The sequence below is a fragment of the Cetorhinus maximus genome, chromosome 21, assembly GCF_964194155.1.
Source record: "Cetorhinus maximus chromosome 21, sCetMax3.hap1.1, whole genome shotgun sequence".
NCBI classification, from domain to species: domain Eukaryota; kingdom Metazoa; phylum Chordata; class Chondrichthyes; order Lamniformes; family Cetorhinidae; genus Cetorhinus; species Cetorhinus maximus.
The window spans coordinates 17,350,376-17,422,464 of NC_135899.1; the positions used below are offsets into that span (position 1 = coordinate 17,350,376).

The 72,089-nt window shown below is 44.6% G+C and overlaps 1 protein-coding gene and 1 non-coding gene across 2 annotated transcripts; one reads left to right on the forward strand and one right to left on the reverse strand.

Moving 5' to 3' along the window:
- The first annotated feature begins 5,701 nt into the window (after positions 1–5,701).
- Positions 5,702–5,864, forward strand: LOC144696223 (U1 spliceosomal RNA). Its single transcript, XR_013580135.1, has one exon. It is a non-coding gene; the product is annotated as a U1 spliceosomal RNA (small nuclear RNA).
- Positions 5,865–16,626: 10,762 nt separating this feature from the next.
- On the reverse strand, positions 16,627–39,675 carry LOC144695712 (nuclear factor 7, brain-like). The gene is made up of 6 exons (XM_078566669.1): positions 39,250–39,675; positions 39,064–39,159; positions 38,737–38,970; positions 37,634–37,656; positions 33,640–33,758; positions 16,627–17,526 (listed from the first exon to the last, which is right to left on the reverse strand). The coding sequence occupies exons 1-6, from the start codon at positions 39,658–39,660 to the stop codon at positions 16,976–16,978; spliced, it is 1,434 nt and encodes a 477-aa protein (XP_078422795.1). The 5' UTR covers positions 39,661–39,675; the 3' UTR covers positions 16,627–16,975.
- Positions 39,676–72,089: the final 32,414 nt, after the last annotated feature.

Below are 72,089 nucleotides of genomic sequence, written 5' to 3' on the forward strand. Positions count from 1 at the left end.
AAATGAGAGACACCTTATTTTGAAACATTGACTCCTAGCTCTAGATTCTCCCACAAGACGAAACATCCTCTCCACATGCACCCTGTCAAGACCCCTCAGGATCTTAAAGGTTTCAATTAATTCACCTCTTACTCTTCTAAATTCCAGTGGATACAAGCCTAACATGTCCAGCCTTTCGTCATAAGACAGCATTCCCATTCCTGACATTAGTCTAGTAAATCTTCTCTGAAATGCTTCTAATGCTTTTACGACATTCTTTAAATAAAGAGACCAGTACTGAGCACAATACACCAGATATGGTCTCACCAGTGTTCTGTACAACTGAAGCATAACCTCCCTACTTTTGTAATCAATTCCCCTCACAATAAATGATAGCATTCTATTAGCTTTCCTAATTACCTGCTGTAACTGCATACTAACCTTTTGAGATTCATGCACAAGGACACACAGATCCCTCTGAATCTGAGCTCTGCAATCTCTCACCATTGAGATAATAAGCTTCTTTTTTATTCTTCCTGCCAGAATGAATATTTTCACATTCTCCCACATCATACTCCATTTGCCAGATCTTTGCCCACTTAACCTATCTGTGTCACTTTGTAGCCTCATTACATCCTCTTCACCATTTACTTTCCTACCTATCTTTGTGTCATCAGCAAATTTACCAACCATTCCTTTGGTCCCCTCATCCACGTCATTTATCTAAATTGTAAACAGATGAGGCCCCAGCACTGATCCCTGTGGCACACTACCCATCACATCCTGCCAACCATAAAAAGACCCATTTATGCCTACTCTCTGCTTCCTGTTAGCCAGCCAATCTTCTACCCTTGCCAATATGTCACCACCTGCACCATGAGCCTTTATTTTCTGCAACGACCTTTGACGTGGCACTTTAGCAAATGCTTTCTGGAAATCTAAGTACAGTATATCCACCGGTTCCCCTTTATCCTCAGCACATCTGATTCCTTCAAAAACTCTAATAGATGGGTTAAACATGATTTCCCTTCTGCAAAACCATGTTGACTCTGTCTGATTGCCTTGAATTTTTCTAAGTGCCCTGCTATAACATCTTTAGTAATAACTTCTAACATTTAACCCATGACAGATACTAGGCTAACTGGCCTATAGTTTCCTGCTTTCTCTCGCCCTCCTTTTTTGAATAAAGGAGTTACATTTACTATTTTCCAATCTACTGGAACCTTCCCCAAATTTAAGGAATTTTGGAAAATTAAAACCAATGCATCAACTATCTCACTAGCCACTTCTTTCAAGGCCTTAGGTTGAAGTCCATCTGGACCTGGGGATTTGCCAGCCCGCAGCCCCAACAATCTGCTCAATACCACTTGCCCAGTGATTGTAATTTTCCCAAGTTACTCCCTTCCGTCCATTTCCTGATTTACAGCTATTTCCAGGATGTTACTTGTGTCCTCCACAGTGAAGACCAAAGCAAAATATCTGTTTAATTCATCCAGCATCTCCCTACTTTCCATTATCAAATCCCCAGACTCACTCTCTAAAGGACCAACACTCACTTTCTAAACTCTTTTAATTAAATGTCTATAGAAATTCTAACTGTATGTCTTTATATTACTAGCGAGCTTTCCCTCAAACTCTAATTTTTCCCTCCTCATTATTTTTTTTGTCATTTTTGCTGTTCTTTATATTCTTTCCAATACTCTGACCTGCCACACGTCTTTGCGTAAGTATATGCTTCCAAGTGAAGATTTTTGTTTACGCCATAAGTTACAAAACCTGTTTTCACGCAAGGGGAATGTTCTTGAGGATACAGCACTTTTGGATTCTGTACAAGTTTTGACACTGGTTAAATGGGAGATAATGAACGAAGAGATAAGACAACATTATTAATTTGCACTATGTTAGGCTAGTTAATCAGTGCGCTGTCTTTCACACATATCGATTATGCTCCAACCCGGAAATGAACTGCTGACCCTGTGATCACAAAAACTCCATTCCTGTAACATTGTCCAGCTTTGCCCAGACTTCAGCCCGACTGACACACTCAGCCATCAATCTGACTCCAGTCCTGACTACTCAAATGTTCTCATCGCCAGTAACCCGCCCACCGCCCACCGCCCAACATAAACTTCAGTTCATCTGTAACTCTACCGCTTATATCGCATCTCTTGCCAAGTCCCTGTTACACATCACCCACGTCCTCACTAGTCTATAGGGGAACGAAGCGAGTGGCCTGTCAGATCCTCAGTCAAATGGAATCTCTGTCTCTGCTTCCCGCCACACTTACAGACACTAGTCCTTGTATATGGGAGCTTATGGCAGTGGCCTTTCTTTGCCTATCTTATCTAAACCTGTCATAATCTTGCCCACCTCTATTAGACCCACCACCTTCGCTCCAGGGAGAACAAGCCTAGCTTCTCCAACCTAACCTCAAAACCAGAGGGGGTTAACCCCAGGACCACCCAGCAATTCAAAGAGAAATTTTGGCGGCACAGAGGGGTGGGACAGAAAGGAAGGGAGAAAAAGACTTCTCTTTTAAAAATAAAAATATTGAAGGAGACAAACTGAGTGAAGCGTTGAGAATGCCTTGGGAACAGGCCAGGACTGTTTTGCAGTGAGGATGGCTGAGTTTTAGAGAAAGCAAAATGAGGAGTCAGCCTGAGAGGTGAGGGAATGGGGAATATCCATACTGCAGGCAGCATTCCCTCAGCGAAGTCTGCTGAGCGAGTCTGCCTCACACCCCATCACCCCCACGACCACACCGTGACCTCCAATAAACCCCCTGCCGTGTCCCCACTAACATTATCCTGAATCCCAATAATACCCCAGTGCCCCCAATAACATTATCCTGAACCCTAATAACCCCCCATCCCAACAACATTACCCTGAACCCCAATAATCCATCAGTGCCCCCAAAAACATTTCCTGAACCCCAATAACCCCTGCCCCCAATAACATTACCTTGAACCCCAATAATTCCCCCAGTCCCCACTAACATTACCCGGAACACCAATAACCACCCCTGTTTCCCCACTAACATTATCCTGAAAACCAATAACCCCCACATAAACCCCAATAATGGACCTTTTAATTTTCTCCTCGGATGCTCCCCATGGCTCTAGTCGCCTCTCCTGGAGACAACAAACTACATCAGAAACAACAGAAAATGCTGGAAAATCTCAGCAAGCCTGGCAGCATCTGTGGAGAGACAGACAGAGTTAATGTTTCGAGTCTCTATGACCCTTCTTCAGAGCTGTATTTAGCTTTTACAATAAACAACATCTTTGTGACTCCAAAAACTTCCTCAGCAACCTTACCCCAACCACCAAGTTCTAACTGTTGCTCCAAGCAGGAGAGCCTGGACAAACTGCTATCGCCTGACGAACTGACTAAGGTCCTTGAGTCCTTCGAGAAGTGTAAGACTCCCGGAAGCAATGGCTTACTGGCTGAGTTGTATTCGGCTCTGTGGGACTGGATCGGCCCAGACCTGCTAGAAGTGTACGAGAGTATGCTCCTGGCCGGCAGCATGTCAGAATCCATGAGGAAAAGCATCATCACCCTCATCTACAAGCACAAGGGGGAAAGGGCGGAAATTACAAATTGGACACCCATCTCACTGTTGAAAGTGGACTATAAGATTCTGTCCAAGGTCATCGCCAATCGGGTCAAGTCTGCTCTGGAGTTGGTGATCCACCCTGACCAGACCTGCACTGTGCCCGGCTGGAAGATCTCAGACAGCCTTGCACTGCTCAGGGATACGATTACCTATGTACAGGACAGGGGTGTGGATACCTGCCTCATCAGCCTGGATCAGGAGAAGGCCTTTGACAGAATATCGCACACCTACATGGTGGATGTGCTCTGCAAAGTGGAGTTTGGAGAGGGAATCCGCAACTGGATCCAACTGCTCTACACTATCATCAGTAGCACAGTCTCAAATCAATGGGTGGTAATCAGAAAGTTTTCCAATTAAATGTGGAGTCAGGCAGTGCTTCCCTCTTTTCCCTGTTCTGTTTGTGTGTTGCACAGAACCCTTTGCTGAGTCCATCAGGGCATAAGAGGAGTGACGATCCCAGGCAGTGGAGGCACTCAGATCAAAGATTCCCTGTACATGGACGATATCACCGTCTTCTGCTCGGATCTGCTGTCGGTGCGCAGTCTGATAAACATCTGCGACCAGTTTGAACTGGCCTGGGGAGCCAAGGTAAATCATGGGAATAGTGAGGCCATGTTCTTTGGGAACTGGGCTGACTGATCCTTTGTCCCCTTCACCGTCAGGTCAGACGGCCTGAAGGTGCTGGGGATATGGTTCGGAGGGACCGGGGCATGTGTTAGAAACTGGAAGGAGCGAGTGTCTATGGTGGAAAGAAAACTGGGCATGTGGCAGCGACTCTCCCTCTCCATTGCGGGTAAGAACCTGGTCATACGGTGTGAGACACTCTCGCTGTTGCTGTACGTGGCGCAGGTCTGGCCCATTCCAGACTCCTGATCACCCGAGCCATCTTTTGCTTTATCTGGAGTTTGAAAATGGATCGTGTCCACAGGGACGCGATCTACAAGCCTCAAGATAATGGGGAGAAAACGTGCTGAACATCGCCCTCATCATGATGGCCACCTTTGTGTGCGGCTGCATCAAGCTGTGTGTAGATCCTGGGTACGCAAACACCAGGTGTCACTACGTGCTGAGGTTCTACCTGTCCCCAGTGTTGCGATGGATGGGTCGGGTTACGCTGCCGCGGAATGCTCCAAGTAGTTGGACCGTGCCGTACCACCTGTCCCTCGTGGAATAATTTATGCAGAGAAACTCCTTTGACCACAAATCCATCAGGCAGTGGTCGGCACGTAACGTTTTAGAGGCCCTGCAGGAAAAGGAGATGTTGGATCCTGTCCGATGGTTCCCTGAGCAGACTGTCAAAGTCATGTGGCAGAATGGTTCATCGCCAGAACTTTCCAACAGGCACCAAGGTGCCTCCCCATCAGATCCTTCCTACACGCCAGGAGTCTCACCCTCTCTGCACCTTGCCCTCGAGGTGGCTGTGTGTGATAGGGGGGTGGCAAGAGACTTTTGTTCACCTCCTTGTGGATTGTGGCATTGCAAAGAAGGTCTGGAGAGAATGCAGTGGTTTCTGTCGAGGTTCATCCCGAGCAGTGCTGTGACACAGGACCCTGTGCTCTAAGGGCGGTGCCCAGAGCCACACACCGAGACAAACACCAATTGCAGCTGGAGGATCATCAACTCAGTGAACAATGCTCTTTGGTCTGCACGAAACTTGTTGGTCTTCCAATGCAAAGAGTTGTCCCCGAACGAGTGTTGCAGACTGGCACATTCCAAGGTCCAGGACTATGTGCTGAGAGACACACGAAAGCTTGGGGCAGCCGCCGCAATGGCGCAATAGGGAAATGTCGCTGTCTAAGACCTTTCTGCCATAGTGCACCGAGAGACTGGGAATTGTATCGACCCCTCAGGCTGTACGGCTCACATTGAATGTATGCAGTGAATACTAAATGTATCATAATTGTATTGAAGTACCTCAGAGTGCAACAGGATGTATGTTGATAACTCCAATACCATTGCACTTTCCGACTGTCTGTAATGACCATATTGAAATGACTGTAATATTCATTGATTGTATTGAAGCAGCTCGTGATCCATGTCTAAAAGTTGAATTTGATTGCACTTTTTGTGATGGCGATTTAGAAATGTTTTGTAACGTTCTTCCAGATATTTAATGAATAAAGTATATTTGTCCAAAAAAGAGGTGGTTCTCCCAGGACGAGGTCAGCCCATTGCACTTCGAGTGTGCTGACACCTGCGATGTCCCCAAATGCGGGATTCTCGACTGTAAAATTTGTGGGAGAGGGAGGACTGCATTTGCGCTCTCCTCTGATTAACCAATTAATGTCAGATTTTACTGTAACATATTTCTTCACCAACAGAGACCGCTGTTGCATGTACTACAAAGTACTCGAAAAATTAACACATACAGGACACATGTATATGGAGAAGCAAATAGTGTTAACGTTTCGAGCTCCAAGATCGCCAACATCCGCAGTGTTTTGCTTTTATTTTAATGTTGGCATTTGAGGTCACTCTGCACTCACTGCATTTATCATGATTTCCTCTCTATTTGCGTACTAACGTTCAACAGCCAGCAGAGGGTGGCATAAGCAAGAGAAACGGTTTTGAGGAAGAGACGCTTTTTAAATTCATTCACCCAGAAACAAATGATTCCCCCATTGCAGCAGCCAGCTGCTTCTAAAATGACTTTAGGCTTTTAAATCCCAATGCCAAATCGGCTCATGAAATGACCTTTTTCGTTTTTCTTTTATTATTTATCCAATTCCCTACTGAACAGCATCTGGTTCACAGAATGTGAGGGGGCAAGATAATGTAATTGTCGGTCTACACAGGCTGAACACGTCAGGATCAACAGCTGAAGAGCTAAAGGATCCCCAAAAGATATTGGGCGACTGGTGCTGAATTAGGTTCAACTTCTGTCTTCATCAATTAGAGTTCATGTCATTTCGACAACACCCTCCATACCCAAATATCCGTCCCTGGCCTGCTGCAATGTTCCAGTGAAGCTCAACGCAAACTGGAGGAACAGCATCTCATCTTCCGCTTAGGCACTTTTCAACCTTCCGGGCTTAACACTGAGTTCAACAACTTCAGGGCATGACCTCTCTCCCCCATCCTTAGCCCCTTTCCGATCCCCCTTTTTTCTAATAATTTGTCATTTTTAAAATATATTTTTAAAAATATATTTTCCTTTTCCCACCAATTTCTATTAATGTTAAATTTATTCCCATCCATTGTTTTATCTCCAGCTTTTAGCCTATTTTGATCCCTTCCCCTCACCCCACACCCACTTGGGCCATTTGTCACTTCCTGGTCTTGCTTTCTACCCTTAATGCCACCATTAGCACATTCCTTAGATAATATCATTACCATAAAAATCCTTTGTCCCTTTGTCTATGACATGTTTGGCAATCTCTTCTTTGTCTCCACCTGTCACTGGCCCTCCATCCAGCTTCACCTGTCCCACCCCCATCAACCAGCTTATATTTCACCTCATTTCTATTTTTCTTTAGTTCTGTTGAAGAGTCACACGGACTCGACACTACAACTGTATTCATCTTCGTCGATGCTGTCCGACCTGCTAAGTTTTTCCAGCTATTTTTGTTTTTTTTACAGAATCCATGGACCACTTCATCAGCAGGTGCAGAGAAAAGGGTACGTTCTGTGATTTTTCAAATGCAGAGCTAGCAGGCAGAATTGTTGAGTTGGTGATCACATCCACTCCCATGGAAGGATTCCAGGAAGATCTGTTAGACAAACCGAAAAGGTGTAGTGTTCAAGAGCGGCTGAAGAGGATGGATGTAAGTACAAAGCAATCCTCACAGTTTGATGAAACTTACAGGTCCAAAGTACAACCCAGTTGTTGAAGCACTCACTAGGAAACCCAAACCTAGCAGGACATGTGGAGGGTGTAGCCTTCTGCATGCACCAAGGAAATGCCCAACTTTTCATCGATTCTGTAAGGCATGTGGCAGAAAGGGCCGTTGGCAGAGGCTGTACACTTGAGCAAAGGCTGATGCAGCTACAAAGAGCTGTGCGCTGATCCAAACAACCTGCATGCAACAGATACTTTTCAGCAATGAGGATGGCCAGCTGGTATCCCACCAGAAACATATACACGAAGCGATTGACAAACAAGAAAATGACAATGTGCACAATGATATGGAGAGTGAAGAGCACCTATTTCACACCGTCAATCTTGTGGAAAGCATTGATGCCATCTCACCATCTGAAGTGTTTGCCAAGATTCGAATTAGCTGCCCTAAGAAAGATGGTAAGGATTCATTATTGGTCAAGATTGACACAGGGGCAAGTGCCAACATGCTACCCCTACTAATTCTAAAAGACACATATCTGCAGATATGGCAAAACCCACTGCTGTGAAACACTCAGCATACAACATCTCACGAATTCCATGTGCAGGATCATACACGTGGACTGTAAGTACAGTCAATCCTCCTGGTGACACAGATGTTCTACATCATGGAGACTAAAGGCCCTGAGTCCCTAGGTGTATGAGCATGCCATAACCTCAAACTAGCAACAATCCATGGAATCAATCAGACCTCACAAGGCAGATCAAACTCAGAAACTACGCCCCTGTCACCTCAGCTCATGAACTAAAATCGAAATATCCAGGATGTTTAGACATAATTGTCAATTAAAAGTGAGCTGCAACATTATGCTTGCAGGAGAATGCAAGTCTATCAATTGATCCAGAACAAGTCTGCAAGTCAGTCAATTGATCCATAACATTTTGTGCAAAACAAATGCTAGCAGCTACAAAAAGAAATGGTGAAAGGTGACACTACAGAAACTGTGGAAAACGGATGGCCTGATTCAATTCAGTATCTCCACGAGCACATAAGATCATTTTGGCCATATTGGGACAAGTCAGGCACCTCCCGGTAAGTCATTTATAAAGGCAGGCAGCTCATCAAACTGGAATCTTTATGACCTGATATTAGCTTGATCTAATGGTCCAGATGAATGAATGATTTGCACAATGAAATCCCTAATTCTCAAATGTAGACAGACCAAGCATGATCTACCCATTGCAATGTTACATCCAAGAGTGACACCTTTAAGTGGAATTATTCTATAGCTGGCACAGATTTTGTTTGGCCGACCAGTGCATACCAATTTACGGACTCTTACCCATCCTACTGTCTAAAAGACCAGAGAGCAACTTTTAAAACTGTAAGAGAAGACGGCCAATGTCTTGATAAAAATGTGGGTACAGAGCTGCCAAGTTTACAGTTGGAACAATTTCACGTCCAGGGGCCCACAGAAGGGTACGTGGCAACCAGCCGAGGCGTCAAAGATTGGTTCAAAACCAGGGTCCTATGACGTCATGATATAAAAAGGCACAATGGTGAGACGTAACTGAGGAGAAATCAGATCTATTCCAGCTCCTCACCCACCGTACATTCCTATTGAATTTAGGAAAAGATCCCTAATGAAACCAGAAACAAAATGCAAGTCTCACAATCGGGCAGGTCACTGTGAGCAATTAAATACACCTCCAGATAAAGTTACCATCATAGGATCTGGGCATACCTGTAGATTGCCCTTACACTTCAGGGACTCATAGATTTATCCGTTCGATATGCTCATGTTATACCATTAGGTATCTAAACATGAACAAGTATTGTAACTAGTTACACTTCTTTGGAAGGGGTTAAAGTACCTTTAAAAAGGGGGAATGCTGTAATATGTCTTTAAGAGATAGCTGCCTATCATCGCTAGAAGGGAAGTGTGTCATGCAATCTAGCTTTAGTTTCACTTTTGATATTGAGCAGAGCACACAACAGACAGTTCTGCTGCTGATGCCTTCAATATTTCTATCCATGTATATCTGTCCCCATGTTCCTCGCCTCAATAAATGAACCCACAGCATATTTACACAATCACTTATGTGCAATTTTTATATCATTTATATCATTGTAAAATCACCGACATGGAGTACAAGATAATGTATGTGTACAGGCGAGCAAGGCTCCCCATCTGCACAGGCTGTGTCTGCCCGGTGTCCCTATGTGGTTCACAGAGTGAATGAGGGGGAGAGAGCGCTGTGTAAGATAACGTACAGGTGAGTGAGCCTCTGTGCAGCAGCTCAGTGTCTGGTTTTCCTCAATATTTGTGCATTTTCCCCTCAATTATTTTCTGTTCTGTCATTTAATTTTCCTTTCCCCAGACAACGTACCAGGGAATGTTTGATATGAAACGAGAATTGTAAATCTATTTGTAATCTGTTTGTGAGCGTGCTGAAGTATCTCAGAATGTCATAGGCTGCATTAAACAAAATAGATTTGTGTTGCACTTTATGTGATGTCAAATTGGAACTGTCTTGTAATTTACCTTAACTTTATGAATAAAGTTTATATTTTGAAAACAATATTTTACAGTTTCTAGTACCTGTCGAACAGGAATTGACGTTTATCTCGGTGTGCGTCCCTGGGAACAGCCAGTAGAGCACAGGGTCCTGTGTCACGGAACTGCTCAGGAAGAAACTCGACAGAAACCACTGCATCTCGTTCCAGACTTACTTCGTAAAGACACTTTGCAACATTTAATCTGTCCTGTTTTCTATTTTATCATAGACCTTCCCTTCTGTTCATCTCCCCCACCCACCCCACCAACCAATGCATCAACTTTCTCACTAGCCAATTCTTTTAAGACCCTAGGATGAAGTCCACAGGATCCGAGGATTTGTCAGCCCGCAGCTCCAACTGGTTGCTCAATACCACTTCCCTGGTGATTGCAATTTTCCTGAGTTCCTCACTCCCCTCCATTTCCTGAGATACAGTGATTTCTGGGAGGTTACTTATATCCTCAATAGTGAAGCTTAATGCAAAATATTGGTTCCATTCATCTGCCATCTCATTATTTTCCATTATTAATTCCCCAGACTCACTTTCTGTAGGATTAACGTTAATTTTGGGTAATGAAAACAAAAATTGCTGGAAAAACTCAGCAAGTCTGACAGCTTCTGTGGAGAGGATGGAGTTAACGTTTCGAGTCCATGGTGACTTTTCTTCAGAACTAAAGAGAAGTAGAAATGTGGTGAAATATATACTGTTTAAGGGGGTGGGACAGATGAAGCTGGCTAGAAGGCCAGTGATAGGTGGAGGCAACGGCGAGATTGCAATAGATGTCATAAACAAAATGTCAAAGGGGTGTTGATGGTGGTGATACTGGCTAAAGGAAGTGCTAATGGTGGCATTAATGATAGAAAGCAGGATGAGCAAGTTACATTTGGCCCTAATGGGGGTGGGGGGCTGGGGGGTGATGGTGTGGGAGAAAAGATCAAAATAAGCTAAAAGGTGGGGTTAAAACAATGAATGGAAATAAATTTTAAAAATAATAATAGAAATGGGGAGGAAAAAAATGTATGTATATAAATTAAAATTTAAAATTAAATATTTGGAATAAAGGGCATTAAAATGGGTAAGGATGGAGGAGAGAGTTCATGATCTGAAGTGGTGAACTTGTTGTTAAGTCCGGAAGGCTGTAAAGTGCCTAGTCGGAAGATGAGGCGCTGTTCCTCAATTTCGCGGTGAGCTTCACTGGAACATTGCAGCAGGCCCATGATGGACATGTGGGCATGAGAGCGGGATGGTGTGTTGCAATGGCAAGGGACAGGAAGGTCTGGGTCATGCCTGCAGACAGACCGAAGGTATTCCACAAAGCTGTCACCCAGTCGGCGTCTGGTATCTCCAATGTAGATGTGACATCATTGGGAGCAGTGAATGCAGTAGACCAAATTGAGGGAAGTGCAAGTGAAGCACTATTTCACTTGAAAGGAGTATTTGGGCCCTTGGACGGTAAGGAGTGGGGTGTGAGGGTGGAGGGGTGGGATGAAATTTTAAATCCACTCTGCACTCTCCACAGTTCCTCTATCCTTTTTAATAATAAATTGACCAGAGCCACGTGCAGTACTGTAAGTATGATCTAACCAAAGTTTGAAATAAATTTAGCTTAACTTCCCTAATTTTCAATTTGATCCCTTCAAAAAGAAGCCCTCCTGCTTTGTTTGTTTTCTTCAGCCTTTTCCTCCTCACTATTGACTGACCGACTGTTTCTCTCACAGACACACGCACACACACACGCACACACACACACACGCATGCACACATGTACATATAAAGACACGTCATCCATTTATAAATTGTGTTTCTGATTCTGAAGTTCAAAACATTAATGCAAATTATCAACTGCAGTGGGCCCAGTACTGATCCTTGTCAAATACTATTTTCCACTTTCTGCCACTCTGAATAACTACCCTCTGCTTACTACCTGCTAGCAATCCATTCTTCCCTTCTCCCCTGACTCCATATTTTCTAACTTTATTCAGTAGCCTATTGTAAGAGGCATTGTCAAAGGCCTTTTGAAAGTCCAGGTAAATTGCATCTACTACATTACCATTGTCTACTGTCTCTGTTACCTCCTCCTAAAATTTCATTACTTTGGTCAAGAGAGATTTTCCCTTTTGAAATCCATGCTCATGATTCATTTTTTTTGTAAGAAGTTCTTCCTGTCTCTAGTAGGGATTGCATTATTTCTTCTAGCACCAAAATGAAGCTGACTGATCTACTATTCCCTAGGCACATTCTGTCCTGCATTTTTAAGAACAGGAATTACATTCACTATCCACCAGTCCTCTAGCACTACACCTTTTCCTAAAAAAAAATATTATAAATCTGCAGTAATACCTCTGCTATCTATTCCCTAGATTTATTTTAAATGTGTGGTTGTGAAACTTCTGGGCCAGGGTTTTATCCTCTTTGAGTTTGAATCTATCTCTTTTCTCTTATTTTAATTGCACTTACCTGAAGACTTAGATTATCAATCAATATCATGTCTACCTGTTCTAGATCCCTGTTAAACACTAAAATTAAATAATCATTTAATTTATTTAGAAAAATATACTTTATTGATAAAATATCTGAAAGGACATTACAAACATTTCTAAATTGCCATCACAAAAAGTGCAATCAGATTCAACGTTAACACATGGATCCCGAGGTGCTTCAAGACAATCCATGAATATTACAATCATTTCAACCTGGTCATGACAGTCAGACAGTGCAATGGTATTGGAGTTATCAACCTACATCATGTTGCACTCTGAGGTGCTTCAATACAATCATGATACATTTAGTATTAACTACATACATTCATTGTGAGCCGTACAGCCAGAGGGGTCGAGTAATCATTTAATATTTCTGCCCTGTCTCTATCCTTATCTGTGGCATTATCCTATCTATCCCTTAATGGTCCCATTTCCATCCCAGCCTTCCTATTTTTATTTATGTGCCTGAAAAATATCTTATTTTTTACCTTCCTTTTCAGACTTTAACGTTTCAGAGTCATATCAAACAGTTGAATTTACATATTAAAGGGAAAATTAAAGGAAAATGAAAGGCTATGTGAGGAGAGGGCCATGTAAGTTCTAACAGGAGCGGAAAAACATAGAAAAATAGAAGCAGGAGTAGTTCATTCGCCCTTCGAGCCTCCTCCACCATTCAATATGATCATGGCTGATCCTCAATCTCAACGTCATAGTCTCGATCTCTCCCCAGCCCCTTTGACGACTTTAGTGTCCAGATATCTACCTAATTCCTTCTTCAACATATTCAGTGAATTGGCCTTCACATCCCTCGGAGGCAGAGAATTCACCACCCTCTGAGCGAAGAGGTTTCTCCTTATTTCAGTCCTAGATGGCCTACCCTGTATCCTAAGATTGAGACCCCTTGTTCTAGACCCCACAGCCAGAGGAAACATCGTCCCTGTATCCAGCCTGTCCAGCCCAGTCAGAATTTTACATGTTTCAATGAGATCCCCTCTCATTCTTATAACTCGTGTGAATACAGGCCTAATCGACCCAATGTCTTTTCACACGACAATCCCAGGAATCAGCCTGGTGAACCTTCGCTGCACTGCCTGTCTGGAAAGTTTTCTTTCTCCGCTCAGGAGTTCAAAACTGCACAGAATACTCCAGGTGTGGTCTCACCAAGGCCCTGTATAGCAGCGGGAAGACATACTTACCGCTGTACTGAAGTCCTCTTGCAACTGCTTGCTGCACGTGCATGCTTGCTTTCAGTGATTTGTATGCAAGGACACCCAGGTCCTTTTGTACATCAACATTTCCCAATCTGACACCATTTAAAAAATATTATGTCATCCTGTTTTACCTAGGGAAGTGGATAACTTCACACTTATCCACGTTATACTACATCTGACATGTATTTTCCCACTCACTCAACTCATCTAAATTGCCTTGAGGCCTCTAAACATCCTACTCACCACTCACATTCCTGCCTTCAAGAAGCCCCCAGCCATTTGTGCATAAATCTGCTATGTAAAGTAACTGAAGTTGGGGAGGTCATTTGGAATTCCACTGTCAAGTGGGCACTGTGCTAACTTGCTGGGTTTTTTAAATTCTAAAATCTGTTTTGTTCTGTTGTCTTAAAGGGGGATGTGTAGCTGGGAATCAGGTTAATATTAGGAATGTTAGGAGTTGGTATAGGAGTAAGTAATTTGTAGTCTGATTTATGTGCTTAAAATCTTTTATTTTGTTAATAAATACTCTAATTTCATTTTTAAGATCTCTAAAGTCTTAGTGGACACATTATTTCTGAATTTAGTGCACACATCTCGTAATAAATACAAATTGTAAAACCATTGTGATAGAGCGAACAAGTCTCCCGTGTGGATGTGGTCCGCCCGGCACACATCATCAGCCATGTCATAACACCGACCCGTTGGGAACAACACTGTAAAACTACTCCAGTCTGAAAAATAACCATTCACCATACCTGTTTCTGCTGCTGAGGCAAATTCATATTCGTACTTTCACTGCCCATTTTATCCCATGGGCTTCAAATTTTCGTGTTAGCCTATTATTTGACTTTTTTCAAATGCCTTTTTGGAAGTCTAGAAATAGCACATTAGCCATGTTACCCTATCAATCCTACCTGTTACGGCATTAGAAAACTCAGTCAAGTTGGTTGGACACATTTCTTTTGAAAAATCCGGGCTGGCTTTCCTTAAGTACTCCACACAATTGTCTACGTGTTTTTTAATTATGTCCAAGGTTATCATTTCTAAAAGCTTTCCCAGCACAGGGGTTAAACTGTCTTACCTGGAGCTGCTGGATTTATTGTTAGACCGCTTCTGAACAAGGATGAAACATTTACAATTCTCCAGCCCTCTGGCTCCTCTCCTGTACCTAAGGGGATTGGAAGATTATGGCCAGTGCCTCTGCAGGGAAGTTAAATGGAAAATTTAATAGAGAAGTACAAAATCATGAAAGGTTTTGAGAAAATAGGGAGAAGCTGTTTCCAGTGGCAGAGGGTTCAGAAACCAAAGGATACAGATGTAAGGTATTGTTTTAAAAATATCCAGAGTGAGATGAATACAGATTTTCCCGCAGCCAGTTATTATCTGGAATGCACTGCCTGCCAGTGTGGTGGAAACAATATTCAAAACTAACTTTCAAAAAGGGATTGGCTGTGGGGGAAAAGGAACTGGACTGGGACCAGTTGAATAGCTCTATCAAGGTGCCTCTCCAGACAGAGGCGGCTGATTGACCACAGTCTGTGCATTGTGATTTTATGATTTTGCATTGCTTCCCAACTGAAGCAGGCTGGAATTCCCACTGCCCATCTCAGGTCCCTATCCATGGTAGCTATGGCTGAAGTACCAGAGTAAACTTCAGGACAATTTACAGGCAACTGTTACTCCATTTACTCCAGCCAGAAGCTCTTCAAATCATCCAGGTGAATTTGGAACGGGGGCTGTAAGGACCCAGACTCTGGAGCAATTTGTAAATAAAACAAATAGCATGTTTAGTTTCTGCTTCTCAGATTTAATGATGAACTGTGTCCTTTTTGAGAAAACTGCTTCTATTCCACTCGTTTTCAGGTTCTTTTGGTTGAAGAACCAATTTACAAATGTAATCATGGAAGCCCAATGTAAATTATAATTCTACATAAAAATGATAATATGAACAGGTTACATGTACAGAGAGACTTAATAATGTTTTTAATAAAATAGGTAACTACATACTAGTTATTTAAGGACTATTTCACTGACGGGGAAAGTGATGAGACAGAGCAGACAAACCAGAGATAAATTATAACTGTGACTCCACTTTTTTTTTGCTAAATATATATTATTCCTAAAATATCTAAAAGAACATTTCAAAAAAACCATCACAGAAATTGCAATGATATTCAAATGGTCATGTTGCACTCGGAGATGCGTCAGTACATGAGAAAGACCATCACAAACATTCTAATGCAGCAACTTAACTACTTTTCACGTTGTTAACACTGACTGTTAATAGCATGCATACCCGATCAGTTCACACATCACGTTCAATACAGACAGATTATCAAATCAGTATTCACAACAGTGTCACATCATTTACATGCTCAAACAGTCTCAAAGCACGTTCCTATTTTAATGTAAAACAAACCGGAAACACCCCTCCAATTTTATTACAGAGTACCCACTTGCATGTGACAGTCTGGGCAATATTTACAGGCGTGTACCAACCGAGTCCAGTTACTCAGTGTTATTGAAACATGGTGAGAGTTTGAAGAAAGTCAAGATGGCAGTTTTATCGCGATTACAAGAAACAAACCAATTAGAGATTAATATAAACAGAAAATGATGGAAATACTCAGCAGGCCAGACAGCATGATAACGGCACTTGCTCAATGTCTGAGTCCAAATTGAAGACAGACGAGTATCACAGCAGCAGCTTGACTTCCACCTCCCCTCCTACCGAAAGGAAATGACAGACTCACCGCTGAAAACCATGACAGCCGAAATGCCCATGACCGTGAAGAAGGGAGAGAATTCGGGAGGTTTGGGGGTGGAAATCTTGACAGCTGCTCATGCAGGAATAACACTAACTCCTGGGAATTTATACAAAGCGGGGAGCTTGTTATTTCCCCCACTTCACTTCCTCCCCCTCTTGTGCTTTTCTCTCTCTCTCCCACCCTCTGGAGAAATTATTTCCTGGACCCCACGGGAAAGACTCCCCGGATCCCAGTTTGAGAATCACTGAACTGATTCATCTCAAACAAGCTGATGTCCCACCACCTTCCGCCTGTGGAGCAACATTACAGGCAGGAAGGTCACCGGGTTCCTGCAGTTCACAGCTCATTCTACCCTGTAAGTTCCTCTCTACAATTGAGCTTCTATTTGTTTCTTCTCTGCCCCTCCTTCTTTCCCCCAGCCCTACAGAGGTCCTCGCTGATCTTTCAGTTCCCAGTTCCCATACAGGGTTTATACCCGGAATGTTAAACTGGCTTCTCTCTCCACCTGTGACTGAGACCCACACCCATCAGTTTACAGCTGGCAGGAGGCAGGGAGCCGGTGTGAAATTATGGGATGGATCTGTTAGTGACCTTCAATCCCGCAGATTCTCAGCGGGGCCGAGTTTTTCCCGTCGTCATTCGGTCCCGGACTGAAGATGGGAAACATTCTCCCAGTGAAAGTGTGGGTGAAAGTGTGGAGATGGGACATGTTGTCCGCATTGTAAAATGACACCTGTCCACCCTCATAGTCCAGGAAAACCCCGATCTTCCGGGGATTCACACTCTGGGTGAGGGGGGTTTCAGAGGGGGAGGTGGCGGCAAAATAACCAAATCCGGGAAACAGCCCCACAATCCAGAATCCGGACTCGGGGATCAGCGAGTTTCCCCCTTTCCTCTTCACAGACTCTCGGGCCACTCCGAGCCACCACAGAGTCTTCTTCCCCACCTCCACCTCCCAGTAATGTCTCCCTGATGTGAATCCCTCTGATCCCAGGACACAGACCCAGGGATCAAACCTCTCCGGGGTGTCAGGGAGCGGCTGCCGTTTGTCTCCGAGTCTCACACTGGTCCGGTCCTCAGACAGGATGAGCCGGGGATTCGCTGTGTTCAGATCCAGAGTCAGAGAGGCTGGAGCTGGGGGAAAGTTAAAATAACACAGTCAGTGATTTAGATAGAGGGGCTGGGGAGGGGGAGAGAGTGTGAGGAAGGAGCCCGGAGGGGGAGAGGGGGAGAGGAAGTGGGAGAGAGGAAGTGGGAGAGAGAGAGAGAGAGTGAGGGAGAGAGAGGGAGGGGGAGAGAGAGAGGGAGAGGGAGGGAGAGAGAGAGAGAGGGAGAGAGAGCGAGAGAGAGGGACAGAGAGAGAGAGAGGGAGGCGGGGAGAGAGAGAGGGAGGGAGAGAGAGCGAGAGGGAGGGACAGAGAGAGAGAGAGAGGGAGAGGGGGAAACGGAGCTGGAAAGAGATGGAGGCGGGGGGGAGGTGAAGTTGAGGAGAGAAAATGGCAGCAGAGGAGGGAGCAGGAACGTGGAGAGGGAGAGTGTGGGTGGACTGATGGAGAGGAAGAGGTGGCAGAGAGTGAGAGCAGGAGGGTTTGAGAACATGGGAGCAGGAGAGAGAGAGAGAGAGAGAGAGAGACCAGCATGACAGAGATTGAGAGAGTGGGTGAGAAAGAGAGGGTGGAGTAAAGAGAGCAGGGGGTTGGCAGGAAGTATGTGGGGATGTGAGAGTGAGATGGAGAGGTAGAGAGTGGAGGGGGCAGGGAGAGTGTGATGGTGTGAGAGGGAGAACGAGATGGAGGGGTAGAGAGTGCAGGGGGCAGGGAGAGTGTGATGGTGTGAGAGGGAGAACGAGATGGAGGGGTAGAGAGTGGAGGGGGCAGTTCGAGCGTGATGGTGTGAGAGGGAGAACGAGATGGAGGGGTAGAGAGTGGAGGGGGCAGGGAGAGTGTGATGGTGTGAGAGGGAGAACGAGATGGAGGGGTAGAGAGTGCAGGGGGCAGTTCGAGCGTGATGGTGTGAGAGGGAGAACGAGATGGAGGGGTAGAGAGTGGAGGGGGCAGGGAGAGTGTGATGGTGTGAGAGGGAGAACGAGATGGAGGGGTAAAGAGTGCAGGGGGCAGTTCGAGTGTGATGGTGTGAGAGGGAGAACGAGATGGAGGGGTAGAGAGTGGAGGGGGCAGGGAGAGTGTGATGGTGTGAGAGGGAGAACGAGATGGAGGGGTAGAGAGTGCAGGGGGCAGGGAGAGTTTCAAGGTGTGAGAGAGAGAGCGAGCAAGAACTGGAGGGTGAACGCAAATCGGGCAGAGTGAAAAAGAGAGAAGGGGAGGGCTTACAAGGGTGGGAGAGAGAATGTGAAGGTCTCAGAGAGAGTGGGAGACTGCTGAGAATGTGAACGAAAGCAGAAATGGGAGGGGCGAAAGTGCAGAAGAGGAAAGGGAGAGCGTTGGCGGAGGGGAGGGTGTGGGAGAGGTATAGCGGAATGGTGAGGAAAGGGGGAAGGAAAGGAAGGAGAGAGAGTGTCTGGGTCGGTGGAAGAGAGGGCGAAATGGGCCTGACAGGGACAATGGGTGGGGAATGGAGGTAGAGGGCGGGAGGGACTGATATTAGATCGAACAGAAGCATTGTTGAGAGGGTGAGTGCATGGCAGGAAGAGGGAGTGTGTGTGTGGAAGGGGAGAGAGAAAGATTGTGGGAAGGGCAGAGGTAATAATGAGAGCAGAAGTTAAAGAGGCAAAGAGAAAGGGAGAGTGGGAGGTGAGTGAGAGAGTGTGGGGACAAGGGGAGTGAGAAAGTGTGGGTGGAGAGAAGGATGGGGGAGAAGAGGGAGAGCGTAAGGACGGGAGAGCATGAGTGACAGGGTGTGGAAAGAGATAGTGACGCAGGGAGAGAGAGAGTATGAGAGAGGGAAGAGAGATTGTGAGAAGGGGAGCGGGAAGGGGAAAGATAAGGTTTGGGAGAAAGGGGAGAGGAAACAGCAGGCTGGAGAGAAAGAGAGCTGCAGAGAGTAGGTGGGGAGTGATACTTCTGCGAAACAGGTATGAAAATGTCACCACACAGATTGTATACAATCTGATCCTGTAAGGTACCAAAGAAAATTAAATTACAAGAACGCTATGATTAGGAGCAGGGGTAGGCCATTCGGTCCCTCAAGCCTGCTTGACCATTCAATGAGATAATGGCTGATCTGATTGGATATATTCAATGACCCAGCCTCCGCTGCTCGCTGGGGAAGAGAATTCCAAACACTAACGACCCTCTGACAGAAAACAAATTCTCCTCATCTCAGTCTTAAATGGGAGACTCCTAATTTTAAAACTGCCCCCTAGTTCCAGATGCCTCTCCAAGGTAAATGTCCTCTTGGCACCCACCTTGTCAAATCCCCTCAGCGTCTTACACGTTTCAATAAGATCACCTCTCATCCTTCTAAACTCCAATGTTTAAAGGCCAAACCTGTTCAACCTGTTATCATAAGATAATCCATTCATCCAAAGAATCAGTCGAGCGAATCTTCTCTGAACTGCGTCTTATGTAACTATCTCATTTCTTAAGTAAGGAGATCAAAATGGTACACAGACTTCAGATGCAGTCTCACTAAGACCCTGTACAGCTGTAGCAACAATTGCATAGTTTAATACTCGATTCCTCTTGCAATAAACATGAACATTCCATTTACCTTCCTAATCACGTGCTGTACCTGCAAAGTAATTTTTGTGATTCATGTACCAGATTGTCCAGATCCCTCTCTACTGTAGTGTTCTGCTGTCTCCCTTGGTACGTAGTGAGGCCAGACCCCAAAATTTGTTACAGTCCCAGACAAGACCCTCAAATTGCTAAGAGGATAAATCCATCAGATTCCATGTTTTGAAACAAACAGAAGAATTTTACTAACCAAGAGTCAACAATGCTAACAGATATTATTATCTCTTATATTCTAATATAAAGAATTAACATGAGGTAAACATTAATTAACAGGAAAACTGCGGTCGAGCACACCACAAACCACATGTTTAATGACAGACACGAGCAAGGCAAATCACATGAACTTGCTCATAGTCTGCCCAAATGTCAATTATCACCATTAAGACCCCCCCGGAATAATGGAGGATCAAAGGACAAATATCAGCAAGGAACTGCAACACAATATTATTAGTTCAAAATAAATTACGAGAGAAATTAATGGGACTTAACGTAGATAAATCGCCTGGACCTGATGATCTAAACCCCAGAATGTTGAATGAGGTGGCTGTAGAGAAAGTCGGTGCATTGGTGGTCATCTTTCAAAATTTGAGACACTTTGGAATTGTTCCTGCAGATTGGAAGGTGGCAAATGTAACCCCACTATTTAAGAAACGAGGAAGAGAGAAAACAGGGAATAACAGACCTGTTAGCCTAACATCAGTCGTAGGGGCAATGCAAGAGCGTAAAATAAAGGATGTGATAACGGGACGCTTAGAAATAATGGGAAGCTTGGGCAGAATCAACATGGACTTGATGAAAGGGAAATCATGTTTAACAAACCCCTGTTGGAGTTTTTGGAGGATGTAACTAGGAGAATAGGGAAGGGGTAACTGGAGGATGTCATTTATTCAGATTTTCAGAAAGCTTTTGATAAGGTCCCACGACAGAGTGTGCAAACAAAATCAGAGCAAATGCAATTTGGCGCAATGTACTGGCATGGATTGAGAACTGGTTTATGGGCAGAAAACAAAGAGTAGGAATAAATGGGTCATTTCCAGGTGAACAGGCTGTGACTAGTGGGGTATCGCAAGGATAGGTGCTTGGGCCCCAGATATTCACAATCCTTATCAATGATTTGGATGTTGGGATCAAATGTAATATTTCCAAGTTTGCAGATGGAAGTGTCAGTTGTGAGCAGGATGCAGAGATGATTGAAGGAGATTTGGAGAGGCTCAGTGAGTGGGCAAAAATGTGGCAGATGGAATTCAAGGTGGAGAAATGTGAGGATATCCACTTTTGTGGGAAAAACCAAAATGTAGGGTATTTCTTAAATGGAGAGAGGCTGGGAAATGTTAAGCATAAAAGGGACTTATGTGTCCATGTTCATGAGTCACTGAAAGCCGGTACAGCAAGGAATTTAGAAGGCAAATGCTATGTTGGCCTTTATTGCAAGATGATTTGGTTACAGGAGTAAAGGTGTCTTACTACAATTATATATAGCCTTGGTGAGACTGCATCTGGACTAATATGTGCAGCTTTGGTCTCCTAACATGAGGAAAGGTATATTTGCCATAGACTGAGTGTAATGAAGGTTCACAAATAAATTCCTGGAATGGAGGGATTGTCCTGAAGATGCAGAAAATTTGGATTTAATTTAAAGTGCCAGCTAGGACCAGCATCCAGGTTGCCAAAGCATACACAGACAATCACAGCCTTACATGAAAGCTAAAAACTTGTACAAAGGGCTCAGCTGTAAATTTGCAATTAGGAAATGGGAGACACACATGGGCAGGGACTCAGGATGACTCGATCAAGACATGGGGAAGGCCATTTAACACCGTCTGATAGCCTCGAACCACACCCAGTCAGCCCCCGTAAACCTTTTGTCTAGAACAAACGCACATTCTTTGTTGTCTCCCAAAAGGATAATGCCCAGTCTCTGCACTGCAATTACTGTACAAGAACACAATGATCAGATTATTGTGTTGTGGCCTTTGTCTAACTAGCACCATTAAGTTGTAACTGGTAGTAAAAAATATATTAACTGTGCTCATTTGAACCTCGGTGGAGAAGCGGCTGGATTGCCCAGCGTGAGCTGCCCACATGTGTAATAAAGGAACCACTTGAATATTGCATCTGGACTCCGAGTGTTGAAATTTTGTACCAGAGTATTCCTCGGACCTTTCAGTCCAGTGAGCAAAGATTAAATAGACGGGTCCTTTGCTCTCTGGAGTTTAGAAAAATGAAAGGTGATCTCACTCAAACATACAAAATTCTGACAGGACTTGACAGGATAAATGCAGGAAGGGTGTTTCCCTGGTTGCGGTGGTGGGGCAGTCGAGAACTAGGGGACACAGTTTCAGATTAAGGGAAAGGTCATTTAAGACCAAGATGAGGAGGAATTTCTTCACTCAAAGGGTGATGAATCTTTGTAAGTTTCTGTCCCAGACGGTTGTGGAGGCTCAGTTATTGAGTATGCGCAAGACTGAGATGGATAGTTTTCTACATATTAAAAACATCAATGGATACGGGGATAGTGCAGGAAAATGATGTTGAAGTAGAGAATAGGCCATGATTTCATTGAATGCCAGAGTGGGCTGGAAGGGCTGGACGATCTACTCCTGCCAAGAGCAGTTCTACTCCAGTATCTTGAAAGGGTTAAACAATTTTAGTTAGAATTGCCTGTTAGTAACAATAAAATATAAGCAGAAAAGCAGAACGGGAGAATAGCAGATGTGTTTCAGACAGAATAAGAAAGGAGATGATGGGCAAGGCAGTAGAACAAAGAACAAGGCCAGGGAGTGAGTGGCTGTTGTAGTCTGGAGGCACAGACTCCTGCACAGTCAGCAGGAGATGGTGGTCTTGCAAGGATGAGAACAATGTCGCGTGTCTGTACACACGGGAAATAAGTGACAAAAGCCGAAGGCCTCTTTAAGCATATGATTGTGAATTGACAAGATTAGATTACGAGTCTGTGACTAATTGTGTATAAAAAGATTTCGCTGTAATCTGCACAGCTCGGTCAAGACTGCCCCATGCTGTCTCTCCCTACGTACGCTTGAATCACTAATGAAAGATCGTGGCCTGTACCTGAGTCTCCTGGTAGTTTGTAAGGCAAATTATAACCTGCTGATAGCAGTTCCACTCCAGCATCTCAACACAGGGACGGTCCCAGCACCTCAGCTGAGCTGCTGCACCAACTGCTGCTCCCAACGCTTTTAACTCAATACAAATGAACACAAATGGTTGTTCACTGACCTTTGAATTCACCTGTTAACCTGTGATCTCCCAGCAGGGTTCAGCCCCCCTTGCCCTGAGACAGGATCTGAATGTATCAACCCTTGGTACATTCTGAACCTTAAATGTTACAATCTCCAGACAACACAAAGGTTATTCCCACAGGTGTGAATTTACAATCGCTCTACGCCGAAAATACACAGTCAGAACTCCAACAATATAGTTTTAATCATCCTCTCTATTAAAATAATACGTTGCCTTGATATTCTTCCTGCCAAGTGGACAAGTTCATGAATTTGGACATTATAATCTACCCGATAAATTAACTAACAATTAATCTATCAAAATCCTTTTGTAGACTCTTCATGTGCTCTTAACAAGTTAAATTCCTAATATCTTTGTGTCATGAACAAATTTAACTACCATGCATTCGGTGCCTTCATCCAAGTCATTGATATAGATTGTAAATAGTTGAGTTCCCAGCGCTCATCCCTGTGTCACTCCACTAGTTACAGCTCAGCAACCCAAACACAGGAGCGGGATTGGGAGAAAGAGAGAGAAAAAACGTGTGAATAGAGAGAGGGGAGAGGGAGGGGGAGGGGAGGGAGAAAGGGTAATGAAGGAGTGAGAGATTGGGAGGGGTGGGGGTGTGGTCAGTGAGTGGACAGAGTGGAGCCAGAGTTAGCTGGAGGGAACAGTGACAATGGTGGAAGGGGAGGGCTGAGATGGTGGAAGGGGGAGTGGAGAGAGGTTGGGAGGTGGAGCGGAGAGAGAGCAAGGGAGAGGGGGGGGAGAAAGAAAGCTGGAGGGAAAAGAGGGGGGATTGCGAGGGACAGTGCGCGGGACAGGGAGGACAGGGAGAGTATGGGACCGAGATGAGGGAAGATGTGCGGAATAGGGAGGGAAGACTGACTGGAGGGAAGTGAGTGAGAGAGGGGATGAATGGGGAGTGGAGTATGTGTAGGAATGGACGGAGAGAAAGAACAAAGGCCACGGGACGGGAGGTGGAGGGGAGCAGGGGACCAGGAAAGTGAGATGAGAGAGAAAGCAGGTGAGGAAGGAGGGTTGTGAGGAAAATCTGCAGGGGGGGAGGCAGAGGGCACATGGGAGCAAGAAATCGAGGAAGGGAGGACAGGTGGGGGGTGGGTAGAGGGAGTGGGTGGCGAGTATAGAGAGTGGGTGAGGGGAGAGAGCAGAGATGCGGGAGGAGCAAGTGCAGATTTGGGTGGGTAATATCGGGGAGACAGTGGGTAGGTGAGCGTAGAGTGTGAAGGGGCCAGGCAGCAGTGGGAGGGGGATGGGCATTGTGTCATCCAGCGTGGACAGGAGCATTGAGGAGCTGAGAAAAACACTGCTGCCTCCCCCATCTCCATATTGTAAACAGGAAAATAAATGTGCTCAGCTTTTCACTGTCGCCCACATCCATGTCCAGGAAACCCAAGGCTCAGGGCTTGAGTCTCAGGACATCCCAATTTTTGGACAGACTCCAAAACAGCACCAACATTAGCAGATGGATGGCGCCTAACGCCTGTTTTCATAACTGTCCTAGTCCCTTAAAAACATCCCAGCCCAATTATGAGTTGGACTAGATAACGGAATCTTCTCGCGCAGAAGGAGGCCATTCAGTCCATCGTACTTGTGCAGGCTGTCCAATTTAATCTTCTAGTCCAGCTTTTTGCCCGGAACCCTGCATATTAGTCCATTTGAGAACATCTTCAATTCATTTTTGAAAGTTCCTATGAAATCCACATTTTCAGATAATGAATTGCAGATCATCAACATAGTCTGTGAGATTTCATTTTTGCTCATTACCCCTCTAATTCTTTTGGTGATTATTTTAAATCTTAGCCTTTAGTTACAGACACACTTACCAGAGTAAACAGATTCTCCTGATCTGCTCAATAAAGCCCCCATAATTCATATTCCTGCATTAAATCTCCCTTTAAACTTCTCTGTTCTCGGGAGAGCATTACCAGCTTATCCAACTACCCTGTAAACTGAAGTCCCTCATCAGTGCTATTGTGCTGGTAAGTACCCCCTGTACCCTCTCCAATGTCTTGACATCCTTCCCAAAGTGTGGTGCCCAGAAATGCAGAAATTACTCCTCCAGAGTCCTATTTGACGTGCTCATTGGTGCAAACACTGCACCTGAAACTGCTCCTTTCTATACCCGTGCACTTGCACATGAGGGACATGTTCACCATCCAGATTTTCTCATCCAGAAGGCAATCAAGAGTCAACAGCAGATGCTCCAAGGTGACATGGAGACACAGAGGGAGAGGTTGAAATTTGTCATGGACGGTTGTGTGACTTGGACAACACTGAAGTAGCAGCTTGGAACACATTCCACTCAATATCTGTTTCCATTAACTCCGATGGAGATTGATATTGAGCACGTTGTATGCTGGGTTACTGATTTACTGTCTCATTTTCACATATTGCGTTACCATCCAAACAAGGTTTACTCTTTCTGAAACTCTTTTTCAACTGTTTAAAAATAAAGACAGTTTTAACTAAACACACAGACATTTCAGGACATGTCATTGAGGTGGTGGCTCACCAACAGGCACTCCATCTACAGCAACTTTCATAGACAATGGCCTCTCTGGATATGTGTGAATAGCTTTCTTACTGCCTTTTCAAGATACAGATATTACATCCATAGCTGGCATACACCTGGAGATATCCCCTGCTGAGAGCAGGAAATGACCACATGCAGGTGGAGGAATTGATAAGGCATGAAAAACAATTGGATGACCCGAATCAAGGTATTAACTTATATATCAAGGGACCAGGGTCAGAAAGGGATATAAAGCCACAGCCACAAGGACAGCCAGGAAAGCGTGACATGGTCAGTCACAGGAAGTCGTGCAGGAGAAGTCATTCAGCAGACTGACCACGTGGGAATGGGCTCCGACAAGCGGATCTCACTGAACAACTGGTGTTGGAAGTGTATATTAGTGCATGGTTTGTTAATAAAGGTTTTGAGGGGTTGTTTAGGTTGGGCCTGTACACATCAGATCTCAGGGTCGGGAGGGCATGTGGAGGTGGATCAGAATAATGCCCAGTGGAACGAAGGGAGGTTCAAGCATGACAGAGGGGAGTGGAAAGCTGATATTGGGTGGGTTAATGTGATGGGGGGAAGTTGGTGGGTGGCAGGGGGAAGGGTAGAAGTTGGCGGATGAAGTTTGGAAGGTGACACACACCATCCTTCAAATCTGGCGTTGACCACGCAGTCAGTCAGTAAGTAAGATGCCTCGAAGTGGGAGCAAGGTCTTTTTGGTGGTTGGTGCTCAAGGTCAGCGCAAATGGCCGACTAAAGGGACACCCTAATAATTATGAGGTAACTGGATGTCATCCATGCTCAGTCGTGTTCTCCCCTCTATGGTGAAGCCCACACGTCAGCAGGTTTATGCCCATCTCATCACATCGAGATCCCAGCAAGGTATGGAGCTTCCTTTCATTCTGTCCATTCGCCATCAGCTGCAGTCAGAGGCAGGGATGAATGGAGAGAGAGAGGTGGAAGCCTCCAAGGAGCACGGGTGGTGGCCAACTCATGACTCCAAAACTCCATACCCCCAACTGAATGGTCATGCCTGACAAGGGCTCATGTGTTTAGTCTTTCTATGTTACCAAGGCACTGGTCTCTCTGTAGGGTCTCGAGGGTAGTGGAGGGTATTAAAGGAACTATCTCGGTGATTGCCGGGCAGGATCCTCAGGGACAAGGAATACCCCAAGCAAAAATGGCTGATGATGCCAGTTCACCACCCGCAGAGTACTGCTGAGGAGATACAATGATGGCTATACCCCCACCAGGTCCCTGACTGAGCAGATGATTGAGCTCCTAAAGATGAGGTTCAGATGTTTGGATGGCTCAGGCAGTGCTTTCCCATACTGAGAATGTCTCAGATCATCATTGTCTGCTGCACCCTGCACAGCCTCGTGATACAAAAGGGGGATGTGTTGCCTGAGCGAGACATGGGGAAGCAAGATGTCTGCTCCCATGAGAAGGACAATGAAGGGGATGGGAGGGCCAGGATGTGGCCAAGCCACATGCAGAGGCTATAGCTGGAATATGATGTGGTAGACAGGCCCATACCAATCTGATAGTTACCAGATTCCAGACAGAGTAAGCTTCCGGGACATTTGTTGAACTTTTTGGTTTTCTATCCATTGGAGGCTGGAAGGCCCCAGCACCTTCTTGTTTACTGACCATAGGTTTCTCAAATGTACCTTTATTTATGAGAGCAGAATTAAATTGCAGTAGTGACATCTTCCCTGCTGTTGGTTTGAGCCTTGCATGTGCTCAACTATAATAAAATGCTGAACCCTGGCGCCAAATGCGCTTATTAGGATCTGCATCATCTTCTGCAACCTCAGGCACCTGTAAGTAGAATTGTGATTTCAGCAATGCACTGACAAAGTCCTGAACACGACAGATTGGAAGGAATGTCAAATCTAAACTTTCCAGAGATGCACTATCCTGATTGGGCATTCTGAATACACTTGTGTGTCACTGACTGAAAGCTGACGCATTGATCCCAAGTGAAGCCCTAGATGGGTCCATTATTAAAGAAGTTCAAGGCGGGCGTGACCTTCAATGCCACCATCATTGGATTCCCTCCAAGCCCTTGTGGCCGCAGCTCATTGTGGAGAAGCTGGCAGATAGATCCCGGGATCTACGAAGCCACCTCCAGCATTGCCTTTCACCCATTTGTAGATAAGAGCACCGCCTGTGATACACCTGTGGCCAGGCCAATGGCCGCCATCTTGACTTCCCTGAGGCCGGCTCTTGCTAACCCTGACACCTGCTCTCAAAGGGGAGCCGACCTAGCAGAGAGCTCTTTCAACCATAACTAGACAGGGAGGAGCAACATGAGAACGTTTGACCCCTATAAATCGCTGCTCCATGCATATTGATGAGAAATTATCATATTCCTGCGCCCCCCCCCCCCCGGTCACCACTCACACATCATAATCGCATATCCCTTGACATGTTTATCGTGCCAACAAGTTTAAGGGTTACTTTGTAGTCCACTCACTGAGTGCCTCATCTGCACTATGCTTTGCTGAGGTGCAAGGCCCCTGACCCTCCAGTCACAGAGACCCCTACAAGTCTGAGTCTCAGATGGACTTTAGCTTAAGTGGAAGACCGTGATCTGTCATTGTGACACCCACAGTCAAGGAAAACTTCTTTCCTGCATGGACCCTGCACAGGACAGTTAAAGCTGCTGATCATTCACATGGATCTCCTCACAGTCCTCAGCACAGGTCCAATCGACACTCCCTCTCCTCGTGCTCTAAACAAGCAACGATCCTTCAATGATATCCAATGCACTTTGGTTAGACACATGGCAGCATGATATCATCGCCATAACAGAAACCTGGCATACGGAGGGGCGAAAATTGCAGATTACCATCCCTGGATATAGAGTTTTCAGGCAGGGTAGAGAGGGGGATAAAAAAGGTGGGGGTGTAGCATTATCGATTCAAGAATCAATGACAGCTGAAAGGAGGGATGACATCCAAAATGAAGCATCAAATAAGGCCCTATGGGTGGAGCTCAGAAATAAAAAAGGGGCAGGCACACTACTAGGAGTGTACTCAGGCCCCCAAATGGTGGAATGGGGCAAATATGTAGGCAAATTTCTAAATGCAAAAACAATAGGACGGCAATATTTGGATGCTTTAGCTACCCTAATATGAATTGGGATGCAAACAGTGTGAAGGGCACAGAGGGCACAAAATTCTTGAACTGCATTCAAGAGAACTTTCTTAGCCAGCACATAACAAGCCCAACGAGAGGGGGCGCAATTCTAGATTTAGTCTTAGCAAATGAACCTGGGCAAGTGGATGAAGTAGCAGTGGGTGACCATTTTGGAGATACTGACCATAAGACAGTTAGATTTAACACCATTATGGAAAAGGGTAAATAGAAAGCAGGGATTAAAGTTCTAAATTGGGGGGAGACAAATTTTACAAAGCTGAGAGGTTAATTGGTGAAAGTGGACTGGGTAGAGTCATTAGACGGGAAAATGTTGTCAAATCAGTGGGGGTTATTCAAAAGCAAGATTCTATGGGCACAGTGGAGACATGTCCCCATAAAAAGAATGGTGATACTGACAAATCTAGAGCCCCCAGGTTACACAGAAGCAGACAGGTCAAGATGAAGCAAAAAAAGAAGGCTCATGGCAGTCACAAAAAGCAAGTCTAGAGGAGTATAGAAAATACATGGGTGAAGTAAATATGTAAATTAGGAAAGCAAAGCGAGGATTTGCAAAAATGTTGGCAGGTAAAATCATATAAAACCCTAAGGAGATTTGCCAGTACATTAAGAGCAAAAGAATAACTAAAGGAAGGGGAGGGCCTATCAGAGATGTACATGGTAACCTGTGCGTTGATGCTGAGGATGTGGGCAGGGTTCTCAATGCGTACTTTGTCTCAGTCTTCACTAAAGAGAGGGATGATGCAAACATTCTAGTTCAAGAGGAGTAGTGTGAAATATTAGATAAAATAAGTATAGTGAGAGAGGAAGTAATGGAGGAACTGACATCCTTGACATGGATGTATAACCAGGACCACATGGATTGTATCTCGGGTTGTTAAAAGAAGCCAGGGAGGAAATAATGGATGCCCTGAGGATTATGTTCCAATCCTCACTAGAGACAGGTGAGGTACCAGATGGTTGGAGGTCTTTGAACATTGTACCATTATTTAAAAAGGTTGTGAGGGATTGGCAAGAAAATGATAGGCTGGTCAGCCTGACTTCAGTTGTGGGCAAATTATTGGAATCAATTCTGAGAGGCAGGATAAAGTGTCACTTAGAAAGGCATTGATTGATCAGGAATAGCCAGCATGGTTGTGTAGGGGAAGATCATGTCTTACTAACTTAATCAAAATTTTTGAGGAACTAACAAGCAGGATTGATGAGGGTAGTGGAGCAGACATTGTCCACATGGATTTTAGTGAGGCATTTGACAAGGTCCCACATGGCAGACTGGTCAGGAAAGTGAGATCACATGGGTCACAGGGAAGGTGGTGAGTTGGATCCAAAATTGGCTCAGCAACAGGAAACAAAAGGTAATGGTCGATAGATATTTTTGCAAATGGAAAATGGTTTCCAGTGGTGATTGACAGGGCTCAGTGTTGGAGTCCTTGCTGCTTGATGCATATATTCATGGTTTGGGCGTAAATGTGGGAGGTATGATTGGGAAATTTGCTGATGACACAAACATTTTCCCTGTAGTTGGAAGTGAAGAGGGTAGCTGTTATCTCCAGAATTATATCAATGGTTTTGTTGAGTGGAAAAATTGAATTCAATCCGGATAAGTGTGTGTAATGCATTTGAGGTGGGGCTGAGGAACGTTGGCGTGCATGCCGCATATACTGGAAGGTGGCAGTACAAGTGGGTACAGTGGTCTAGAAACCATTTGGAATGCTTTTCTTTATTGGATGAGGTATTTAAGTCCAAGGCAAAGACGTTGTGATGGAACTGTATCAGATGCTGGTTACCACAGGGCACAGATTTACAGTGGTTGGTAAAAGGATTAGAGGGGAAATGAGGAAAATATTTTGCACCCAGAGGGTGATGGGCGTCTGGAAGTCTTGGCCTGGTTGGTGATTTAGGCTGAAATACTCAACTCATTTGAAAGGTACCTGGATCTGCACCTGAAGTGTTGTATCCTGCACAGCTATGTACCAGGAGCTGGAAATTGGGATTAAAATGAGCGGCTAGTTTCTTTTTTCTTTGGCTGGCGCAGGCACAATGGCCTGAATGGCCTCTTACTGCGCCGTAGCTTTTCTATCATTCTATGGTTGCAAACCTTTTATGTGAGGCCTACTGCCACCTTTGATAAAGGAGATAAAGTAGACGAGCACGACACCAAAATCTCCATGTGCGGTCGACAAAGGATTTAGGCAAATGCACAAACATCTCTTTAATATTACACCCAAATCCCTCTTGCAGTCAAGAATAATGTGCAGCCTCTGATTTTCTACTGTTAAGAAGACAGCGTAGAGCTTCAGTCTCTTAGCCTTAAAACTGCATCCGTGCCATTCACATAGCAGATTTAACACTGATTGAGTACTCGTGGCAACCACCACATCTCACATCAGGGCAACAGCTGCAGGAGAAACAATGACCTCGATGATCCATCTTGGTCTCCTTCCAACGTTACCAATGTCATAGATGCCAGTCTTCAGCTGAGGCAACTGACTGCACATGGTCACAAGTAAGGGATGAACTCACTGGATACAGCAAAGGCAATGGACACTAACAACATCCCAGCTGTAGTACTGAAGATTTTAACTCTGAAATTAGTGACACCCATAGCCAAATTGTTCCAGTCGACTTACAACACAGCCATCTGTCCGACAATGTGGGAAATTGCCCAAGTATATCCTGCCGACAAAAAGCAGGACAAATGCAATGCGGACAATCAATGGTCCAACAGCCTACTCTCAATCTTCAGGCAAGTTGTAGAATGTGATGTTGACAATGCCATCAAGTGGCACTTACACAGCAATAAAATGCTTATAATCCTCTGTTTGCGTTCCACCAGAGCCACTTGAAATCGAATCAGTTAGATAAAAATGAAATAAAGATGGGCAGGTGATGTGTTGCAGTTGCAGCAGGTGGGGACAGAGGCTACCCGTCTGATTCACGGCAACCACATCTGCAGTAAGTGTCTGCAGCTTGAGGAACCTCAGCTCCGAATCCGTGATTTGGACAGTGCAATGCACTGGAGAGGGGTAAAGTTACCAGCACATTTTGTTCCAGGAGGCAGTGACACCCTTAGGTATTCCGATCTGTTCAGTGGTCAGGGAAAGGGAAGAAAGTCAGGTTAGAAAGTCCAGCCTTTGCAATTGCCCAACAGATTCAAAGCCCTTGCACCTCATGTGGACGAGAGCATGAATGCAGGGAGGATGAGCAAACTGACTATGGCACAGTGGTGCAGGAAGCTATCCAAATGCAAAAAGGAATGTCATTGTAGTAGGGGACAGGTTAGTTAGGGGGATAGAAACTCTTCACTTCAGGCAAGTGCATGCATTCCAAAGGCTGTGTTGCATGTCCTGTGCCAGAGTCAAAGTAATCCTCTCAGGGCTGGCGAGGAACTTGGAGTGGGAGGAAAAGCATCCAGTTCTTATAGTCCCCGTGGATACTCATATTGATAGGACTAAGAAAGAGGTTCTACTGAGAGAGTATGTGCAGTTAGGCACTAAATTCAAAGGTAATAATCTCTGCCTGAGGCATCAGCTGTTTGGCATGGAGTGAATACGATCAGAGAATTGAATGTGTGGCTCAAAGATTGGTGTTGGAAAAATGTGTTTCAATTCATGGGGCACTGGCACTAACGCTGGGGAAAAAGTGAGTGAAACTATTAGAATGGCCTTCACTTGAACCAAGCTGGAACCAGTGTCCTGGCAAATTGTACAACTAGGTCTGTGGAGAGGACTTTAACCTAAAGAGTGGGGGAGGGGGAGGAATTGTTCATGTGTGGGGAGGTTTTGAACATACATGAAGGCCCTGCCTTTTCAACCTCACCCCACACCTGAGGTGTGGTGACCCTCAGGTTAAACTCACCACCAGTCGTCTCTCTCTAATGAGAGCGCAGCCGATGGTCCTCTGGGACAATGTTGACTTTCACTTCACAGTTTTCATTTCCTTACTTAAGGGAGTTATATTTATGTCTTCGAAGCAGTTCAGGGAAGGTTCGCTAGGCTGATTCCTGGATGAAGGAGTTGTCTGATGAAGAAAGGTTGAGACATTTAACCCTATACTCTTGAAGTTTAGAAAAATTAGAGGTGATCTGAGTGAAACATATGTGATTCTGAGGGAGCTTGATAGTGTTGATAGTGGGAGGAAGATTCCTCTTGTGGGGGTATCTAGAAGCAGTGGACATAGTTTATAAATCAGGGGTCTGTCTCCCTTTTGAGATAGAGATGAGAAGGAATTTCTTCTCTTTGAGGGATGTTAGCCTTTGGAATTCTGTTCCACAGACAGCAATGGAGAAGAGGCTGTTGTATAGACTCAGGGCTGAATTAGACAGAATTTTGAACGACAGTGGAGTTAAGGGCTATAGCGAACAGGGAAAAAGGGCAGTTAAAGCCACAGTTAGATGAGCCATGATCTTATCAAATGGCGGGACAGGTTTAATGGGCCAAAAGGCCTCCTGCTGCTCCTATTTCTTATAATCTTATGATGATCATACGACCACAACCCCTCACTGGAGGAACGTTGGATTTCCTGTTTCCCTCACACCCCTGGAACTTTGGAGCTCATTTATTCCCTTCACAACTGGAATTATAGCTAGGAAAATTAATATAAAAGTTTTACCAGGGTCAATGGAATTGATCATTTTCCTCCAAGCTGTGTACTGTAAAGGTCCTAAGAACTTTCCGATAGACAGGGCTGCAACATCTGCTACTGAGAGTTTCGGAGTGTCATCGCTAATCCTGTAAATATCAAAGAATTAATGCTATAAATTGATCCCATTTGAGCATTTTAGACATGATTTAAATGGTGAAGCTACCCCAAAATGCATATCTTTCAGCATTTTTCATATTAGAACAAATGTGATAGAAAGTGAAATTTCTCTCTATAACTGAGCAAAAGATAACTTTGAAACACAAGGGCAGAGGATGGAAACACTCATGTCCTGCAAAAGACCCACAGCCTGATAACAAATTAGTTGCTTGTATATCACAGATCACAGGAGAAGATAAACATTTAGCCTGTCCACTTGCTCTATTACAAACAAAGCTTGTAGAATAAAAGCAAAGGCTGAAAACATTAACCCAACTCTCCGAGACACCTGCTCTCCTCTACTTCTGGCCAATTGAATATCCCTGATTTTAATCACTTCACCATTGGCAGCTGGACCTTCATCTGCCGAGGCCCTGAGCTCTGAAAGTCCTTCTCTAAACCTTTCTGCCTCTCTATTTCTCTTTCTTCCTTTAAGACATTTTAAAATGTACCTCATCTTTGGTATTAATATCTCCTTGTGGTTTGGTGCAAATATTGTTTTATATCTTAAAACACGTTTCTGCTGTTGCGTTGATCTTTTTCATTCATTCACAGGGCGTGGGCTTCGCTGGATAGCCCAGCATTTATTGCCAATCACTAACTGTCCCTTTAGAAGGTGGTTGTGAGCTGCCTTCTTGAACCCCTGCAGTCCAAGTGGTCTAGGTACACCCACAGTGCTGTAAGAGAGGACGTTCCAGGAATTTGATCCAGTGGCAGTGAAGGAATAATGATATAGTTCTAAGTCAGGATGGTGAGTGGCTTGGAGGGGAGCTTCCAATTAATGGTGCTCCCACACATCTTCTGCACGTGTCTTTCTAGATGGTAGCAGTCATGGATTTGAAAGGTGTTGTCTAAGGAGGCATGGTGAGTTCCTGCAGTGCATCTATTAGATGGTACACACTGCTGCCACTGTTCGTTGGTGGTGGAGAGAGTTAATGATTGTGGATGGGGTGTCAGTCAAGTGGGCTGCATTGTCCTGGATGATGTCAAACTTTTTGAATGTTAGCGGAGCCACACTCATCCAGGCAAGTGGAAAGTTCATCATGCTCCTGAAATGTGGCTTGTAGATGATGGGCAGGCTGAGTTACTCATCGCAGGATTCCTAGCCTCTGACCTGTGCTTATAGCCATTGTATTTATATGGTTAGTCCAGTTCAGTTTGTGCTCAATGGTATCCCTCAGGATGTTGATAGTGGGGGATTCTGTAATGGTAATAGCAAGCGACGGAATATCAAGTGGCGATGGTTAGATTCTCTCATGTTGGCGATAGCCATTGCCTGGCACTTGTGTGGGGAAAATATTACTTGCCAGTTGTCAGCCCAAGCCTGGATATTGTTTACGTCTTGCTGCATTTGGACATGGAGTGCTTCAGTATCTGAGGAGTAACAAATGGTGCTGAACATAATGCAATCATCAGCGAAAGTCCCCACTTCTGACCACTTATGATGGACGGAAGGTCAATGATGAAGCAGTTGAAGATGGTTGGGCATAAGACAGTGCCCTGAAGAACTACTACAGTGATTTCCTGGAAATGAGATAATTGACCTCCAACAACCACAACCATCTTCTTTTGAGATAGTTATGACTCGAACCAGTGGAGAGTTTTCCTCCGATTACTATTGACTCCAGTTTTGCTAGGGTTCCTTGATGCCACACTCGGTCAAATGATGTAATGTTCCGTCACTCTCACCTCACCTCTGGAGTTCAGCTCTGCTGTCCATGCTTGAACCAAGATTAAAATGAGATCAGGAGCTGAGCAACCCTGGCAGAACCCAAACTGAGCATCAGTGAGAAGGTTATTGCTTAGTAAGTGCCACTTGATAGCAATGTTGAAGACTCCTTCCGTCACTTCACTGATGATCGAGAGTAGACCTACGAGGCAGTACTTGGCCAGGTTAGATTTGTCCTGCTTTTTGTGTACATGATATACCTGAGCAATTTTCCACATTGCCGGGTACATGTCAGTTGTACTGGAACAGCTTCGCTAGGGGTGCGATAAGTCCTGGAGCACAAGCCTTTAGTACTATTGCCAGAATATTGTCAAGCCCCATGGCCTTTGCAGTATCCAGTGCCTTCAGCCATTTCTTAATATTACGTGGAGTGAATCAAATTGGCTGAAGACAGGCATCGGTGATGCTGCGGACTTCTGGAGAAGGGCGAGATGGTTCATCCACTGGGCACATCTTGCTGCAGATGGTTGCAAATACTTCAGCCTTAATCGTTTGCACTGATGCGCTGGGCTCCCCATCATTGAGGGTGGGGTATTTGTGGACTCTTCTCCTTACGTTAGTCGATTAATTGTCCACCGCCATGCAACGCTGGATATAGCAGGACTGCAAAGCTTTGATATGATTCATTGGTTGTCAGATCACTTATCTCTGTCTATCCATTGCTGCTTCCGCTGTTTGACATGCAAGGAGCCCTGGGTTGTAGCTTCACCATGTTGACACCTCATTTTTAGGCATGCATAGTCCTGCTTCCGGCATGCCCTCTTGCACTCTTATTCAACCAGGGTTAATTCCCTGCCTTGGAGATAATAGTCGAGTGCAGGATATGCTGAGCCATGAGGTCACAGAGTGTGGTTCAGTACAAATCTGCTGCTGCTGATGGCCAACAGCGCCTCATGGATGCCCAGTTTTGAATGAGGGTATCCTCAATGTGAAGGCAGGAGTTCATCTCCACAAGGACTGTGCGGTGGTCACTCCTACTGCTGCAGTCATAAACAGATGCATGTGCGGTAGGCAGATTGGTGAGGATGAGATCAAGTACGTTTTTATCCTCTTGTTGGTTACCTCATCACCTGCCACATACACAGTCTAGCAGCTATGTCCTTTGGGACATAGCCAGCTCGGCCAGTAGTGGCGCTTTATGAAAAAATCATTCATGAGATGTGGGCATCGCTGGCTAGGCCAGCATTTACTGCCCATCACTAATTGCCCTTGAAAAGTTGGTGGTGAGCTGACTTCTTGAACTGCTGCAGCCCATGTGGTGTAGGTACAGCCACAGTGCTGTTAGGGAGGGAGTTCCATTAACGAGTCACTCTTGGTGATGGTCATTGAAGTGCCCGATCCAGTGTATATCCTGCACCCTTGCCACTCTCGGTGCTTCTTCCAAGTGGCGTTCAACATGGAAGAGTACTGATTCATCAGCCAAAGAGTATGTGAGGGAGGGGTGGGGGGAGGGTGTTGGCAAACGGGTTGCTACGTGGTCATCATCAGTATGTTTCCTTGCCCATATTTCACCCGATGCCATGAAACTTCATCGCGTTCCGAGTCGATGTTAAGTACTCCCGGGGCAACTCCCTCCAAACTTTATACCACAGTGCCGCCACCTCTGCTGGGTCTGTCTTGTCGGTGTTAAGGATACAGGTCAAGGTTCTATACTGGAATAAAAACAAAACCTGTTCCCACTTAACATGTGACTGTCTCGGTTTGGTCAGGAGCCTTGCAGGGACATGGATGGTCGACACCATGGAAACATGGACGGTGTGGCTCTCTCAGGGTCAGTCGGAAAGCCACAGCCGCACTAACAGCAGTCTGCAGCCTGCAAGTGAGCACTTCAGGACTGCATGGCATCTTGCAATTTAATACAATCATGTGGACCAGTTATAAGAAATCTAATTTAATATCTGCAATAAAACATGTCATAACAATAAAAGACTAGTGCTTAAACCATAAGCAGAGTTATTGTCGCCCGATGAACGGCACTTTAATGTTGCGATGGTAACTAGAAAAGAAATTCATAACAAAACCTTTCTGAGTTATTTTACCAAATTGTGCAGAGTTTCAGCAGAAAACATGTCCTACCTTCTCTTCCGACAAGCTTCCTCCTGAAATAAATGAATCACGAACAGTGAGGAGCACAGTAACAGATTTAGAAACATAGAAAGCTTACGGCACAGAAAGAGGCCAGTCGGCCCATCCTGTCTGCGCCAGATGAAAAACAAGCCACCCAGCCTCATCGCACTTTGCATCATTTGATCCCCAGCCCTGCAGTTTACAGCACTTCATGTCAATATCCAGACAGCTTTTAAATGAGCTGAGGGTTTCTGCCTCTACTACTCTTACAGGCAGTGAGTTCCAGATCCCATAACCGTCTGGGTGTAAAGGTTTTTCATCATCTTCCCTCTCATCTTTCTATGCACTTTAAATCTGTGCCCCCTGGTCACTGACCTCTCTGTTAAGTAAATAGGCCCTTCCCCACCCACTCTATCAGGCCCCTCACAATTCGGTATATCTCAAATCTCCCCTCAGTCTCCTATGTCCCAGGGAGAACAACCCCAGCCTTTCCAATCTTTCCTCATAGCTGCAATTTTCTAGTCCTAGTAACATCCTTGTAAATCTCCTCTGTACCCTCTCTAATTCAATTACTTTTCTGTCATGAGGTAACCAGAACCGCACACATTTCAGGAGGACATAAACAGGGCGGCTGGTGAAATGAGCAGACTCAGAGCATGTTAGATTCAACACGGAAGTGTAAAGTGATGCATTTTGGCAGGAAGGTTGTGGAGAGTCAAATAAACTGGAACTCAACATCAGTCCCGCTCACAGACACAGTGACTCTCACACACCATAACAGACACGCCCACACACTCACAACATGAACTGGAACTGGATTACAATGGGCGGTCCAGGTGAAAATTAAACTTGGCAACACGGAAATAATCACAAAGCAAGTGTGAAGATCAAGAAAACTCATTCTCTGGAGGTTACAGGTATTCTCGGGAATCTGCAGACAATGTGGAAGCCGATTATTTTGAGGGGAGACCGCAAAACTGCCACGAAACAGACAGAAATGTGCTTAACTCAGTTTTTATTTATTCAGTAAATTCGATATTTATTCCACAGGTATCAGTTATTTTGTCACTGTGTGAAGTTTCATTGAACTGACCCGCAATATATTCCCTCACCTTTAAAAATATCAACTCGTCCTTTTGCTCCATCTGTTTCTGCAACTTTGAGAGTTTCTCCTCAATAGAATTTAAATTCTCCTCAATCTCTCGAAGGTTTTTCTCCATTCTTTCTAGAATCCTCTCCTCTTCTTCCCTGAGATCTCTGAGTAGTCGCTGCTCTTTCTCAGTGAGAATCTGATGCATTTTAGTGAACTCGGATGTGATGTGGGTCTGCAGACTGCTCGGCTGTTCCTATCAAATGAAATGTGAAACATAATTAATGTCCCGCGATAAAGAAAACAAAACTGACCGAGATCCCAGAAAACCAGAACAGGGAGACCTTACCCTGACTTCGGAAATCCTCCGCTTCTGTTTCTGTTCCGTTTCTAGAACCGCCGATTTCTTCTGTGTGAGAGAATCTAAGGAAGATTTCAGCTTATCCTGGGATTGGGAGAGAAAATCACAGAATTGAAGTGTTAGACCATGAAAATGTGATAAAACTATCAACTTAGAAAATATTTCCCCTTTTACCTTGAAGATTTCAACAGCTTCTTTAATCGGCAGGAAGCGGTGCTCTCTGTGTTCCCGCGAATCTCTACAAATCACACAGATCAATTTCTGGTCAGTTTCACAAAACAGCTTCAGTTCTTCCTGATGTTCCTCACAGTGAAGTTTGTTTTCCTTCTCTTTCGGATCCAGCTTTAATTTTCGAACTTTCTCGGCCAGATTCGCTAAGGCCCGATTTGCCCTGTGGTTTCTTTCCGGAAACTCCTCTCTACATTCCGGGCAGGAGTTTTTCTCCTTCTTTTCCCAACACTGGGTGATACAGGAGCGGCAGAAGTTGTGTCCACACTCCAGTGAAACCGGATTAGTGAAGAAATCAAGGCAAATGGAACAAGTTGTCTCCTCGGTCAAACTCTGGACCTGTTCTCTGAAAGCCATGTTCACACTCAGCACTTCCTGATTCAAACCGCTTTCAGTTTCGATGTTGCTGCCGCACACCCTCAGTTCAGCTTTTTCCCTATAAAGTTCACTGCGATCCTCAGGGAATTATTATTCCATCGTGGTCTATGTCCTCGCGACTTTCACACAGGACAGTAAAAATAACACGCCCATTCTAAAGGCGGAAAAGCAAAGTTAAAGCACGTAGGGGAATAATTGAAACCTGTCGAGGGCGGGATGGGCTCCAGGGAATGTTGACAGTGGAGAGAAAGAGAGAGAGAGGGAGGGAGAGAGGAGGGGGAGATCGGTGGGATCGAGATTCTATTGCACTTTTCTCCAGTCTGAACTCGCTGCCGATTACAATCCCTCTGGTGAAACAAGGTGTGAGATCCAGATCCTTAAAATGCGTTCCTGATTGCAGTCGCTCACACTAAGGCAAAAAGTACCATAATTTCAAGAAAGTATTTCGAGAGATAGATACAGAGAATTTAGAGGGTTCACAGTCCTCTGTGCTTCATGGATCCTTCCCAGGGACACCTCAACTGATGCAGGAAAGCTTTGGGGTGACATATTTCCCCCAATAATAGGGAGAATTTCTCCATCTGGCGATTGGTCACAATGTGGAACTCGCTGCCACATGATGTGGCTGAGGTCGAGAGCATTAATGCATTGAAAAGGAGGCTTGACATATGTTTTTATGCAGAATGTATTTGGAGTTTCTTTGTAAATGCTTGAGAAAATAAGATTTAGTTTCGGAAACAGAAAGAAAAAATCCAGAGATATTCAAACACCGCCTCGGGGATTTTGAGCTCTGTGCATTCATGTCTCAGGCAGTGCTTCCCTCCCAGTCCTTGATAAAGAGGAAGGACATCACAGGGTGTGGGGGCAGGGCTGTGGGACAGACCAATGGAAAATGGGAGGGGATCAAACGGCATCCTATTGGGGTTAAACTTGAAGAGCTTCCCCCGACACTCGTGCTACGGCAGCAAGGAAAACCACAGGCTATTGAAGTTTTGAGATACATCAGGATTATAAACAGACAATTCAGTAAAGTTGGAAAAATATAGGGCAGAATTTAGCCCTCGATGGGCGAGCGGGACCCGCCCCCAACTCGCCGACGGAAAAATTCTGGCCAAAGAGTTAAGGCGGCAGGGGGGGGAAGTGGAGAGAACAACGTCGATTGGAAAAAAAATGTCTTGTTTTATTGCAGAGATATTGTCTGATATTCTCGTGCGAAATGTTTCATACATTTGACAGTATTGAACATTGGATTTTAATGTCACTGTCTGGGTGTTAAACAGCTCCTGTGTGGGGCACAGAAAGGACAATCTGGCCTGGGGGACATGAACAAACCTTTCACAGCCCAGCGGAAATTACTGACATTCATTTCAACGGAGGGAAAACCTGGGAAGTTCCTGTCATTGGAGACATTCCTCCCCACCGGTCGGAATTCGACTCGATTTTGGAAAATACTGTCACCCATCATCAACATGAGGAGAGTTCTGTCATCATCATTAAAATTTGACCGAGGCCATTCGGAGTGAAATCTCGAAGCAACTTTTCGCCTCCAAGTGTCGGAGAAATGTGGAATTGTCTCTCCTTTAAGGGGGAATACTAGGAATAATGTAATTTTCCAGGGTATCAAAACATACGGAGCTGAGGCGGATAAATGGAGTTGAGGGACATGTCAGTCATATCTAATCGAAAGGTGGAAGGGATTCAGGCGGCTGAACGTTCCAATCCTTTTCCTGTCCCCCGCCGACAGTCTGAGACCTTCCAACGAGATATTCAACCAAGGCCTCAAGTGGGAATTTCAGATCCCACAGTAAAGTGGAGCAGGGGAATTCTCCCGGTGTCCTGGACAACATCCCTCCCTCAACCAACACCACCAAGGACAGATTACCCCGTAATTCATCTAATTTCCTTTCTGCAGGGTCGTGCTGGGTGTAATATGACTCATTCATTTCCCTGAAAAACGGCGGTTACTGCACTTGCGAGAAATGAATTTCGGGTGCAGTCAGTTTCTGGGATGGGTTCAGACTCTATGTGAACGTCTCTTTTATTCATACAAAGTGCATCACTGCCACCTGCTGACAGAATATCAGTTCCGAAGAAGAGCCTAAGAAGCATAGAAACATTGAAACTAGGAGCAGGAGTAGGCCATTCGATCCTTCGAGCCTGCTCCGCCATTCATTATGATCATGGCTGATCATCCAACTCAATAGCCTCCTCCCGCTTTCTCCCAATATCCTTGGATCCCTTTCGGGTATTGAGCTATATCTTACTCCTTCTAGAAAGCATACAATGTTTTGGCCTCAACTGTTTTCTGTGGTAGCGAATTCCACAGGCTCACCACTCCCTGAGTGAAGAAATTCATCCTCATCTCAGTCTTAAATGGTCTACCCGGTATCCTCAGACTGTGACCCATGGTCCGGGACTCCCCCACCATCGGGAACATCCTTCCTGCATCTAGTCTGTCTTGTCCTCCATTATTTTTAAATGTATTTCCATCCATTATTTTACTTCTACCTTTTAGCCTATTTCGATCCCTTACCCCCACCCCACCCCTACTCGGGTTTTCTGTCACTTGATCGCCCTGCTTTCTACCCTTAATTTAACCATTCGCACATTTCTTAGCTAATATCACGACCGTCAACACCCCTTTGTTCTTTTGTCTATGACATCTTTTGGTTATCTCCACCTATCACTGGCCCTCTATCCAGCTCTACCTGTCCCAACCCTCCACCCCCAAACCAGCTTATATTTCACCTTTTTTCTATTTTTCCTTAGTTCTGATGAAGAGCCATGCGGACTTGAAGCGTTAACTGTGTTCCTCTCCACAGATGCTATCAGACCTGCTGAGTTTTTGCAGGTATTTTTGTTTTTGTTTAGGAATAAAAAAATTCTTGCATTTCACCCATGCGCTCTTTGAATGTTTGCCATTACCTATCCACCATCATCCCTTTAAGTAAGTTTTCCCAATCCATCAGAGCCAACTCGCGTCTCATACCATCGTAGTTTCCTTTATTGAGGTTCAGGACCCTAGTCTCAGACTCAAGTACATCACTCTCCACCTTGATGAGGAATTCTATCATATTATGGTCACGCATCCCCAAGGGGCATCGCACAACTACATTGCCAATAATTCCTTTCTCATTACAGAATACCCTGCCTAGGATGGCCTGTTCTCTAGTTGGTTCCTCAACGTATTGATCTAGAAAACTATCCCATATACAGGCCAGTAATTCCTCCTCTACGGAATTGTTACTAATTTGGTTTGCCCAATCTAAATGCAGATTAAAGTCATCCATAATTACAGACGTTCCTTTATTGCATGCCTCTCTAATTTCCTGTTTAATGCTATTCCCAACATCACCGCTACAATTTGGGGATCTATATAAAAACCCTACCAACGTTCTTTGCCCTTTAGTGTTTCTCAGCTCTACCCATACAGGTTCCACATCGTTGCAGCTAATATCTTCCCTCACTATTGTGTTAATTTCCTCTTTAACCAGCAATGCAACTCCACCATCTTTTTCTTTTTGTCTGTCTTTCCTAAACACTGAATACCCCTGGATGTTCAGCTCCCGTCCCTGTCCACCCTGCAGCCATGTCTCCGAAATCACGACTATATCATACCTGTTTACATCTATTAATTAATTGATCCACTTTATTGCGAATGCTTCTTGTGTGAAGGCACAAAACCTTAAGGCTTATCTTTTTAACATTACTTGTCCCGTCCCCATTATTTTTCACTGAGGTCCTGCTTGATTCTTGCCATTGATTTCTCTGCCTATCTCTTTTCTTATTCCCCTTTCTGTCTTTTGTTCTTGTCCATAATCCCCCCTCCTCTGACTCCTTGCATAGGATCCCATCCCCTTGATATTTTAGTTTAAACACTACCCAACCACTCTTGCTAATATTCCCCACAGAACATCAGTCCCGGGCCTGCCCAGGTGCTACCTGTTCAGTTTGTACAGGTTCCACGTGCCCCAGAACCAGACCCAATGTCCCAAGAATGTGAAACACTCCTCCTCACACCATCACCTCAGCCACGTATTCATTCAAAATATCCTGCTATTTCTACTCTGACTAGCACGTGGCACTGGTACTTATCCTAAGATCACAACCTTTGAGGTCCGACTTTTCAACTTACTTCCGAACTCTCCTATATTCTACTTTTAGGACCTCAACATTTTATTTTTACCTATGTCGTTTGTACCAATATGTATCATGACCACTGGCTGTTCACCCTTCCCCTTCAGAATGTCCTGTAGCCATTCTGAGACATCCTTCACCCTAGGACCAGGGAGGCAACAAACCGTCCTGGAGTCTCGTTTGTCCACCTGTCCATTCCCCTTACTATTGAATCGCCTAAAATTATTGCACTCCCACACTTTTTCCTCCTCCCCTGTTCAGCAGAGCCAAGTGTGGTGCAACGAAATTGGCTATTGCTGTTTTCCCGTGAGAGGCCATTCCGCCAACAGTATCCAAAGTTGTATATATGTTTTGCAGAGGAATAGCCACAGTACATTCCTGCACTGCCTGCCTAATCCTCTTGCTCCGCCTGGTGGTCAACCAGTCCCTTCCTGCCTGTGGACTCTTAGACTGCGGTGTGACCACCTCTCTATATATGCTATCCACAATACTCTCCACCATGCGGATGCTCCAAAGTGTCCCCAGCCGCCGCTTGAGCTCCGAAACCCGGGCTTCCAGGAAGTGCAGCTGGAGACACTTCCCGCACACATGCTGGTCCCGGGCAAAGGAAATGTTCCCAGCTTCTCACGTGGAGCAGGAGGAGCAACCACGGCTTTGAGCTCTCCTGCCATGACTTACCACTTTAAATTAAATTGTACCTTATACTTAATACCAGATATATCAATTACTCTCGGTTACTTATTCTCTGCTCTCGTTGTTACAGAATATAGCCCTTACAAACGATGAACCACAAAATAAGACCTTGAAAACTATAAGTGTTAAAAGTAGTAAATACTTACCTGAATGTACACACAGTCCTCAAAGTATCACCTCATTCCCTTGCTCACCGCTCTCCCTCAGTCACTAAACTCCAACTTAAGCACTCTACTGCAGCCCAAAGCAGCACCAAAGTGCAATTTCGAAATGTTAACACTCCTTCTCTCTCCACAAATGCTGCCAGACCTGCTGAGTTTTTCCAGGAAATTTCTGTTTTTATTTTCTGACAGAATTTCAGTGCTGAATGAAAGAATTGAGCATTCAAAGCGGCCCAAGAATTGCTGAGTATGGTTTTTGAAGGTTCATAGGTTCGAAAGGCTGAGTGGTCTCCTTCTGTGTTGTATGAGGCTGCAACTTTCAAGCATTCTTAGACTTGGATCCGATCAAATTCAGATTCACAAAGTCGATTCAATCAATCCCATTGTTTCTTGATTTGTTCCCAGGGGTGTTAGTGGGAAAGATTAGCTGGAGAATGTCACATTAATATCCACAATTATCCGGGAAATATTTACGAATTAAGATTTTGCATTAATGTGATATATGCTGCAGTATTTAGCTGGTTTTGAAATCGGCTATATAAACCAACATGATTGTCATCCTGGCATTGCTGCGCTAACAGAGGGATTTAAAAACAGTAATGGTGGGAACAAGTGATTGGAGATATCCGGAACTGAACAGCATCGGAGTCAGTCTTGATATCAAGACTCTGGTTTGTGCATATCAACCCCAATCTACTGAACTCCTGGTTTGTCAGTTCATCTGGTGAATATCACAATGGGATCCATTCTGCGGGATGAAATGTTGGACATTAAACTCTCTCGACGGAACTTGTTAGACTCCACAGAGGACCATAGGGTCCGCTTAACCCAGTAAAATCGTCCATGAACCTCGTATTTTCCATCTAAAGTGTGTTCTTATGTAATTATTACTCCTCTTTTACTGACTCCACTGTTGACTGTTGTCTTTGTTTCTGAAATGACACCTACACGTCTCCCTTTCAAACAGCCGCAGGGAATGTAGTGTTAGTTGATCCTGACAGGAATTAGGAATGTTGCCATCCTGCCCTTTACAGCCTTTCAGCCTCAGCATTGAATTAAGGAACTTCAGATTCTAACCACCGTTCACATTCTGCTGTAACCATTAACACCTGCTCTGGAACCAGCTTATGAGCCAAAGAACACAGGAACAGGAGGAGGCCATTCGGCTTGTCGAGCCTGCTCTGCCATTCAATTAGATCATGGCTGATCATCTATTTCAATGCCACTCCCCCGCAATAACTCCATATTCTTTGATGACATTGGTCTCAAGAAATCTGTCGATCTCTGTCTTGCACATGCTTGATGATTGAGTTTCCACAGCCCTCTGGGGTAGAGAATTCCAAAGGTTTACCACCCTCTGAATGAAGAAATTCCTCCTCATCTCAACCTTAAATGGTCTACCTCTTATCTTGAGATTATCTCCCCTGGATCTAGACTCACCAGTCAGGGGGAGCATTTTATCTACATCCACCCTATCACACCTTGTAAGAATTTTGTAAGTTTCAATGAGGTCACCCCTTATTCTTTGAATCTCTAGAGAATACAGACCGTCTCCTCAATCTCTCCTCATAAAACAATCCCTCCAGGATTAATCTTGTGAAGCTCCGCTGCACTACTTCTGTAGCGAGTATATTCCTCTTTAGATGAGAGGACCAAAACTGTGCACATTACTACAGGTGAAGTCTCAGCAAGGCTCTGCATGACTGCAGCAAGACATCCTTACTCCTGTATTCCTCGCGATGAAGGCCAGCATGCATTTACCTTCCCAATTTCTTGCTGCATGTGCATGCTAGTTTTTTGTCAAGAGTGTGAAGGTACTATGCTGCAGTTCTGCCGAAGGGCCATGGAGGCTCGAAACGTTGACTGATTTCTTCTCCGCCGATGCTGCCAGACTTGCTGAGTTTTTCCAGGTAATTCTGTTTTTGTTTTGTGTGAAGGAACACTCCACTTGCCTGGTAAAGCGCAGCTCAAACCACACTCACGAAACTCGGCATCATCCAGAACAACGCAGCCCGCCTTATCGACTGCCCAACCACTATCTTAAACATTCACCCCCCTTCACCACCAGTGTTCGGTGGCAGCAGTAATTGCCATATGCACTTTGCACCTTGCTACGAGCCATTTAAGTGCTTGTTGTGTATTTATGGTGTCATTTTTTTATTTGCAGGATTACTGAAGATTATCATTGAGTATCGTTATCAGAGGGCATTTTGTGGGATTTTACTGTGACGGGTGAATGTGCGCTGGTGAGTAATTCACTGTGGACCGCATTAGTTTCTGGGATGGCTTGAGACTCTGAATGTACGCAAGTTTTTCATTGATACAAAGTGCACCGCTGCCACCTGCTGACTGAAGCTCGGTGCTGCAGGAAAGAAAAAGGACCCGAGAAGTGGGGGCTGTCTTTGAAAGTTCACAGGCACCACGGATCATAGAAACATAGAAAATGGGAGCAGGAGTAGGCCATTCGGCCCTTCGAGCCTTCTCCGCCATTCATTATGATCATGGCTGATCATCCAACTATAAAGAACAGGAGTGCATTGTAATTTTGCTTTCTTCTTTTGTAGAAAGTCTGATAATGTGACTTTGCAAAGGAAGGCTACAAGTGGAGTAAAGTAAGCAAAAGCTTCAATAAAATAAAATATCCAAATTACAAGGTTAAAATACAGAAGTTAGGTCTCAGAAGGTGTAGCAGCTTTATTACTTCTAGCTTCTAGACTGTTGCTGGTATGTAATTGCAGTACAGCAGGGTTAATCCAGCCACAGTATTTTAAATTATAACAGCTCCAATTAATACAAATTGAAACTCTCTCCCAGCCAAATCGCACATATTTTTTCAGTATTATACATCAAAGTATCAGTAGAAAACGGTACAAAAATTCCCTGGACAAGAAAGATGCTTTATAGGCATTTAGATTTATTTAAGGATGGGGACCTTGATCAGAAGGCCTCAAGCTTACAAGTTTACACAGTTGGCAAATGGAAGTGCTCGAAATTTTAATGGCAACATAGCAATAGCATAAAATTATATTAGTATCAATTTATTGGTTTGTGTGTGCGTGGAAATTATGTGCCATATCGATCGATTGGGCTCCTTCTGTGCTGGATCATGCAATGATTATCATGTATTCTGCTACTCAAATCTAATCGATACCACCTTCTCAAATTGAATTCATCCAATCCCCTTGTTTGGTTGTATGTTCCGTGACCATCATTGGGAAAGTTTAACTGGGCAGCCCCACACTAAAATCCACAATTATGTGGGATAGATATAATCAGCATGATTTTCCATTAATGTCTAACCTTTGATATATACTGTAGTATTTAACTGGCTTTAACTTCAGTCTCAAGAACATGGTTGACATCAAGACGGTGTAGTTCTAACAGAACGATTTAAGTTCAGTAATGGTGGGACCAAGTGATTGAAGAACTCAGGAAATAGACACAATCACTGTCAGTATGGTGTCAAACCTCTTGTTTAGATGTCAGTTTCTTTAATTCAATCATGCGATGTGCGGTTCTCTGGCTAGGCCAGCATTTATTGCCCACCCCTAATTACCCTTGAGAAGATGGTGGTGATGAACTCCCAATCTTCTACACTTCTGGTTTGTCTGGTACTCAAGTGAATATCGCAATGGGGTTCACTCTACGGAGCAAATTATGTGACGGTCAACTCTCTGTACAGACATCCTTAGACTCTACAGACAAGCACAGAGACACGTGTGCCAATAAAAGTCATTATGAGCCTCGTGTTTTCCACCTAAAGCTTTTCCTTATATTTTTTAATCCCCGAATCAGGTCACTGTTAACTCCTGCCTTTCGCTCTATTCCAAAGGGATTAGAGTACAAGAGTAAAGCAGTCTTACAGTAATTATACAGGGGCTTGGCGAGTCGTCAACTGGTACTGTGTACAGTCTTGGTCTCCTTAACTATCGTAGGATATGCTTATTATAGAGGGAGTGGAAAGAAGTTTCATGAAACTAATTGATGGGGAATTTCTATGCGGAGAGTTTGTGTAAATCTAGCATGTAATCCGTAGAGATGAGGAGAATGAAAGGTTGTCTCATTGCAGCATTTAAAATTGTTAAGAGCTTTGTCATGGTAGATGCTGGAAGGATGTTTCATCTGATTTAAGAGTTTAGAACTGGGAACCATGGTGATTCAGCTGAAAAAATCTGGAAAATTCAATCTGGACGCGACAAGGAAATTAAACATGAGGATCATCAGGAAGAAGTGAAGCTGTTTTGTGAAACTGACAAGACATGTCCTGCTGGGAGAGACCAACAGAATCACGAGTCGCACCATCTCCTGCTGATCAATGAAGCTGCTGAGATCTTCAAGGTACAATCAACAAGAGATTCACTCACATGTTTTCAGAAACACTTTCATTCTGTGGTTGTCTTTCTCAATCCGAGGATCGATTGAAGTCTTCAATAGAATCTCACACAAAAAAATACATCGGCCGTTCTGTAAACGGCACCAAAACAGAAAGAGAAGATTTCCGAAGTTAAGCTGAGGTCTTCTTGTAATAAAAAGAGAAAGTGCTGGAAAAACCCAGCAGCTCTTGCAGCAGTGAAAGTGAGTAGGAGGTATTTAAAGTGTGTGTAGTGTGGGAGTGGGGTTGGTTGGGGAGGTGGTGAATGCAGTGTGTCGGGGTTGTGGAAAGGTGAGGAGCAGCCAGCAGCAGGCAGGATAATTCATGCATCTCCTGGGCACAAATTGTCAATAAAGAGAACAAAAAGAAATAACTTTACATTTCTACAGCGCCTTTTGCGACCACATGACATCCCAGAGCACTTTGCAGCCAGTGAGTTGTTTACAAAGTCTGTTAACTGTTGCAATATAGGAAACACAACAGGCAATCTATAATCTACAGATGTGATAATGACCAGATAATCTGTTTCTGTGATGTTGTTTGAGAGATAAATATTGATTGAACAGGACACTCAGCGTCATTCACTTCAACCTAGACTGTCACCCACTTTCACTGATCTGGTTTCAGTTATTTACAGTTCTTAGTTCACCAATTAAATACACATCTATCTCTGTTCTGATATTTTAAACCAATATCCCTATTGGAAAAAAGCGGCATAATTCGGATCAATCTTTTGATATTTTTATTTTATTCTCACTCCAATGTTCTCTTTGCAAAGCATATTGTCACAAGTTGATATCCAATCAGAATCCGGGCTGCAGAATGGAGCCCCAGTCTCCTCTCCTGCACCGTTTAAGATTCATGCCCCTAATGGTTGTTACAGTTTAGCTCCGGCTACAAAGCCTAAGCTACAAGGTAAATCTAGGTACAGAACACATTGTCCATCCTATCCTCTGTCTGTTCTGTGTTTGAACCTCTGCTCTTTTCAATGGCTGGAACGCTGCCCCCATTAGATTTCCTGAACTCCGGAATCCCTGAGCCATTTGGACTGTGCCGCCCTGCTGAGAAATGCTCCAGCCAGATAAATGGATTTAGATTGGTGGTCAATACAGACCGTACCCAATTGGTTAGCTGATCTGCTCTCCGACCCATATTCACTTTCACTGACTTGAACAAAATATAATATGCACCCTGTCAGTGAAAGGAGGAGGGGAGGGGAGTGGAGAAGGCAGATAGGAAGGGAGTGAAAGATGGCATTGTGGTACTGTAACTGGACTAGTATTCCAGAGACCCAGGGTTATACTCTGGGGAGTCAGTTTCGAATTCCACCACGTCAGCTGGTGAAATTTAAATTCAATACAAATCTGGAATTAAAAGTCTGATGATGACTATTACATTGCCCCATTGCCGATTGTTTTAAAAACTCATCTGATTCACTAATGCCCCTTTAGAGAAGGTAAGCTGCTGTCCTTACCTGGTCTGGCCTACATGTGACTCCAGACCCACATCCCATGAACAATTGAAAAAATGTGATTCTACTGTTTTGCGTCCTCACCAATTTCCAATATCACCCCCAATGTTGACTGGCTACCGTGACTCTGCTCTTCCACTCAATCGCTTCAAGTTTAACGTCATTTGTTATAAATTCCTGGTCAGAACAATACTTCACTGCACAGCTGGTCTCTGAGCTTCACTCTGCTACTTTGCTGGGTTCTGGTCAGGAATTGGCTTTCGTCTGAGCTGAATTCCAGTTGTACTGTGATCTCTGTATTTGCTGCAGCTTTTTACTGAGATTGTATCCTCTTCTGGACCCTCCTCCGAGCTCCATTAAGCACATTCCCACTGAACTGCTGCTATCCAACTTCCCGTCCTGTTCCCATGTTAGCTCACAATGTAAATGGGGGCATCTCCTCACTTCCTGTCCAGCTAATTTTCAAATTCCCCCACTTTCATAAGGCCCATTTCAAAAATACCGACCATCAATCGCTGTTCTTGCACTTGATCTCCAACCTTACCTTAACAAAGTCCTTGAATGTGTGCTCACTTCTGAAATCCATGTCCATTTTCCAGCAGTTACATGTTTAAACCAACAACAGGATTTTCATCCATCAGAGCGTCAGTGGTCTAATAATTGTCACAAATAACATGTACTATGACAGCGAGCATAGCGCATTACCCCTCATTATCCTTTTGGACCATCCTGTAACCATTGACATGCTCATCATCACCATTCTCCTCCAATGTCTCTCCTCAATTGTCAGTGTGACTGTATTGATTTGGTTCCACATTTGCCAATTTGATCAACAGAAGAGTTTCTGCAGCAATAGTTTCTCTTCCCCCCTCAGCACTGTATCCGGAATCTCCCCAGGATTTATTCTTTTCTTCTCTCTATTACTCATCCACATGTTGCCCAGGTCAACCTAATCCACAGAAACAGGGTCAGTTTTCAATGACAACCAACTCTACCACTCCACGACCTGTCTTGGACCTTCCACCACCAGTTTGTTTTCAAGCAGCTTATTTGGAATCCAGTTATGTAGGAACCGGAATTTCTTTCAAATGAGTATTGAGAAGATTTAAGTTATTACCTTACAAAGTTATTACCGATTCTCCATCCCCTCCTTGTCCACGGTGTCTGACTCCGACTCTGTCTCTGACTGAACCAAACCCTTGCCGTCCTAATCAATCTGGAATCGCACTGCTGGTTGTGATCAAACTAAGAGTGTCTGGGACATTCTCTGGAGTACATGGTGTATCCCGTCTTTCCAATCTCCTCTGCTGAGTGTTTTTTTTTAAATTTAGTTTCTTAAGGTGATTTTGGATTTCTTCATTTCTGCATTCGTTCACCACCTCCCTTTTTCCTTTTTTCCTTCCCTTCGCTCTGATGTTGTGAATTTCTTCCTCTCCTCACCTCAAAAGCATTAATGAGTGACACCCTAGTCAAGCCTCCAGAGATTGCAGGTTAAATTCGCCGAAGTGGTAAAGCAACATGTGCGGTCGCAAATCAGTAGCTCATTTCACATTGCATACTCCCGGGCTCATACTTTATTTTGCCCTTTTCTATCACAGCCGTTCCCTCTCCTCTCCACCGTTGCACTCTCCCAATCCCTGTGCACTGCCAAACATCGACCCCCGCACTCAACCATTCTCAACTCTGCTCCCCCTGCAAACTCTCCACCACCACTTTGCACCAACTCCAAATGTTCAATCTCTCCCACCTCCCACGCCCTGGGCACTCTACACCGCCACCTTACATATTCTACCCTGCCACCAATGGACTTTTCCCTGCACCATCCTCCTTACTCCTGCTCACTCTCCCCTTGCCGCAATGTACTTACCCCTTACCCAATCATCATGCAGTTTGCCTTCCCCACTGAGCACTCTCGCCCTCCAACCACACTCTCCCACACTCCGCAGCCCGCCCGTCCACCCAATGTTTCCAGTGAATTTCAGGTCTTTATCTCCAGACACCCAGGGTGTAAAATCTCAGGTAACAGCAAATTCCAAGAATTTAAACTGCAACCTGAGTGAGATCTTTAAAAGGAAAGCATTCAAATAAAACACAGCAGGAAATTAAATCACTGACTGTGTTATTTTAACTATCCCCCAGCTCCAGCCTCTCCGACTCTGGATGTGAACACAGCGAATCCCCAGCTTATCCTGTCTGAGAACCGGACCAGTGTGAGGCTCGGAGACAAATGGCAGCACGGACAAGTTTGACATCTGGGGCTGCGTCCTGCGATTGGGGCAATTTACATAAGGGAGACATTGCTGGGAGGTGAAGTGGGAAACATGACTTGGTGGGGTCTGTCAATGGTCGAAGAGTCTGCCAGCAGTAAAAAAGGTGATCAACCAGAGACTTCAAACTGGATGCTGGATTGTGTGGCTTGAACCAGGAGCTGTTTATTTTGGCGGAACCATCCACTCATCGACCCCCTTCACCCCGAGAGTGAATCCCCGGAAAATCGGGGTTTTCCTGGACTATGAGGATGGACAATGTAGTTTTACAATGTGGACAACGTGTCCCATCTGCACAATTTCACCCACACTTTCACTGTGAGAACCTTTCCCTTCTTCAGTCCGGGATGGAATAACAATAGGAAAATTCCGCACCGCTGGCATTCCGTGGTATTTAAGGTCACTAACAAGACGACCCCATAATTTCACACCGTCTCCCTGCCTCCTGCCTGCTGAAAACTGATGGGTGTCGGTCTCAGTCACAGGTGGAGAGAGAAGCCAGGTTAACATTCCGGGTATAAACCCGGAACGAGGAACTGGAAGAACAGCGAGGACCTCTGTTGGGCTCGGGGCGAGAAGGAGGGGTAGAGGAGAACTAAATAAAAGCTCAATTGTAGAGAGGAACTTACTGGGTAGAATGAGCTGTGAACTGTAGGAACCCGGTGACCTTTCTGCCTGTAATGTTGCGCCACTGGCGGAAGGTGGTGGGCATCAGCGTGTTTGAGATGAATCAGTGCAATACCTTTGCTGCCAAGCACTGTTATTAAAATATACAGTAAAAGCAGCACTTGCTCGAGAAAGAGGGCTTGATGTTTAATTACATTCCAGAAGCCTCTCCAAGGCCTCACAGTAATAAAGGACAGGCGTTGGGAAACTCCACCGTTGAGCACTTGACCGTAATCCTTCCTTTCGGTGAAAATGTATCAGTCAACCTCTTACATCACATTGATGGGAAAATTATAATTTAACATCTCTAATCTCTCTCTCCTATAGGTTTTAAAAACACATTCCACACATGAACCATTACTTTCTGATTTTCCTCATTTCGTTGTCAAATGCTTTCAACTTTCCTCAAATTCCACAGCCTTCATATCCGTTTCTTACTCTTTAATAATACAAGTGCAAATATTTCATGTTATAAGTTTTTTTTCTCTATTATCACTCAAACGTCATTTGACAAATCAGTTGTGAACATCGGTCTGTGTTAAATTTCCTGTCTTAAGCCATTTAAGAACCCACTGTGACAAGCTTAATGATTGAGATCAGTGTTTCTTATTAATGAATTGATTTGATTAGACCAGAAGAACACAAGAACCATGAGCAGGGGTAGACGATAGGGCCCAAACACTGCTCCATCATTCAATATGATCATCGCTGATATTCTGCATCATCTCCACTTTCCTGCCCACTCCCCATATGCCGTGATTCCTGGAGAGATCAAAAATCTGTCCTTAGTATTAAATACATTCACTGATTCCACAACCTTCTGGTGTAGAGAATTGCAAATCATCACAATCCTATGAGTGAAGAAATTTCTCATGGTGTCGGGCGTAACATATTAGCAAGGGTAGAAGATTAGATAGCCAACAGGAAGCGGAGAGCAGGCATAGTGGGTCATTTTCGAGTTGGCAAGATGTGGCGAGTGGAGTGCCATAGGGATCAGTGCTGGGGTATCCACTGTTTACAATTTATATCAATGACTTGGTTGAAAGGACTGAATGTGTGATTGCTAAATTTGCTGATAACACAAAGATGGGAAAGTGAGTTGTGAAGATGACATAAGAAGCCAGCAAAGACACATAGATGGGTTAAGTGTGTTGACAAAAAATTGGAGTGACAAAATGTGAACTTATTCACTTTTTCAGAAGAATAGGAAAGCAGTACATTATTTAAATGCTGAGAGATTGCAGAACTCTGAGACGCAAAGGGTGTCCTGTGAGTATATGGGTGCAGCAGTGATTAGGGAGGCAAATGGAATGCTAGCATTTATTACAAGGGAGATGGAATATAATAGTGAAGATGTTTTACTCCAGTTGTGCAGGGTACTGGTCAGACTACATCCGATGTATTGCGTACAGTTTCGGTCCCCTTACGTAAGAAAGAATGTAAATGCAGGTGCAGGACAGAGAAGGTTCACTCAACTGCTACCTGGGGCTGGGGAGGTGGAATGGGAGTAATCTTGGCAGGAAAAGTTGAGCAGGTTGGGCCTGTATCAACTGGAGTTTAGAAGAATGAGAGGTGATGCTATTGAAGAACATAAGATCCTGAGGGGACTTGACAAGGTGGATGTTGAAAGGATGTTTCCCCTTATGTGTGCGATTTGAACCAAGGGCTACAATTTTAAAATAAAGGGTCTGCCATTTAAGACTGAGACAAGGAGAAACTTTTTCTCAGAGTGTTGCTCTTCTTTGGAATTAACTTCTGCAGAGAGCAGTGGAGGCAGGGTCATTGAATATTTTTTAAGGCAGAGATAAATAGAGTCTGGACCAACAAGGGAGTAAAAGGATATCGGGGTGTGGAGTTGAGCCACAATCAGATCAGCCATAATCTCATTGAGTGACAGAGCAGGCTTGAGGGTCTGACTGGCCTACTCCTGCTCCTGAATTATATGTTGGACATTTCTCATCTCAGTCCTAAATGATTTACCCTTTACGCTGAGACTGTGTCCCATGATCTAGATTCCCAGCCCAGAATCTTGTCTGTTTCAGTGAGATCATCTCTCATTCTTCTGAACTCCAGACAGTATAGGTCTAATTTAATGAGCCTTTTATCATCGGACAAGCCTTTCTCATAACATGAACTAATCGAATGATCCTTCACTGTAACTGGCTGATCAATTGCTGAGACCAAAATATTTATTTCCTGTCTTTCTTCTAAAATATTTTTCATTATTATTTGCATTCAAAGCCATGAAGCAGACAAATAAAAGCCACCATTTTTTTTTTTCATTTAAGGTCAGTATGAATAATATTTACTTTTTTCATTCATTCAGGTGATATGGGCTTCGCTGTCTGGGGCAGCATTTATTACCCATCCCTAGCTGCCCCTGCGAAGTTGGTGTGTGAGCTGTTTTATTGAACCGCTGTTGTCCATGTGGTGCAGGTACAGCCACAGTGCTTCTAGGATTTTGACCCACCGACAGTTAAGGAATGGCGATATATTTCCAAGTCATGATGGTGAGTGAATTGGAGGGTAACATCCAGGTGGTTGTGTTCCAAACTATCTGCTGCCCTTTCCCTTCTAGATGGTAGTGTTCATGGGATTAGATGGTGCAGTCTAAGGAGCCTTGGTAGTACATCTTGAAGTTGGTACACACTGCTGCTAATGTGCGTCGGTGTTGGAAGGACTGAATATTTATGGATGCGGGGTCAATCAAGCAGGCCACTTTGTCCTGGATGATGTCAAGCTTCTTGAATGTTGTGGGAGCTGCACTCATCCAGCTAGTGGGTCGCACTCCATCAAACTCCTGACTTGTGCCTTGAAGATGGTGGACAGGCTTTGGGGAGTCAGGAGATGAGTTACTAATTGCAGGATTCCTAGTCTCTTAACTGCCCTTCTAGCCGCATTATTTATATGGCTGGTCCAATTAAGTTTCTGGTTAATGTTAACCCCCAGGGTGTTAATAGTGGGTAATTCAGTGATGGCAATGCCATTGAACATCAAGGGATGTTGCTTCAATTCTCTTTTGTTGGAGATGGTCATTGCCTGCCATTTGTGTGGTGCAAATGTTACTTGCCAGTTGTCAGCACAAGCCTGGATATTGTCCAGGCCATGCTGCATTTGGACATGGACTTCTCCAGTGTCTGAGAAGTCATGAATGGTGCTGAACATTCTGCAATCATCAGCGGACATCCCCACTTCTGACCTTATGATGGAAGGAAGTAGATTGATGGAGCAGCTGAAGATGGTTTGGCCTAGGATACTATCCTAAGGAACTCCTGCAATCATGCCCTGGAGCTGAGATGACTGGCCTCCCAACAACCACAAATATCTTCCTTTGTGCTGGGTATGACTCCAACCAGTGGAGCGTTTTCCCCCTGACTCCCATTGACTCCAGTTTTTCTAGGGATCCTTGATGCCACACTTAGTCAAATGCCGCCTCGATGTCAAGGGCAGTCACTCCCACATCACCTACATATGGCATTTGGTAGATGTGGACACTTGAGGAGTTTGTGGGTTAATTAAGCAAACAGCAAAATATCTCCACACCAGTTTTGAGAAGGTCTAATACATCACTCCATTCTCCATCCTGGGTGCATCCATTAAATGCTCCCAGAGACAGATGGCCTTCTGCTTTGATTGGCTGACAGACTTTTTCACTTATTATGTAAATGAGATATATTTCATCACAGAACCTGAAACAAACACTTCATAATGTTGCTCAGTAATTTAGCGAGAGCATGTCATCAGATGTACTGTCCTGGAACATACAAAATTCAAATGTTAACACATTGTAGACTGATGAAAGTCCAAAACTAGACTAAAAAAGCTTTGATTTTCCAGCAGGAAAGAGCACAAGAGTTAATAGTAAAATGATGAGCAAATTGCTGATCTCAGCTGCAAAGAACCTGAAGGGAGAGCTTTGTGTCTTAGACAGGAGTGGACGTGAACTAATAGAAGGAAGTGATTGAAAAGCTAATTAGAAAAGGAGAGTGAATAATACAGGACTAATTGTGTAAAAGTTCAGTGGACGGGCTGGTATTCAATATTGATTTTTACTAACAGACAGAGTCAGCGGAAACACAAATAAGTGCAGCGGCAAACCAAACACATAAAATAATAGAGGATGCACTGACAACAGGGAGAACACTTGTAAAGACCCTGATAAAGCCAAAACAATGGGAAGCTACAGAAACAGGAGTCGGCCTTTAAGCCTCTTGAATCTCCTCACCATTTCATTAAATCACACACTAATGCCTAATACAGAAGATCCAGTCACGGAAGAGGTAGCAGTTCAGAAGCTAGAGAACGTGGTGAGGACAAACTTGATGTTGGGAAGGTGCAGGTAGATTCTGGCTGTGAGTAGTGATAAGTGTGGGAATGATGATGAGTATCTAGAGATAGATATGTGTACATTGAGGATGAATGAGAAAGGGTATTAGAGGAGCGGGAAGGACTAAATAATAAAGTAAGAAATTCTGGAAGTTATTCAGGAAAATAGAGCCAGGCCTTACAGGATTGAAATTAGGAAATATTTCAAGATAAAAAGACTGGTAGAAGTCTGCAACTCTCTTCCCCAAACGGCAATCGATGCTAGATCAATTTTGAATTTCAGGTCAGAGATAGATATTTGTCAGCAAAGGGATAAGGGAAAAGGCATGTATATGGAGTTAGATCGAAGCTCAGCTATGATCTCACTGAATGACAGAACAGTTTCAAGGGGCTAAATAACCCCTCTGCTGTTCCTATGTTCCTTTAGGAAAATGATGGCCTGGACAAATATGTATTTTGATGCCCTTTGAGTTGTTTATAGTAGTGTTTGGTGATAGTTTCAGAAAGAAAACTGCAATCTCGGAAGTTTCTCTACGATTGTTTATTATTTGAATTATAAGAATAACATTGCATTTAAGTGGCAAATAATCTACAAATTACACATTGAACTAATAAATAATAACACCGATTTCAAAAAAACCTTGTTCACCAAGATATTTTGAATCACATCATTTTCGATAGACAGGGTCACAAGTGAAGATAGTCTGTCCTCACCCATATTCAATCACTAATGTGATTTTCTAAGCTGTTGACTGCTCACCACTGATGTGAGTTAACAGGGTCTTGAGTGTTATCCATGTGTTCAGAAACCTGAAGTTTGTTTTGTTTAACAGGCACTAGTGTGAGTTGGAAGCAGATTTTGGAGTTAGCCAAATTCTTTGCAGAGGTTGTTTTCAGTATTATCAGGCTCTCCCCAGGCAGTCAACCAACATTAAGACCGGCCATGTCCAAATAAGTCCATTGAGGTTATGATGTCTCTCCATCTTTCCACTATGGAAATGCATCACTTCACAGTTATCCACATTAAATCTCATTTGCCTTGAGCCTGTCCATTTCACCAGTCCATATGCTTCTGAAGTCAACTACTCTTCTCTTCACTATTTAGCCTGCAGCCAAGTTTAATATCATCTGCAAATTTTAAAAGTGTAATTTTTATAACCAAGTCCAATTTATTATATACCAAATAGTTTCTTGTCAATTGCTTTGTATTTCTCGCTAATTTTCCTGGATTTGTCTCCGCAACACCCCAACTCACCTCCTCCTCAACCCCTTACCCCTCCTCCTAAGCGACCATTCACCCCTCCTCCTTTCCCCTTCCCCCTCCTCCCTCCACCTCACCCCATCTCCTTTTATACCATCCCCCTCCTCCCTCTTCCTCACCCCATCCCCTTTTTCTCAATCTCCCCCTCGTCAGCCCCCAGAATCCCCCTCCTCCTCAGCTCCCCATCGCACCCTCCTCCTTACCCTCACCATTCCCCTTCCTCTTGATCTCCCATTCCCTTCCTTCTTACCCCATCCCCCTCCTCCTCACCCACCCATTCCCCCTCCTCCTCACCCACCCATTCCCCCTCCTTATCACCCACCCATTCCCCCTCCTTATCACCCACCCATTCCCCCTCCTCCTCACCCACCCATTCCCCTTCCTCACCCACCCATTCCCCTATCCCTCATTCAACCTCCTCCACATCCCCATCCCCCACCTCCTCAACCTCATCCCACTCCTTCTCACCCCCAATCCCCCATCTCCCCACCCTCATACCTCCTCCTCCTCACCCCATTCCCCTCCTAACCCAGATCTCCCCTGCTCCTTACCCCGCATGCCCTCTTCTTCCTTACCCCGTCCCCCCTTCTCCTTACCGTCATTCCCCCTCCTGCTCAACCCATCTCCCCTCCTCACTCCCATCCCCCCTCCTCCTCACCCCCATCCCCTGACCTCTTTACCCCCCATTCCCGGACCTCCTTATCCACCCCCCCCCCCATTCCCCGACATTAAAAATAGAAAAAAAATCCTGATGTGTCCCCTCATGTGACAATGTCACATGAATTGGGGCATGTCCATAATTTTTTTTAAAAACTTTAATAGCATTTTTTAAAACCTACATGCAACCGTATCCCGCCCGTGCATGAGGTTTCATGTTTTTTCTATTTCCCGCCGGGCCTTCTGGCCTGCTCGCCAGCCTTAATGTTGGATGGGCAGGTCCATTAATTAGTTTAATTACTCTGTCAATGGCCTCAATTTGCCATTGACAGGTCGGTGGACGCGCAGCTGATTGTGCTGAGCCCCCGGCTACCTGAAAATTTAAATGGGGCGCGGTGACATCGGGAGCTCCGCCCGCTCGCCAACGGGAAAATCCTGCCCAAGGTCGACTGTGCTTCTTGCATCACAACAGTGACTACATTTCAAAAGTATTTCATTGGCTGTCAAGCACTTTGGAAGCACTGAAGCTGCGAAATACATTTTATAAATGAGCCATTTTTATTTCTTCCATCGCTAAATTAATGGTAGATGGAGGCTGATAGGTCAGTAAATGCCTCTTCCCTGAATTAAGATTTCAGAACTAAACAATTAGCACAACATTGCACTCAATGAGCTGATATATGATAAATGAAAATAAACTTATATATTCACAGATTTAACAAACAAATACAAAACTTAAACTTAAACTAAGATGTCAAACTCACTTTCTTTGGTGGGCCTGATCCAATATCTTGGCAAAAGTTATTAAAATAGAAATTTAAACTAGATTGGTATTTATTTACATTTAGATTTGAATTACTACTGTTGCTTTGAAATAATTGGCATCTTGAATATTACTGAAACCCTTCACCTTACACTCCTCAGGAGAAACTCAAGGATGCCAAATTTCAAACAATCACAACAATTATACCACAGGGGAAGAGGCTGCAGGGTGAGACCTGTACTGGGGAAGTGGGGGGTATGCCAGGGTTTGTGTGGGACCACCAGTTGAACTGTGCAAGTGACTCAAGATGGTGAGGGCTGAGGAAGCAGTCTCCAGAGATGATGAGGCCAGATGGAGATGTGAGGGCGTGTGTGAAAGGGCGAGTGGTGGTGTCCCTTCAGCTGGCAGTGAGTGAGATGCCAGTGCATGAATGATGGGTTTGAGTGTGTGAGTTTAGAGCAATGAGATGGTTGCCATACCCTGGCGGTACGGGTGAGAGCATTAATCCTTTATCTGCACTGGATGGCCAACCTCTTCTGTGCAGCACTGACTCTGATCACCAGGGCCATCGTCCACCAAGCCAATGGGCAGGATTGTCCCAGATTTTCACTAAGTACGGTGGCAGGAGGGAAAAACAACGTGTCACCTGCCGCCGCAATGGTGGCTTTTTATCCCATATCATCCCAAACTTTCCGCGTTTAACTATGCATTCCCGGGAAACACGCTGTTTCGATGATTTAAACAAACAATTACAAAACTTAAATCTTAAACTAGGATGTCAAACTCACTTTCTTTGGTGGGCCTGATCCAATATCTTGGCAAAAGTTATTAAAATAGAAATGAAATTTAAACTATATTGGTATTTATTTAGATTTGAATTACTACTGTTACTGCTCTGCAATAATTGGCATCTTGAATATTACTGAAGCCTTTTGTCTTACACTCCTCAGGACATACTCAAGAATGCCAAATTTCAAACAGCCAAAACAATTATACCACAGGGAAAGAGGTGGTAATGTTGCTGCCCTTCCTGTGGCCAGAGTGGAGGTAGAGTACATCACAGCGGGCCCCCACGGCGTCCAAAAGACGTACAAGAGACGCATCACTAAACCTGGGGGCTGCAGTCTTCTTGCCTTTCAGGGCCAGGTCTTACTTGCAGCTGTCCTGGGCTGGAAGCACTGAGAGATATGCGTGTGGCTGTACTTTGAATGTGGCAACTGGCGTGATGAAGCGGCGAGGTGATGGCATGGTGGGCGAATCAAAACCCACCCACAATCGAAATGGCATGTTTCCCGGGAATGCATAGTTAAAAGTGGCAAGTTTGGGATGATATGTGATAAGAAGCCACCATTGCCGCTGGCAGGTAAAACATTGTTTTTTCCTCCTGCTACCGCACTTGGTGCAAATCTGGGACAATTCTGCCCATTGCCTTTGACAAAGCAACAGGGAACTATCAGCTCCCCAAGCTGCCGGGTAATTCAGAAAAGCGCAAAGCTTGAACTTATTCCTTTTGTTTGCAGAGAACAGATCTCTATATATGAAAATGTGTTGCTTTTAACAAACATAAATGAGCCACAATATGAGCTCGATTGTTCTCGTAAACTGGTAGTTAGTGTAGCTATTAGCACACTCAGGATTGTTCGGTAAGTGCTGCCCAATCACGGAATCACATCGGACAGTTTTGCAAGTGTGGGCTGGTTGCGTATGGTCCATACTCTGCCTATTATGAACAACCAAAGGAACAGGCTGTTTGATTCCAACAGCTAATCGCTGAGCCATATGGCATTTATAACTAGCTCACACCAGCACTGAAATTCATCTCTGACATCTCTTAGCTTGAATCAATGCATCAAATCTTGGTGAAAAATGATTGGGCTGAGGCCTGACCTGGGTAAACCCCTTGTCACGATGGAACGTTTTGTTCCAACCACTAACCCCGGAAGTGAATTCCACAGCCTCACCGTTCTGCATAGAGAAGTTTCTCTTGATTGCTGTCCAAATCTCATACATTTTATTTTGTACCTATGGCCCTTTGTGTTTACCGTTCACTGGAAATAACCTGCTGCTGTCTATCCCATTACATTTTGGCATAATTTAATCATTCGTATGCTATCGACCTGGAACATCTGTTGATTTGAGATGGTTCAATCCTAACAGAAAGGGTACAAAGTCAGAATAGACCTAGGACTGAGCCACCTAACTTTCGGGTGAACTATACACCCGTCTTGTTGAATTCCTCCATTCCTGCTCTGTTTTACAACCACAACTGGCCGCCTTCACGACTATTACCTGTGACTCATAAAGACCTAATGCTCTCTGCTTCAGGGGTGTAGTGCCAAATTCTGAGGTGCAGAGCTCCAATAAAATATGTTGACCATATCATTTCTAAATCTATTATTACGTCATTTTCCTGCATATTAATTTTTGAGTGCCCAAAATTCACTAAAGCTATGATTTTTAAGTGAAAAATATTTCTGCCGGTGGGCAGTGGGCATTTTATTTTCAACTGTGTGGTATTTCAAATTATTCGTCTCTAGCGTAGCTAGAATTTCATTATGCAATATTCTACAGGTTGAGTATCTGTTATCCGACATCCTCGGGGCCAATCGCATTTCGGATTTCGGATAATTTTGATGTTCGGGATACCACATATGGGACTGGGCTGACTTACATTACAATAGTCCAAGCCTAAATTGAATAAAATGGCCAGAAAAGTAAGATGTATCACTGAATAATAAATGCAGGGTACCTGTAATAATACCCATCCATGGCAATTCTGCTTGTAGGAGAGGGTTCAGAGTGTCAATGTTCTCTCCTGGGAGGCATTCTTGAATAGTTCCCCCAGCTTCATTTGCGTCATCAACATTGGCTTTTCTTTCATAAGTTTGTCATTTGATTGACGTTATTTCTTGCTCACTTATAATTGCACGTTCTTCGAGTGCATCTATCAACCTGTCACACATCTTAATAATATCATCCATGGGCACTTTCTCTACTGGGTTCACTCATCAACACTGTATTTATCCTGACCTGCGGTCTGTCCTCAAGAAAGACCCAAACCTCCCTGTCGCTTGCCTTTTTAACACTCCACGCTGTTCTCTTGCCCACGTGTATGTCCTTGGCTTGCTGCATTGTTTCAGTGAAGCCCAGCGCAAACTGGAGGAACAGCACCTCATCTTCCAACTAGGCACTTTACAGCCTTCCGGGCTGAAAATTGAATTCAACAACTTTAGATCTTAAACTCCCCCTCCCTCCATCCCCACCCCGTTTCTTCCCCCTCCCTTTTTTTTTTCTCAATAATTTATATAGATTCTTCTTTTCCCACCTATTTCCATTACTTTTAAATCTACAACTAATACTTTGTTAGTCTTTCCACCCCACCACCACTAGAGCTGTACCTTGAGTATCCTGCCATCCATTCTTAATTAGCACTTTTTTTAGATAATATCACCACCTTCAACACCTCTTTGATCCTTTTGTCTGTGATATCTTTTGATTATCTGCTCCTATCACTGCTTGCTTATCCCCACAACCACCCCACCCTCAACGTCTCTCTCCCCCCGCCCCCCACCTTAGACCAGCTTATATTTCACCTCTCTCCTAACTATACTTCAGTTCTGCCGAAGGGTCAGGAGGACTCGAAACGTCAACTGTTTTCTTCTCCACCGATGCTGCCAGACCTGCTGAGTTTTTCCAGGTAATTCTGTTTTTGTACTGTATTTATCAAGTTGATCTTGATGTAACACCATTCCTGCAATCTCCCTGTCAGTCAAAGAATGCACATTGGGAGCATTGTTAACGGTGTTAAACACTTCCTCAATATCCTCAGCCTCCAGTGTATTCACACATTCCATTCATATGCATCTTGAATACTCAAGGAGCTAGTTTACCAGAATTTTTTCCCTTGTTCACATGAAAATCTTCAAAGTTCTTTGTCAATATTATCATTTCGATGAACACCGTTGCAGGCCAAAGGTTGTCCCACCGTTGATCGGTGTCTTTATCAACAAGGCACCACACATTAGCAGATACATAGATGGTGTCAGGGGTAGCTGGTGGTTTACTGGTATTGTCACTGGACTAATACTCTAGTGACCCAAGGCAATGCTCTGGGGACCCAGGTTGAAATCCCACCAAGACAGATGGTGAAATTTAAATTCAATCAAAATGTGGAATTTAAAGTCTGATAATAGTCATGGAACCATTGCTGATTGTTGTAACAACCCATCTCGTTCACTAATATCCTTTAGGGTAGCAAATCTGCTGTCCTTACCAGGCCTCCATGTGACTCTGAACAAGGACAATAAATGCTGGTCTAATCAGTGATGCCTACATCACATGAATGAATTTTTTAAAAACTGTAAACTCCTTTTGGAAGCCTTCCACCCCCGAAGCCTCTGTCATAGCGCCAAATATACTATTCAAGAAGGAGTCTTTATATTTACATTTCATGATCCGAAAATTACCTTGGTCCATTGACTGAGTTAATGATGTTACTTTGGGGGAAAAGTAAACAGCGAAAACATTGTTCTTCACCAAGAGTTCCGCAGGAGAATGTGCTTAACCATTGTCCAGGAGAAACATCATTTCACAGCTACCCAACGTGCCTCTGGTACAAAGTGGTTGTGAAATCAATCAGAAAACATGTCCCTGGTTACCCTCATTGGCAGAATAGTGAACAGGTAATGTCCGAATCCTTTGAAGCATCTGGGACGTTTGCTCTTCCCAATTACAGACAATTTACATTTGCGTGTGCCGGCTGCATTGGCACAACCAAGGACAGTCAGCCTGTCCTTAGCACCATTAACACCTGTTGGTGCACTCTCCTCAGCCGCTTTTAGCATTTTCCTCGGGATGTATCACCAGACCAGAGTTGCGTGTTGATCACTGAAACAATTGGTGAGGGTGCGGTTAAATGGGGCCAGAGATAGCAGTCACAGATGAGGCTGTGATGGAAGGAGCAGTGGATGGGTGCAGAGCCCGGGAGGGGGCAACATTCAGACACAAGCATTCAGCGTTTCGAGAGGCACTGGCGGAAATTTCCCCACAGTCAGTCCGCCTCTGAGGGACAGCCAGTAGCCCTGAACAAAACTACTCCACGGGAACACGGGCCTAGCTTTTGACATCCTTTCCCTTTGCCCAGGAAGCTTCATTTTTGTCACATCATTGTCCCACTGTACATTCTGAAACTGAGACGCATGTCTTCCAATTAGCAGACTCCGATTTTAACGAAAGCCTGGCTGTATAGATAATTCCACCTCCTCCACCACCATCACCCCACCCCAATTACCCAAGTAATTCAAACCCAAAACATTGAACACTGATCTGGTTGAATTAATGGGTAAAAATGGTCAAGTAATGACATGTAATATTTGATATTTGTTGAGCAAGGTGACTTGTGATCCTCAGCAAGTAAACATTGCAGAATCATTGGCGGCATTTTAAATTGCAGAAAAAATGTAAGGAGCATTTGGTGAGCACCCTGGCCAGGAGCCTCTTAGACCTGAGTACCGTTTCTGCCCAGTCTCCTCTCTCTGAGCACCCATGTGAAGCTGGTTTGCCAGTCAAAACCCAGCTCCCAGCTTCACACCGCAATGCTGGTTATAATCCAGCATCATTTTGGTAATTGTCCTGGGTTACTAGCACAAAATGACGTAATGTGGTTCCTCTTAATGTGGACCTGTGCAGAGATTTAGGTGAGAAAGGGATTCAGTGTCAATGTGAAAGGCTGATGAGTCAGATGGGGTTTAGCGTCTGTGTGAACTGGGTCAAGAGGAGATAGGATACTTGGAGTAACTGGTGAGATAATTTTGGATAAACGTTATTTGTTGAGAGTAGAAATGTCACATTGTCTCTCCCATTTCTAACAAAATCTTAAATCCGGTAATTCTGAAGTATAAAAGGAATTAAAATTGTGAATACGTTTCTGCAGGACAGGCCCCAAGGAAATGCATAACTGATCTTCCACATTTGAGTTTCCTGTTCATGTTTTTGTTTATTTATATTTTCTTAGAACCTACATACGAATTAGGAGCAGGAGTAGGCCACTCAGACCCTCGAGCCTGTTCTGCCATTCAATAAGATCATGGCTGATCTGAATGTAACCTCAAACCCATATTCCTGCCTACCCCTGATAAGCTTTCACCTCCTTGTTAATCAAGAATCTATCTACCTCTGCCTTAAAACTATTCAAAGACTCTGCTTCCACCGCCTTTTGAGGCAGTGAGTTCCAAAGACTCACCACCCTCTGAGAGGAAAAAAATTCTCCTCACCTCTGTCTTAAATGAGAGACACCTTATTTTTAAACATTGACTCCTAGCTCTAGATTCTCCCACAAGACAAAACATCCTCTCCACATGCACCCTGTCAAGACCCCTCAGGATCTTAAAGGTTTCAATTAATTCACCTCTTACTCTTCTAAATTCCAGTGGATACAAGCCTAACATGTCCAGCCTTTCGTCATAAGACAGCATTCCCATTCCTGACGTTAGTCTAGTAAATCTTCTCTGAAATGCTTCTAATGCTTTTACGACATTCTTTAAATAAAGAGACCAGTAATGAGCACAATACACCAGATATGGTCTCACCAGTGTTCTGTACAACTGAAGCATAACCTCCCTACTTTTGTAATCAATTCTCCTCACAATAAATGATAGCATTCTATTAGCTTTCCTAATTACCTGCTGTAACTGCATACTAACCTTTTGAGATTCATGCACAAGGACACACAGATACCTCTGAATCTGAGCTCTGCAATCTCTCACCATTGAGATAATAAGCTTCTTTTTTATTCTTCCTGCCAGAATGAATAATTTCACATTCTCCCACATCATACTCCATTTGCCAGATCTTTGCCCACTTCACCTATCTGTGTCACTTTGTAGCCTCATTACATCCTCTTCACAACTTACTTTCCTACCTATCTTTGTGTCATCAGCAAATTTACCAACCATTCCTTTGGTCCCTTCATCCAAGTCATTTATATAAATTGTAAACAGTTGAGGCCCCAGCACTGATCCCTGTGGCAAACTACTCGTCACATCATGCCAACCATAAAAAGACCCATTTATGCCTACTCTCTGCTTCCTGTTAGCCAGCCAATCTTCTACCCTTGCCAATATGTCACCACCTGCACCATGAGCCTTTATTTTCTGCAACGACCTTTGATGTGGCACTTTAGCAAATGTTTTCTGAAAAACAGTATATCCACCGGTTCCCCTTTATCCTCAGCACATGTGATTCCTTCAAAAACTCTAATAGATTGGTTAAACATGATTTCCCTTCTGCAAAACCATGTTGACTCTGTCTGATTGCCTTGAATTTTTCTAAGTGCCCTGCTATAACATCTTTAGTAATAGCTTCTAACATTTAACCCATGACAGATACTAGGCTAACTGGCCTATAGTTTCCTGCTTTCTCTCGCCCTCCTTTTTTGAATAAAGGAGTTACGTTTACTATTTTCCAATCTACTGGAACCTTCCCCAAATTTAGGGAATTTTGGTAAATTAAAACCAATGCATCAACTATCTCACTAGCCATTTCTTTCAAGGCCTTAGGTTGAAGTCCATCTGGACCTGGGGATTTGCCAGCCCGCAGCCCCAACAATCTGCTCAATACCACTTGCCCCGTGATTGTAATTTTTCCAAGTTACTCCCTTCCTTCCATTTCCTGATTTACAGCTATTTCCAGGATGTTACTTGTGTCCTCTATAGTGAAGATAAAAGCAAAACATCTGTTTAATTCATCCAGCATCTCCCTACTTTCCATCATCAAATCCCCAGACTCACTCTCTAAAGGATCAGCAATCACTTTCTTAACTCTTTTATTTAAATATCTATTGAAATTCTAACTATATGTCTTTATATTACTAGCGAGCTTTCCCTCAAACTCTAATTTTTCCCTCCTCATTATTTTTTTTGTCATTTTTGCTGTTCTTTATATTCTTTCCAATATTCTGACCTGCCACACGTCTTTGCTTAAGTATATGCTTGCAAGTGAAGATTTTTGTTTACGCCATAAGTTCCAAAACCTGTTTTCACGCAAGGGAAATGTTCTTGAGGATACAGCACTTTTGGATTCTGTCCAACTTTTGACAGTGGTTCAATGGAAGATAATGAACGAAGGGATAAGACAACATTATTAATTTGCACTATGTTAGGCTAGTTAATCAGTGCGCTGTCTTTCACACATATCGATTATGCTCCAACCCGGAAATGAACTGCTGACCCTGTGATCACAATAACTCCATTCCTGTAACATTGTCCAGCTTTGCCCAGACTTCAGCCCGACTGACACACTCAGCCATCACTCTGACTCCAGTCCTGACTATTCCAATGTTCTCATCGCCAGTAACCCGCCCACCGCCCAACATAAACTTCAATTCATCTGTAACTCTACCGCTTATATCCCATCTCTTGCCAAGTCCCTGTTACACATCATCCCCGTCCTCACTAGTCTACAGGGGAACGAAGCGAGTGGCCTGTCAGATCCTCAGTCAAACGGAATCTCTGTCTCTGCTTCCCGCCACACTTACAGACACTAGTCCTTGTATATGGGAGCTAATGGCAGTGGCCGTCCTTTGCCTATCTTATCCAAACCTGTCATAATCTTGTCCACCTCTATTAGACCCACCACCTTCGCTCCAGGGAGAACAAGCCTAGCTTCTCCAACCTAACCACAAAACCAGTGGGGGTTAACCCCAGGGCCACCCAGCAATTCAAAGAGAAATTTGGGCGGCACAGAGGGGTGGGACAGAAAGGAAGGGAGAAAATGACTTCTCCTTTAAAAAAAATATTGAAGGAGGCAAACTGAGTGAAGTGTTGAGAATGCCTTGGGAACAGCTCAGGACTGTTTTGCAGTGAGGATGGCTGAGTTTTGGAGAAAGCAAAATGAGGAGTCAGACTGAGAGGTGAGGGAGTGGCGCCACCAAATGGGGAATATCCATAGTGCAGGCAGAATTCCCTCTGAGTTCGAGCGAGTCTGCCTCACACCCCATCACCCCCACGACCACACCGTGACCTCCAATAAACCCCCTGCCGTGTCCCCACTAACATTACCCTGAACCCCAATAATTCCCCGCCCCCACTAACATTATCTTAAACATCAATAACCCCCTCTACCCACTAACATTACCCTGAACACCAATAATCCACCAGTGCCCCCAAAACATTTTCCTGAACCCCAATAACCCCTGCCCCCAATAACATTACCCTGAACCCCAATAATTGCCCAGTCCCCATTAACATTACCCAGAACCCCAATAACCACCCCTGTTTCCCCACTAACATTATCCTGAAAACCAATAACCCCCACATCAACCCCAATAATGGACCTTTTAATTTTCTCCTCGGATGCTCCCCAGGGCTCTAATCACCTCTCCTGGAGACAACAAACTACATCAGAAACAACAGAAAATGCTGGAAAATCTCAGCAAGCCTGGCAGCACCGGTGGAGAGACAGACAGAGTTAATGTTTCGAGTCTCTATGACCCTTCTTCAGAGCTGTATTTAGCTTTTACAATAAACAACATCTTTGCGACTCCAAAAACTTCCTCAGCAACCTTACCCCAACCACCAAGTTCTAACTGTTGCTCCAAGCGGGAGAGCCTGGACAAACTGCTATCGCCTGATGAACTGACTAAGGCCCTTGAGTCCTTCGAGAAGTGTAAGACTCCCGGAAGCAATGGCTTACCGGCTGAGTTGTATTCGGCTCTGTGGGACTGGATCAGCCCAGACCTGCTAGAAGTGTACGAGACTCTGCTCTTGGCCGGTAGTGTGTCAGAATCCATGAGGAAAGGCATCATCACCCTCATCAACAAGCACAAGGGGGAAAGGGAGGAAATTACAAATTGGCGACCCCTCTCACTGTTGAAAGTGGACTATAAGATTCTATCCAAGGTCATCGCCAATCGGGCCAAGTCTGCTCTGGAGTTGGTGATCCACCCTGACCAGACCTGCACTGTGCCCGGCAGGAAGATCTCAGTCAGCCTTGCACTGCTCAGGGATACGATTACCTATGTGCAGGACAGGGGTGTGGATACCTGCCTCATCAGCCTGGATCAGGAGAAGGCCTTTGACAGAATATCACACACCTACATGGTGGATGTGATCTCCAAAATGGGGTTTGGGGAGAGATTCCGCAACTGGATCCAACTGCTCTACACTAACATCAGTAGCACAGTCTCAAATCAATGGGTGGGAATCAGAAAGCTTTCCAATTAAATCTGGAGTCAGGCAGGGCTTCCCTCTCTCCCCTGTTCTGTTTGTGTGTTGCATAGAACCATTTGCTGAGTCCATCAAGGCATAAGAGGAGTGACGATCCCAGGCAGTGGAGGCACTCAGGTCAAAGATTCCCTGTACATGGACGATGTCACCATCTTCTGCTTGGATCTGCTGTCGGTGCGCAGACTGATAAACATCTGCGACCAGTTTGAACTGGCCTGGGGAGCCAAGGTACATCATGGGAATAGTGAGGCCATGTCCTTTGGGAACTGGGCTGACTGATCCTTTGTCCCCTTCACCGTCAGGTCAGACGGCCTGAAGGTGTTGGGGATATGGTTCGGAGGGACCGGGGCATGTGTTAGAAACTGGAAGGAGCGAGTGTCTATGGTGGAAAGAAAACTGGGCATGTGGCAGCGACTCTCCCTCTCCATTGCGGGTAAGAACCTGGTCATCAGGTGTGAGACACTCTCGCTGTTGCTGTACGTGGCGCAGGCCTGGCCCATTCCAGACTCCTGAGTGATGGCGATCACCCGAGCAATCTTTCGCTTTAGCTGGAGTTCGAAAATGGATCGTGTCCACAGGGATGCGATGTACAAGCCTCTAGATAATGGGGAGAAAACGTGCCCAACATCACCCTCATCATGATGGCCACCTTTGTGTGCGGCTGCATCAAGCTGTGTGTAGACCCTCAGTACGCAAACACCAAGTGTCACTCCTTGCTGAGGTTCTACCTGTCCCCGGTGTTGCGAAGGATGGGTCTGGCCACGCTGCCGCGGAATGCTCCAAGTAGTTGGACCGTGCCGTACTACCTGTCCCTTGTGGAAAAATTGATGCAGAGAAACTCCTTTGACCACAAGTCCATGAGGCAGTGGTCGGCACGTAACGTTTTAGAGGCCCTGCAGGAAAAGGAGATGTTGGATCCTGTCGATGGTTCCCTGAGCAGACTGTCAAAGTCATTTGGCAGAATGCCTCATCGCCAGAACTTTCCAAAAGGCACCAAGGTGCCTCCCCATCAGATTCTTCCTACAGGCCAAGAATCTCACCCTCTCTGCACCTTGCCCTCGAGGTGGCTGTATGGTGGTGGGGCGCGGGGGGTGGGGGTGGCGGGCAAGAGGCTTTTGTTCACCTCCTTGTGGATTGTGCCTTTGCAAAGAAGTTCTGGAGAGAGATGCAGTAGTTTTTGCCGAGGTTCATCCCGAGTAGTGCTGTGACACAGGACTCTGTGCTCTCAGGGCTGTTCCCAGGGACACACACTGAGACAAACACCAACTGCAGCTGGAGGATCATCAACTCAGTGAAAGACACTCTTTGGTCTGCATGAAGCTTGTTGGTCTTCCAGTGCATAGTTGTTCCCGACCGTGTGTTGCAGACTGGCACATTCCAAGGTCCAGGGCTATGTGCAGAGAGACACACT

Excerpts from the sequence above, each read along its gene's own strand:
- LOC144695712 (XM_078566669.1), bottom strand. The coding sequence starts at position 39,660 with ATGGCTTTCAGAGAACAGGTCCAGAGTTTGACCGAGGAGACAACTTGT. Across the intron at positions 38,971-39,063 it reads GGAGGATTTCCGAAGTCAGG|GAACAGCCGAGCAGTCTGCA; the intron begins GTAAGGTCTCCC and ends TTCATTTGATAG. Across the intron at positions 37,657-38,736 it reads ACGAGTTGATATTTTTAAAG|GAGGAAGCTTGTCGGAAGAG; the intron begins GTGAGGGAATAT and ends CATTTATTTCAG.